The sequence below is a fragment of the Ictidomys tridecemlineatus genome, chromosome 11, assembly GCF_052094955.1.
Source record: "Ictidomys tridecemlineatus isolate mIctTri1 chromosome 11, mIctTri1.hap1, whole genome shotgun sequence".
In the NCBI taxonomy this organism is placed as follows: Eukaryota; Metazoa; Chordata; class Mammalia; order Rodentia; family Sciuridae; genus Ictidomys; species Ictidomys tridecemlineatus.
Window position 1 is genome coordinate 67,916,396 of NC_135487.1, and position 72,089 is coordinate 67,988,484.

Here is a 72,089-nt window from a genome sequence, read left to right on the forward strand (position 1 = left end):
ACATTAGATAACAGGGAGAATACCCTATGCTGCTTTGCATATGAACCATTTGTGAAAAACAATCTATTACATAGTACTTCCTGTGGTTAATAATGCCAAGACAAAATTGAAAGCCTGGTGTTACTATCACAAAATGGATGAGAGGCCTTGGAACAGAACCATCAGTTACATTATTTAAGACTGAAAGTGTGGATAGTTTACTTTACAATTTAGATTTATATGGCCAATCTATCACTTAACTCAGAGATTCTCCACTGCAGGGAGTGTGTGCTTATCTTTTTATTCCCAAGGACTGGAAAGAAGTGATAAACCCTGACACATAGTAGGTGCTTAATAAATGCTTATCAAAACACTGAAAAAGAGTAAAGACAAACATAAAGAAAAGTGTTTTTACTAGAGTTCAATAATCCATACTTAAATTCAATCTAGAAATAAGAACATGATTTACATTGGGAAATATATTTCAAAGATTTTACAACAGGACAATCATAGAAGGCCTTGATAATTCATGGTGCTCCAGGCATACACACCGCAAAATCCTCTTTTGGGGTCCCCGGGCTTTCAGATGCTTCCCCGGCTTTCAGATGCTCCCCCAGGGGAAGTCAAGACTGGATTTCAGGGTACTCTTTTTTCAACATGTATTATGGAATGTGTTTTTCCATAGAAATCATGTTATCACAAGCCTATAAATAAATCCTGGCTAGCTAAGGTTAAATACAGCACTCTTTCCAAATAACAAAGAATTTCAATTATACCATGAGACAAACAATTTGCTATGGACTGTCCTGTATCAATTAATATATTCCTCTGTAAGAAAACACCTATTAAATTTAATGATTTTCTGGTATCACTGATTATTCTATTAAGTTTCTCATTACTGTAAACTGCAAGTGCAAACATTTAAGAGAAAAAAATTTTTATCTCCCATTTTCTTTGCCATTTTTATACACTTTGAAAATTCAAAACAGATATGTCATATAGAAAAATGAATGAGGCATAAAATATTTCAGATTTACATTTTGATAAAGAAGAAAACAAGATTATCAGGAGGGCCGATAATCCTGAAGTACACTATGGTACCATCATTTAATCAAGGCTTAGATGTAAGACTGGAGCACAGCAGTATTAGTATATTGCAAATGTCTTTAGAAGAGAAATTCTTGGAAATTTTATGTGTGGATTCAGGGGTTTTCCAACATGGAAAATCACACCAACATTCTGGAAACCCTAGGTGATTGGGGATCATTTTAGAACTGGAAAGTACATGCCAGGCCTTGTGTTATACACCTGTAATCCCAGTGACTTGAGAGCCTGAACCAGAAAGACTGCAATTATGCAAGATCCTGTCTCAAAAAAAAAAAAAAAAAAGACAAAACAAAACAAAAATCTAGAATTACAAAGTATAGCAAAACAAAAGTGATAGGTAAAAAATACAACTTCTAGCAGATCTATGTAAATACCAAAACCACAATAAATCTGGTTTTCATTTTACTGTTTCTTTCACACCTTACATTTTCAAATAAGTCTCAAGGAAATTTTCTTTCCAATAAGAGAATTCAACACATTTTAAAATGAAAACACAACAAAAAAGATGCTGCTTTCTAGAAATCCATCCTCATGCAATACAGTATTCTCTAAAGAGGGTTAATATAAAAATCAGATTATTTACCTCTGGCAAAGTACAACATGAAAACCCCTGGGGAAAATTTATTTCTAAAATTTCTGATTGCCTTTTTTTCGACCACATTATTGCAAAATAGTAAAAGAATGATTATATCTTAGCTAGGTCCCTTCTCAGAATCTCTCTTGACATTCTGTAAAATTTGTAATATTAAGACTAAAGAAGTGTCCATGCATCAAGCTGAAAGTAGTGAGTGACTAATATTCAAGTGCCAGCTCCTTGGAACTATAAATAGGGTTAGTGTTAGTATATTCATTAACGTCTCAAGATACTATCAGCCCTGAAAAAAAAAAATGGCCACTGCTACACAACGCTAAAGAGTCACATATAGTGAATGGATAACATGAAAACCTTTTTTTTGGGTAGTCTTGGAAATTTAAATGGAACAATTACAAACAGGGTGAGCATATGTAAGTGGTTAAATTGCTAGAAAAGGGGAAGGTAGATGGGACTTAACTACCACACCTAGCAAAGACTGGACCTGTGTAGGCTTTTATATACAGCAAAAAGCAGGGAGGGTTAGGCACTTAAAAGCTTTTTGATGGAAATGCAGGGGAAGAACTTGGGCCTACAAGTATTATTATTACTATCAATAATAATATACTGTTCATGAAGAACATGCTATCAGAAACATTACAGAGACAAAAGAGCCTAAGATTGTTCTGAAAATGAAATGACACAAGACTGTCCAGAGTATCATATCTGGATTTTAAAATTCAATACTTTTGTACTGCCATATTTACTTATCATTAGTGGTAAATATTTCATTGAAAAATTATTAAAAAATTATTGTCAATGATATAAAGTCCTAGCTGATATAGATTATTACCTTACTGGTACCCATCTAATAAGGAAAATATCACCATCCATCTTAAATATCTTTATCATCCAAATATCTTAAATCAATGCTCTTAAATTGTTATTCAAAGGTACTTTCGCTGACTTGCCCCATTACTCTATAATCAAGTCTTTTAAAAATTATAATATCCTATGTATATAAAATAAAAATCTAATGCTGTAAAAAATCTCAAAAATGTAATGTTAGTAATGTTGATTATCTAAAGAACTCAGCTTCATGGAACAGATTTTCGAATATTTATTGCCCATATGGATTAAAAAAAAAAACAAACCTTAAATGCAATGTGGAAATGGTCCTAACACACCTGTAAACAGAATACAACTGAAAATTTTACTATACTCATGGTTGTGTAGAAGTTTTTAAGTCTTAAAGCCTCTTAACATAATCATGTATATCTATGTACAAAACATACATAAATTTCATTTTATTTAAAACATATGAAAGAGGTAATTTCAAAATCACACTAAACATAATAAATATAGAACTTGCTTTGTTAAAAATCTACAGTATACATTCAAGTAAAGGTTAAACTTCCAATGCCAACTATATTTGGGACAAAAATTAAACATTTACAATAATCAGTTTCCTAAAAGTGCTATTTTTAATACCTATAAAGAGGAAACTCATTCTAGTGCTTTGTTTCCATCCAAACATCTATACATTCCTTTATTCACAGAACCAGATGTTTCTGTTACTAAAAATACATATCCAAAGCTTTTATATCCTTTTAAAGACATTTAGCATTTCAGCTCTTTGGGGGAAGACAGGGAAGTCCAAACAAACAACTCAGACCATCTTGAATTATTAGAGATGACTGACTTTATGGCATACCCTGTTTCAACTTAGATGTGAAATCTGGTGAACATGTTAATGAAAAAAAAAAAATCCCACCCACACATCTAGGGTAAGTCATCTTTTTCCACATGAGAATTTGTATAGGTCAAGGAGCACCCACTGTAGCAACCTTCCTGTGACCCAGGTCTTGATGCTATGCTCCATTTCTGATTTGTACATTCTCTTCCAACCTGATTTGGTGTAGTTTCTTCAGGAGTTATATTCAGTACATTGATTGAACTGTTGGAAAAAGAAAGGTAAATCTTTATAATTATCCCTTCCCTCTTTTATATTATATATGCTTTAGATATCCCTCAATGTCTAAATTCTGGCTGCTCCCACATCCTGTGCTAAGTAAATTTTGAGGACATACTGATCAAGAACATTAAAGAGAAGTGCTTCAAAATAGGTTATCATTTTTACCTATCCATCTCCTTACTATCGATTTTATCTATCCCTCTAATCTACTCTGAAGCGTGCTGCCCAAGTGAAGCCTAAAGTAGATACAGAACATGTGGATTTTGAAACCTAATGCTCCATGTCTCCATCCTTCTGCTACTATTTTCTAATCCTATTGTTTTTTCTTTGCTTGTGTGCTTGTTCATGCTTGCTTTCATCAGTCCATCCACCCGTCCATTCAGATATTTAATGAGGGCCTATAAAAGTAATTAAGAGATCAGACTCCAAAGCCAGATGGTTTAAGTTCAACCAGCCTCAAAACAAAGAAATATGAAACGATTACTTTAAAATCCACAAAGCTGAGTCAATGAATAATATATTTTTATTGCCTGAATACCTTATATAATTTTTTCAGAGAAACTTTTCAAATGTACATTTTCCGTGACCTTTATTTACTAACCCGACCTTACAACATGACAATGTTGTTAGTCCTAAAAACTGAAACCAATAACCTAAAAATTTTATTTACACTTTATCTACACTTAAAAAAATTGCTTATACTTAATTCAGTCCTCAAAATCCCTGAACCTCAGAGCTGTCTCAGGTAAGTTCAATGATCAACTTAGTTCTGTAAGTAATACAGCACATGTGTCACCCTGCACAGATTCAAAGCACAGCCTTTGTATAAAGTTCTACTCTATAGTAAAAGAAGTAAGGAAGGAGCTGTTATAGAAATTAGTTACAAATACACCTAATTATTTTAATGTAATCTTATTATAAAATAAAAACCAAGTTTCTTCAGGAACAAAACATATAAATTTATAAAATAATATAAAATTCAAGAATTATGTCAAGATGCACAGCTTTATGTAATTCTATTCTGTTCATCTCATTCTCAGAGGTTAGAATAGTTAAACAGAGTTCATTTAAGCACCAAAATTGTGCTTCTTTGCCACTAAAGTTGTTTAGGGTAGCCCTCAAAATACAAAAACAGAAAATCTTTTTAATAATACATTTTTATTTACATATATTTTTGGTGCCACTGAATGTTTACAATGAACCAAACTTAACTCACATCCTGTCATGTAAGTACTGAATGTTAGACTTTTTAATTAAACCACAAAACAATGCCTGCAAGGAATACTGATCTGTCAAATATTTCATAATAAAAATAATTATGTAAAAAAGTAAAAATTTACAAACTTAAAAATGACTGAGATAACTTAGATATAAAATGACTTCTTTGTATATGATGAGAATTTATATCTATATGTAGATAATTCTGATTGATAAATTTGGGAGTTTCAGTAACATTCCATGTAAGAAAATACTAGGTTTATATTATTGTTAGATTATAAATTAAACTTTCATTTCCCATATTCAACGTGTCAATCAATCTACTGGCCTTATCTTCAAATACACCTCAAATCTCTACATTTTTATCTTCACATATGACCTGAATTCCAATGAATTCTCATCTCAACTCCAATAATGTACTCCTAAGTGGATCCCCTGGCTTAATTACTGACTCTTATACTGTTTTCCACATAACAAAACTGTAGTACACTTTTAAACACTTGGATTCCCACCCAAATCTTGAATAAAATTCTGTAATGCTTATCCAATGCCCTTAGAACAATATGTGATCTACAAACTATGTACTACATAAAAACTGTGAAAACAATATTGTTATATTATTTAAAATATTAACTATTGCAAATAAAATTGTATTTTACATGTGAAGTAAAAAAACACACATTATATAATTTTGAGCTCAAAGAATAGGAACCAGATATACCTTGCTTGCTGCTGTACTCCTGGCACAATGCCAATATACTGGACACCTAGTAAGTACTTGTAGATTGAATAAATGCATCTACAAAATTTCTATCCAAACTTCTACTATTGCTAATACTACAGGTATGTCAACTTCTCCTCAGCATTGCAATTTTTGGAAACACGAAAAAAGATCACCCACAAACAAATACCTATGTTCAGATACACAGGAACGTGTTGGGCAAAAGTCTGAAGTAGAAGGTGAAGCAGGAAGAGATTTAGTCAGTTTAGAAATGCAAACTGGAGACCCATTAGACACACTGTGAGGCTTCTTCTGCTGTGTCCTTGAGTGCACTATAAGATTGTCCCGATCAGAACCTGTTAAAAAAAAAGGGGGGGAGGATGCAGTACATGTGGTGAGGTATTAAAAACAGTGAAGACAGCTACTAGGATGATCCATTTGAAAGAGATATGAGAGAACAAATTAAATTAACTTGCCAACTCTGTTGCATATCCTGCAAACAGAAAGATCTAGTTATAAAAATGTTACCTCTAGACTGTGATTTTTCAAAAATCTGACATTATTTCATTCACAATGAAAGTTACTTAAGATAGGCATAGTCTTCCTCTCATTCTCATTTTGACTCACTAAATAAAATCTTAAAGTTGATTTTTAGGTCAAATTAAAAGAACTTTTTCTCATGATCTACAAAGGTTTATATTAATAATCTGTACATTTCATTTGGATACATATTCAGATTAAAGAGTTTATGAAGTACTCACTTCCTGAGAAGGCACTGAAAAGTTTCACATTTTCTGAGTTCTGGTGGTCAAATGTAGTCATATTTAAAAACTGCTGTTTTAACCAACTGGCTCTTTCTTCTTCAAAAGCCTTTCTCTACCATGACGACAAACCAAAGAAATAACGGTTAATACTTCAACATACACACGGTTGCCATTTTCACAACTTCTCTATTGGTGTTTGCTCTCTGGCTTATTTATACATATTCCTTATATATCAAATAAATTAACCTAGGAAACTAAGAAAATCATGTTTAAAAATTCTACCCATTTTACCAAATAAACCAACAATCCCTATTTTCATAGTAATTTTGAATTCAAATGAACAATGAAAAACCTACAGAACACATTATAAACATAAAATCATAAACAGAAAAAGTACTTTATAAATTAATGAGTCGGGGGAAAATGGACTTCTGGCTTCATCAATCATTTCTTTCATTCTCTAGCCCTTTACCAGCCACCACCACTAAGCCACAAGAGGGTATATACAGGTTATGTCACACCTCATCTTTCTGAACAGCAGTCTCTCGTCCTTCCTTCTCATGTCCCCATGCCACCACTGTCCCCAGTGACCACCAGCAGCTAATATTTTTATGCAAAGAAAGACACCAGGCAAAGTAGCAAGAGCAGTGTCAGAGACAGGGGCACAGAATGAAGGTGCTCCCACGGGACATGCTGGCACAAACTGCTCTTGCTCCTCTCCTCCCCAGGAGACAGCTACTGATAAAATAGACTTTCATAGTGGGGGAAACCCATGTCATATCACCTCTTAAAATATAGAGTCCTTTATTCATAAATATTAATACAGAATCATGTATCTTCATCACACATTGGAAGAAAACTAATGACATGAAAAAAAAGGCCATATATATATGATGACCATGGGTAACAGGTAATTCAATAAATAGGAAAAAAACCTTAAAAAATTTTAACATATATTATCAGATGAATCAATGACTGTAAAACAAAGCTTTAAAAAGAAAAGCAAAAATTAAGATTTTTTTAAAAAGCAAAAATTAGAACATTTAGAAGATAAATTCTGAAAACACACTATGTGGCTAAAGTGAATAATAAAACTAACTCTGAACACCAGTTTGGTGATTCACAAGATAAAGGTAAAAGAATATCTAAAGAAATACTCAGAATGCCAAACATTGTCTGAACATACAGATGTCTAGAATACAGCAAAGTCAAAAAAGAGAAAAATTAAAAAATAGATAAAATTTCCGTAGACACAATCTTCCAGATAAAAAGAACTATTTAGACATATCCTGGTAAATTTTCAGAATAGTAGGAACAGAAAAGTCCAAACACTTCCAGAGAAGGGGATAAAAATTAATGTTATCTACAAAGTAATATAGGTTATAATATAATCTGGCCTTTCTTTAACAAAATCAAACATGAGAAGAAATGGAATAATTCTTCCAACACTATGAGGAGAAAAAAAGGTGTCAGAACAAATGTGGAATGTATTTTTGGGTACTCCAGGATTCAAAATGTTTATCTCTTATGTACTATTTATGAAAAGTTACTTCAGATGGTAACATTGGAAATTCAAAAGAAATCCCTAAGAGAAAAGTAGGAGATACATATAAGAAATACAGCAGCTAAGTCTGTATTTAGAAAATATAGAAAGTCAGAAAGGAAGCTACAGAGAAATTCAAAGAATTCACTAACTAGTAATACAGCTCTTCTGGGTAGCGAAGTGTTAATAATAAGAAAATTTTCTATGTGTCTAAACATATTAGTTTATGGAATGAACAATATTTATATAATCATGATGCTATCAGTGTTGTTGCCTGGTTTTAAATTTTCAAATCTCAACTTTTGACAAAGTACTTATTTCTACCCTGATTATATTACAGGATGGAACACAAAAGTGTTAACACCTGACAATGAAAAATAATACCATAAACAAAAATAGCCAAGTAAAGGGGGAAAAAGAGGTGGAAGAGGATAACTATATCAAAATTTCTTCATCTTTCTTTGCAGGGATTTGATACTGTATGAAGATGAACAAATGTGTTATGGAAACATCAAATATATTATTTATTTACAGTAAAAAAGGAAACCAAAACAGCAAAAGTTAATATTATGAAGAAATCAGATGTGAATGAGGAAGAGTATAGATGGAAAATACCATAAGATCACTGTATTCTTTATCTTACACAACAGAGAATTGATAGACTAACATCGAGAAAAAATTATTTTAACACTATATATTTTAAGTTAAAAGAATACTTTCAGAAGAATGTACCAACACAAACATTTAACAGTGGTTACCACTAAGGAGTGAAACTAGGAATAAAGGAAGAGGATTTTTTTTCTCACTTTGTAGTCATTTTTTTTTTTTAAACTGTGTTCAGACATTACTTCTATAATTTTTGAATGGAAACATATAGGTAATACATTGCTTTAAAAAGCAAGCTGTAGAATTATACATGAATAAACAATCTAAACTATTAATTATTAATGCATACATCCCTGAATGAGAGATTGGAGATAGAAGGAGAATTTTGTTTTTAACTATTTTTTTCCCTCCAAACAAAGCACATGTTCTTGCTTGACTGTCTTCTGGCATACCTACTGATAGAGGCTAAGATGCTGTTGTATGAAACTAAAACACTTCACAGAAAAAAGCCAATCTGAAAGGAATAAATAAATGCTTATAGCTTATATTTTAAAAACTGCAATTTCCAATCTGGTAAGGGAAAAAAGATATCATTCTATAATGTTCATATGCTTAGCCTCCCTTCAGTTTATGAGATGACAAATAAAATCCTTTAGAGAAAAAACTGGATAAGAAAGAAAGAAAAGCAAACTAAAAGCACTCTACTGAAGGCTATGTCCCAAACTCCCGAATTTTCAAAAGCACAACTATTTAAAATACCTCCAATCCTAGGCGAATAGCAGCTTCTGTAAAGTTTCGTCTCTCTTTCTCAAAATTCTTTTTTTGCTCTTTAAAAAGGGACCATTCTTCTTTGAGGCGTTCCTTTTCTTCCAACAAGTAACAGTCTCGTAATAGTGAAGTGGTATCATCGTCACATGCAGTAGCGAGCTGCTGCTATTAATTTTAAAACATAGTAAGTTCCAGGGGATCCCTGCAACACTCCGAGTTGAAATGAAAGCAAGGGAAGACAAGTTAAACTTTAGCGAAAGGGCAGAAATTTATGAAGAATCAGAAAGTCATATGACAATTCTCCTTTCCCAAATACTACTACCTCAACTATATAAGAAAGGGTACAGGACATCACCTGTTAGCAGACAACTTGGTTTAGACTGGGAAAAGTGATAAATATAAAGATCTTAAGAAATACAGGAATAAAATCTAGTAAGATTCTGTAAAATTCTGGCCTTTTATAGGGGAGAACAGCTTTGAAAGGTAAGTCACATTTACCTGTAAAAGTTGCTGCTGTGTTTTAATCATTTCTTTACATTGCTGAATTTCTAACTCCAGTTTCTCAGTTTCTTGTTCATGGTCTTGTCGTGATATCACATCTTCATCATTAAAACCTTCTAAATGTACCTTTGAAACTAACAGAAACCCAGTAAGATGACAAAGATTAATACCACCATTAGTTTTGGAATGTTTTGAGCATGTATTTAAAAATCAAGGGTCTCAGAACTTTTTGTAGAATCTCATAGTTTTTTTTCAAAAAGATAGGGTTTTTTTTTTTTTTAGTACCAGGATTGAACTCAGGGGCACTCTACCACTGAGCCACATCCCCAGCTCTTATTTTATTTAGAGACAGGGTCTCACTGAGTTGCTTTAGTGCCTTGACATTCCTTAGGCTGGCTTTGAACTCATGATCCTCCTGTCTCAGCCTCCCAAGCTGCTAGGATTACAGGCGTGAGCCACTGCGCCCGGCTAGTGCTTTCCTTTTAATAAACAAAATAAAATTAAATTTGTTATTTTAACATTATAAAGTTTTTAAAAAGCAAAGCAACTAGAAGTTCATAACAACTCTAAATTTGTATGACTTTATGGATAAATGATATTTTTGCAAAGCTCTGTTGTCAACCTTTAATTTTTAATCCATATATATGCAAGACTATGTCCTGATTAGAAATAGACAAATTAGCTACATTAAAAGAATGTTAACAAAAATAACAAATTCATAACTATGTTCTTGTTGATAGTGTTTTAGAGATCAATGCAGTCTTCAAATCTTGTTCTCTCATACTACATTCAACAAATAGGAAGTCCAGACATACTTACTATGTACTAAAAGACAATGATGACTAACATGAATAACATGTACATTAATACTGAGACTAATAATTTTGCTCACTATTCTTTATTACTTAAAACAACAATGTTGAATAAATTTTTGGTAATTTAAAATAAATTTTCTTTCATGAACTTCTTTTAAACCATGTAGACTTTATTTAACAAATATAAAATATTAGGGATATATTCATCAACATAGATTTAAGTGTAAGTCAGGGAATAATGTCTAAAATAATACTGTTGAACTGAACCAGGATATTCTACTTTATATTCTTCTTAATTGATATTTTGCATTGAACATCTATTATTTTGAAAATAATTTTTAATTATTTGGAACCTAGTGACATTCAAGTATCTTGGAGTGAGCAAAAGATTCATCTTTTTCTGTATTAATGAATGTCTTCATTTTCAAGATATAGAAAAAAAACCAGTTTGCTCAACTGTATACTGCATTCAGAGCAGATGGATACATGAAATCCTCTTTTCAAAGATTTATTTTGAGAACAAAGTATATTTTTCTTACTGAAGTTAAAATTTCATGGCAAAAAGTAGGCAAAATATTGCTTTAAAACCACCAAATTGAGCTACCAGCTTCATGGCAGAGCCCATACAGTGGCTTTCCAAGTGACTGGAAATAAATGGCTTATCACAAAATCATTTTGCATGCAGGAAAGAAGTAGTTACCTTGATTATCAAGTTTTTCTACATGACTTTTCAAAATTCTCCACTGTTTTCTGATGCTGTTTGTAAGCTGCTCTCTCACAGTTTCACAAGATAGGTCCCACATATTCTCTCTGGTTAGTTCTCCAGCATCTTCTTCAACATCAGAGATAACCTACAAATGATGACAGTGAAAAGAAAAAGACCAGTATTTTAAAATGGTTTTACAACCAGGCAGTAATGATCAGATTGATTACAAGAAAGAGACCTACCTAAATAATTTCTGCGTTGTATTTTAGGCATACATGACCCAGTACTTTTATTTTGAGAAAAAACAATGTTGAAGATAATAACTCCCCAACTTAGTTCTCCTTAAATCTGAATTTGAATCTAAGTAGTGACAAAAATCATGGAGCTGTTTGAGGAAGAGATGCTCACTACCTGTCTAAACTCATATAGAGAAGTGTTACATTAAGTGTCACACAAGTTCAATCAACTTGTTACTAATCTTAAGCTGCTTATAACATATATATATATATCATAAACTAATAAACCTTTGAAATAACCTCTAAAGTAAAAGCAACTATTAATCCTACTTTCCTCATACAATTTTTATACAACTAGAGATCTTTTAATTATGACAAGACATGAAATTATAGAAGAACATAGCAAATTTTAGTGATAAATTATTATATAAAGAATTACAGTAGGACAAAGGACATGGGAAAATAATACTAAAAGGCAAATGTCATAATGACCTGCTGTCTACATAAAATAGTTTTAATTTGTTATTATCATCCAGGAAGGCAGATATACTTTATTAATTTGAACAATAAAAAGAGAAAAAAATAAGATACAAGATGGAAAGAAAGAGTTGATTAGACTGTTCCCACAGCAGATACAACAGCACTGGGCTAAAAGAGGTCAAGGTCCCCAAGGCAGAACATGTACAGGAAAGGCCCAGGATGTGGCTCTTGTGATTCTGATTGTTGATAATTTATCTTTGGGAGTTACTTGTCAGTAACTTCCAAGGAGTCACATCTTTTCTTCTGTCCATTATATACAAGTCTATCAGAATACAGATTGAATATCCCTTTTCTATAATGCTTAACACTAGAAGTGTTTCAGATGTTTTTGGATTTTGCAATATTTGCAATATATACGTATACATAATCTCAGGGATGGGACTCAAATCTAAACCCAAAATTCATTCATATTTCATATATACCTTATACACACAGGCTGAAAGTAATTTATATATATTTTAGTAAGCTTTTGTTTTGACTGCAACCTACCACACGAGGTTATCTGTGGCATTTCCTACTTGTAGTATCATGTTGGTACTCAAAAAGTTTCAGATTTCAGACCTATACTACAAATTAGTTGTTTTAAAAAACTAGTAAGATTTCTTACTGGGTGTTTCCCAAACAGTATAACAAGATGAAAATTAAAAATTTACCTAACTTGAATTTTAGGTATCAAATCCCAACATAATAGGTATTTCATTTAGCAAGCCAGCTAAATAATAAATGAAATATGGATGTTATTTAGGCATTCCAAGGTTACCTCTTGCTAAAATGCTCCAAAATCTTTCCTTTAAAGAAGGGAATGGTTGATTACTTAAATTTTAAGATTAAAGGAAGCTAGAAAAATGGATCTTCTAAAAACAGCAAATATACTTAACAGGTATTTCCCCAAACTTAATACATTGGAATTATGAAGAATTACACACTGGCTAACTCATGGGAGGAAAGGCATCTGAGAAAAGAAAGATCTCCTTTATTTATTAGTCACTTTTTCTGAATAAAGGTGATAATGAAAGATTATTAAAGGATGGGTCAAAAACTGAGAAAGACTAAGTAATGGAAACTATGCTAAGTCTGAAGAGGTATCAATGAAAGTTAACAACTGACTAGAAATGAAGGCTTTGTGAGAAAGGGTCAAAAACTGAGCGTATAAAAGAATACAGTTTGTATTCTCAGTTTCAGTTGTGTTCAGTTATCTTAGTCAACTAAGATCCTAAAATACATTTGGAGCAGTAAGGTATTTTCAGGGGAAGGGAGAAATCACACATAACTTTTATAAAGACAAAATATTAACTATTTCATTATTAGCTACTAATTATTAATCTCTTATTGTACCTAATTTATAAATTAAACCTTCTCAGAGGTATATGTTATGGTTTGGATATGAGGTGTCCCCCAAAAGCTCCTGTGTTATGCAGGAATATTCATAAGTAAAATGATTAGATTAGCAGAGCTGTAACCTTCCTAGTTTCAATGGACTAACTGGGTGGTAACTGTAGGCCAGCGGGACATAGCTGGAGGAGGTGGGTCACTGGGTACATTCCCTGAAAGGATGCATCTTTCCCACAGTCCCTTCCTCCTTTCTTTCTCTCTCAGCTTCCTGGCTTCCATGAATGAAGCAGCTTGTGTCTATCATGTCCTTATGTCATGATGTGCTGCCTCATCGTGGGCCCAAAGCAATGAACTCAGCTGATCATTGACTAAGCCTGTGGTACTGTGAGCCAAAATAAATTCTCCCTCCTCTTAAGTTGTTCTTGTTGGGGATTCAGATCACAGTGATGAAAAGCTGACTGATATAGTATATGTATAAAAAAAAACATGAAAAAGTTTAATAGGAAAACAGGATATACAGGGTTCAGTATGATCTGTGGTTTCAGGCATTCACTGGGGGTCTTGGAATGTATTCCTATGGATAAATGGGGTTGGGGGACTATGCATTCAAGTAACATTTAAAAACAAATTTTAAAGAAAAATAGGAGGCAGGATGAGCTTATTAGACTTATTTGTTAAACCCTCAAATAAATAAGTCTCAAATGTGGGTTTAAAATACAAGTTCTGGTGACTTGCTAAGAAATTAGCATTTCTCATCAACAGTGTTATTTTTAGATTTTAATCACTAATGTGAATTAAGATTACTATCAGATTACTTAACATGTACAATGACCACTTCTCCACGTCTCTCCCAAAAAAAGCTTTTTAAAATATATATATATTTATTTATTTTTTAGTTATAGTTGGACACAATATCTGTATTTTATTTTTATGTGGTGCTGAGGATCAAACCCAGGCCCTTGCACATGCTAGACAAGCGCTCTACCGATGAGCCACAATCCCAGCCCCACCAAAAAGAGCTTCGTGAGGGGAAGAGTCAGTATCTTTTTGCTTTTTCTTTCCAGAAACCACAACATAATGAACAAGCAATAAATACGTAGATGAAATGATTATTTGGTTCCCAAAGTTAACAAAAGTACATCACATGACACTTAGAAATAGTTGAAAAGATATTTGGGGGGCTGTGGCTGTGGCTCAGAGGTAGAGCACTCGCCTAGCATGCGTGAGGCACTGGGTCCATCCTCAGCACCACATAAATATAAAATAAAGATACTATGACCACCTATAACTAAAAAATAAATATTAAAAAAAGAAGATATTTGCACAACGGTTACAGCACGAGCTCTAGAAATAGACTTTGATTCAAATCCTAGTTTTGTCATGTATTATACTGGGGTACTACTGTGGCTCAGTTTCTTCACCTCTAAAATGGGGATAATTATAGTACCTAAATAATCAAAGCTTAATATTAATACTCTCACATATATAGTACATATCATAGTGCTTAGCGTGGACTAAGTCACCAAAAGATTATCTCCACTATTTCCCAGGGCATGTCTAGAAACATGCAGGGACACTGGTTGTCACAGTGACTAGAGGTAGCACAGCAGTGACTGTCCTGTTCAAATTACCAATAGTGTATTCACTAAGCATACCTACCCAATGTTTGAACTGCCTTACTGTTATGGTTTGGATGTGAGGTATCCCCCAAAAGCTCACGTGTGAGACAACGCAAGAAGGTTCAGAGAAATGATTAGGTTGTCACAGTTTTAACCCAATCAGTGAATTAATCTCAGGGATTAACTGAGTGGTAACTAAAGTGGTAGGGTATGGCTAGAGGAGGTGGGAATTGGGATGTGACTATGGGTTATATTTTTGTATCTGGCAAGTGGAGACTCACTCTCTGCTTCTGATAACCATGTGAGCTGCTTCCCTCTACCACTCTCTACCACCATTATGTTCTGCTTTAACTTGAGCCATGAGGAATGGAGGTGGCCTTCTATGGACTAAGAACTCTGAAACCAGGAGCCCTCAAATTTCTTCCCTAACATTGTTCTGGTCAGATCTTTAGTCATAGCAGTGAAAAAACTGACTAAAACACCTACTTTGCAATCTAAAGAGCATATTAGAGAGAAAAAGGCCACTTACAGTTCCTGTACTATCATCTGCTCTTTCTCTAGGTTTCTTCTTTTGGGGAGAAAGAAGAGAAATCATTTCCTTTTTCATTTGCTGAAGAACCTTCTTAAGTTCAGCATTTTCCATTAGGATTTGTTTCTGACGATATTCATAATCATTCAAGAGAATTTTGTACATTTCATCTTCATTCCTGAGAAAGAAAACATTGTTATGAAAATGCATTGGAGAAAACAAAGTGTAAGTCTATTGATTTAAACTGGCCTTTACCTGGCTTCTGTTTTACCAGTCCTCCAGGAGCCTCTTTTTCCATCAGCTCTCCCCACATAATTTAAAACGTCCATGGCTACAAACATGAACACACAAAACAAAACCAATTCTTATCATATGTTATTCAAAACTTTAATGCATCCTATACACACTCGGGATATGAGTCAACTTGATATATGGGTTCAGATTTGGGCTCAACAGCCTAATTTCAAATTTTTAGTTCCTCTGCTGGTGAGCACTGAGATCTTAACTACTAAGCCTCTTTCTTCACTGACACAATAGGAATAATGAAATTATTTACCAAAGAGTTTTTAAGATCATAAGAAATAATGCTAAAGGTAGAGCTGAACATAGAGTCTGGCACACAGTTAAGCATTTAATAGTTCTGATTTTTTCATTACTAATTTCATTATCAACAGTTGGCAAACTATGGCCTGAAGGCCAGCCACCTAATTTTATAAATAAAGCTTCCCTGAAACACAGCCACATCCATTTGTTTATGTCTTCTATGGATACTTTTTCTTTACAATGGCAGAGGAGTAGCAGGCACAAAAAACACCTGTAGACCCTAACAAAGCCAAAAAATATTTATTATTTGGATTTCTATAGAAAAAGTCTGTCATGCCCAATTATCGTCATCATTATCATCATCACTGTCATCTTCAAGAAGTCAAGAATCCTGACAATAGCAACACCTCTTCTGCCCTAGATGGAGGACACATTTGCTATAAGAATGAAATAAGATGAGAATAAATTACTGCAATTTTAAAGTTAATAAAATCACTATAAACATTATGTCATTTCCAACTGGGTTTGAAACTGAAAACAACTAGACCCCTAAATATAAGGGCCTGTTTTCCAAAATTAAATCTTTGATAAGCCATTAAAATTGTATTGTACAGCTCTACTTTCGTGTATATATAGATTGACTTTTTATCTATACTATTTACTTGCAATTAGGCATATACTTTTGCAGGAATAGTTGTAGTTTTCAGAAGAATACTTTTAAAAAGGAGACCTTAGACACTAACTTTTACGGTACTTCTTTACGACTAATCACTTCAAAACACAGAACCAAACTTAAAGAAATTCAAACTGATATAAGTGATTTGGTCTGATGAACAATTTTCTGAACTCTAAAATCATTCTTTTGACATTCAGAAATACACCCTGGTTCTTAATATTTTCAGTTCTTTGCTATGGAAAAATTAAGAGTATCTTTGGGCTCAGTTTCTCTCTATGGCCCAATACTACACCTGTTATGTTAAACAGATATATACAATTAATAAATCAAACCAAAATGACTTCTTTTCCACTAACCAGTTCTCTAAATTTCCAGTTTATACAGACATACTAAAACTAAAATCAATCTAAAATCTACTGTACAAAGCATGAAAATAACACATCTTGAGCTATTGTCCTCAATCCTTTTATAATTTTAATTCCCTTGGCCAGATCTTAGCCAGCTGCTTACTTATTTTTTTATCCTTCTTGTTCATAACAAGTTGATGCAGACGTTCCTTTAGCTTATTATATTCACGTTCTTTTCTCTTCATATCATGATTATACTGAGTAGCTCGGCTTGCAATGATATTTTGTAATTTTTGTACCTAAAAAAAGCATTTCCATCAAATGAGAAATGATAAATCCAGTTAAAATTCACAAATTCAAAAGAGAAAAGTATTAGCAGTCATCTTCCCATAGTACTTAAATTGAGATGATTCTCCCTTCTTTTTAATGATTACAAATCACTTAAATGAGTCATGAAGTTTATATTTCTTAATTTTAAAATTTTCAGAATATTAACTTTCTAAATTATCTTTCTACAACTTTTTACTATACAAATATTCTTAGTAACTTAGAAACCAGAAAATCTTATGGAAGTATTAAAATATTAAGGGCTTTGTCTGAAGCAAGTAGGACCCAGATAGTCATTTTAAAAAGTGACCTCCTTTTCCTATTGACTTGCAATCACTTTACTTCGTACATTAGGTCCGGATAGGCCGAGTACACCAAGTGATCATGAGGTACATTAGCTAGTGGACATGTAGCAGGTAACCAGGCCCACTTCTCTCTGATCAACATTTGCTGATCATCTATTATGTGTCAAAATAGGTATCTACCAAAGCTTCTCAGGCAGTACTTAACATAAGTGCTTTATTCTACCAAAGACATTCTCAATCCTTGCTAGAGAATAATATGATTAACTTATTCCTTACCAAAGATGAACTGTTTTCAAACCATTTAAATCAACAGATCTGGTCAAACTTTTCTGTGAAAAGTTTATTAAATATACTACTAAATATTAAATATACTACTAAAAATGAAGTATGATAAAATTATCCAAATCAAAGGGTTTTAAAGACTTACACTCCCTTAAGAGTCTTTCATAAAACACTGAAAGTGTATTTTTATAGCTATTACATGGAATAAAAATAAATAATAAAATAAACAATAAAAACAGAGCAATAAAAACATAATAGTACAGGTACCAAGTATAGATACATTACAAAACAAATCCATTAATTAAGTCCAACTAACCACTGAAGAAATTAGAAATTTGTCAGAAGATATCATAATTCCAAGAACCCACTGAATTAGAAATTAGAATTCTACTAAGTAAACCTAAGGCAAAAATTAGAATTATTATATCTTTTACCTCAGAAATAAGATTTTTAACGAGAATTGCTCCTGTGCCCACTGAGCCAAGCAATTGCTTAACTGGACCAATAACATCAATATTTCAGATAGTACAAAAAGGGGCAAGTCAGATATCAAGTGCAGATATAGCAGAGCACAAAAAACCTGCATTTAAAGCACCTTGTGCCTGTGAAAAAGTGAGTGAATCTGTGTGCAGGAAGGATGGTACAGAACACTGTTTTTATCTGCTATGAACCTAAGCCAAATTGATCCCCTAGGAGTGGAAGGCAGAGTGTGTAGTAGGGAGGATTCCAAACCTCCTGGTTAAATATAATTTTATACACAAAGGTCCACCACAGCAATTTGCCATAATGGGTTTTTTAAAAGTTACATGGCTCTTATGGTTTCCCTCAAATTACAAAAAATAAAAAAATAAAACATCATATGCAATAACTTGATAACTTACCTCATCTTTTTCATTTTTCAGGAGCTGATGCAAATTCCTGTTTTTACATTGCAACTGTCTGTCTCTCTCCTGAAGCCCAATCATTTCCCTCCTGGAGGTTTCCAGTTGTTCCTAAAATATTTGTATGCCATTTTGACCAAAATTATACAAATTCAAAACAACTGAATTCTTAAGTCAATAACAAAAAGTTATACAGACTAGTTTTGTAAGCTAAATTGTAGTGGCACATAAAATGTTTATTTAGAGCAATTACTATGCAGCATTTATCTAAATTTACATATCAAATTCTATTTCATTTAAGTTCCAAATTTTGTGTGTATATACAAAAGGAGCTTCAAAATGGTTCTCTTGAAAGGCTTTTCACTTATTCCATGATGATGCCACTGAACCCATTTAAAATTTCTTCAGACTTTTTATTTCTAATACTTTTTATTTTTTACTTTTTGGTACCAGCGATTGAACCCAAGGGTACTTAATCACTGAGCCACATCCAGCCGTTTTTATTTTTTATTTTGAGACAGCGTCTCATTAAGTTGTTGCTCGGGGCGTTACTAAATTACTAGGGCTAGCTTTGAACTTGTGATCCTCCTGCCTCAGCCTCCTGAGTTGCTGGGATTTCAGGCACTTGACACCTTGTTTTTAATAAACAAGGTGTCAAGTTCAAATAAACATCTGCCTTGTTTTTAATACTTCTGCTGAACACTTGGAAGATATCCTCATCTATAATATCATCATCACCTCTCCTTTGAGAATAAATTTTTGGCTTTCAGAAAGAGACAAGTGAGCTACAGCTAAGCCAAAAGAAGGCGTTACTTTAGTTCAAGTCCAAAACCTCTGCAAAGACATGCTAACAGGCACCCCCATCATGAAGTTTTCTGAGCCCCGTACACCTCCATCCTGAATACAAATGTGCACTCTCCCAATCACTTCTCCACCTTTCCACTAGAATGACATTTACACGATGTCTTCCCTCTGTTTACAACTCTTCAGCGCCTCCCAGTTTCTGAACCATGACTTTCAAACCATTTGGAACCCGGGGTTAAAAGCCTCACCTCTCACCATTTTTCATCCATATTTTACACACTCCAGCCCCTGCAGGGCTTTGTGGTTACTTGAAAGTGAAATGTACTCTCAAGCTACCATGCTTTTCATGCAAGTTACATGCTCTTCCTGGAATGTTTTTTCCAAGAACAAAGAAATCCATTATACAATAGTATATTTAGGAAAAAATTAGACTTGGATACCAGTACATTATATCCTCAACAACATACATAAGCCCTCACCATATTTTGAATACCTTATTCCTCTCTGCCAGTATTTTTAAATATAAGCCAGGTATGGTGGTACATGCCTATAATCCCAGTAGCTTGAGAGGGTGAGGCAGGAGGATCACAAGTTCAGAGCAAGCCTCAGCAAGTTAACAAGGCCCTAAGCAACTTAGCAAGACCCTGTCTCAGAATAAAAAGTTCAAAACAAGTTTTTAAAAAGTGTGGGGCAGTATAAGCTATTGGGATGTAGCTCAGTGATAAGCAGCCTGGGGGTTCAATTTCTGGAACCAGAGGGTGGGGTGGGGGGGAAGGAAAACAAAAGAATGTTAAAGCAAACCAGGAACCAGTAACAAATGTTCTAACATTTTAAGGCAGCAGGCCAATGGTCTTGTGAAAATAATTTCATTTTCTCGGAGAAAAATTTAATAAAGCATCTTTCTATATGATCTTTTTCTAAGCCCCAGGACTCTTAGATATTATCTGGTCTATTTTCATTATTGAGCTTTAGAACATTTGACATAAACACATCAAGAATATTTTTCTTTGAATGAACTAATAAAGCTCTTACAAAGAATTTTAAATTAAACATCTACTTTGTTAAAGAAGATTATATGGGGTAGTGTAATCCTTTTCCTCAGAATATAAACATTTTCTAAGTTAACTTTCTAAAGATTAAAAAGTCATTAGAGTAGTCATAACATTAGTGCCTTCAATATAGATAATAGGAAGCAGTATAACTGATTTATGCAAATTAAGCTCAAAGTTTCAAAAAAAACTAAAGCTTTTAAAAACAACCTTAACATTTGATAGTTAATGGACATTTATAATAATTAGTTATATAATAATGACACTAAAATACATAATGATATACGTTTTCTACCTTAAGTTTTGCATAGCAGTTCTGCAGATGGTCCATATCACTTCCCAATTTCAGATTTTTTGTTTCCACATTTTCCTGAGCTAGAAGGTTCTTCCGCTGAAGTACAAGTAGCTCATTCATACAATTCAAAACAGCAACTATATTTAATTCTCTTTTTGTGTCTTTACTTTTGGATTCTTCATATAATGAAGGAAAACCAAAAGTGGTCAATTCCTGGTAGGAGAAAAATGTTTTTTTAAAAGTTGGTTATCCTTAGGGAGATATTGGTCAAAAAGACACAAAATTTCAGTTAGATATAAAGAATAAGTTCAAGAAATCTACTGTACAACATGTTGACTATCATTAATAACAATGTATTGTATTCTTGAAAATGCTGAGTAGATTTTAAATGTTCTTACCACAAAAAGTATGAAGCATGTTAATTAGCTCATCTGAGCCACTCTACAATGTACACATGTTAAAACATCGTGTTGTATATAAGAAATATATACAATTTTTACTTGCCAATTAAAAATTTAAAGTTAATTTTTTAAAAGTTGACTACCAGAGAGCAAAAGAAACAAAATATTTTCTAAAAAGAAACAGAAATATTTTCTAAGTCAGAGAACTATACTGAGTTCATTAAGAAACTAGTAAATTTCCCAAAGAACAAAAAAATTAAAAGAACTGTTTTGTTGTTGTTGTTTTCCCCTAGACTCTGCTTTATAACCCCTGTGACCTGGAGTAAGGTACTTAGTTTTCTGCACCAATAAAATGAGGTTAAATTCAATGGAGAAGCCTGGGATGATGGTGAGGCCAAACTGCTCCAAATACAATAGCTAACCTTATATGAAACTAGATCATTACCAAGGTTCTCAGTAAATCTAATCTAAGTCTCTGGCCACTGCATAACAATGTACTTGTGCTCGACAAATGTTTTTATAACCTCTGTATATGTTCTACTGTATAATGATTTATGCTATTTATGAAAACATGTTACCTGATCAAGATATGAAATACTTTGTTCAATATTCTCTTCTGTGCAGAAGGCACTGAAAAAGCTGTGCACATTTTTTGATAAAGGTATTGAAGAACATAGCACTTGCTGTGAATATAGACTTGATGGAGACATCTTTGTTTCTGAGGTATATTGAGAGATATTTTTACTTTCTGAAAAGAATCAATAAATAGCATTTGCATAACTAACTTAAAAAAATGTTTGTAAAACTAACTTACCAAAGATTTTAAACTTTACACATACACACACATATTTAAGAATTTTTAAATTAGGATGAAGCCATTTTTATCTGATACCTATGTTTTTTCTTTTTCCCAAAAAACATAAAATTAAAGTAGTATTCTTAGTAGGCATGTTAAGTGACAATACACCTTAACTTCTACTACTTTAGACTTATAAAAAATTATAGACAAAACACACTTGTCTATTTCACTCAATGCTTACATGACAAAGGAACAAACCTGGGAAACACTGAAGTAGCCACTAAATATATTTCAAATGCATAAAAATTTTACTCAAAAATACTATGGATCCAGTAAGCTATCTAAAGCACTGAACCCACTGATTACAGCACCTTCTTAGCTCTCTCTGATAACTTTATTGAAGATGAAAATTGGACACTTGTAACTATTTATCTCTCTCTCTCTAGTCACATCTTCAATATTTTTGTAACTTTTTAATATTTTTGTTGAAAACATTCACCTTGACAATTATTGCTTTGATTGCTAGTTATTTTAGATTCAGTTAAACTGCTTTGGTTTCCCTTTACTTTAGATTCAGTTACCTGCAGACAGACCTGGATCTGTAATAGTCATCCAATCTCCCATAGCAATTTCCAGAGCCAGGATACCTGAGGAACCAGTTTAGCACTGAAACATGTAGACCAGCTGCTGTCACTCTTCTAAGTAGGCATCTCCTTAAGAAGCAAATGGCAGAATAATGGCCTCTAATTTAAAATATGAAAACCAATATAAAATCATTATGTAACAATTAGTTGCATGTGCTTCAAAAACCAGAAGGATTTGCAACATTTATTCCCACCCATGTGAATACAGAACATTAGTAGAGTTTAAAAATTATATAAAAAGATGTTACATATATGTACAAATATATAAGGATCAAGGCTAAAGGTTCTCTAGTTCTCATGGGGGTATTTGCGTTACTTCATATATAAGCTACATGGTAACTGATATGACTCATAATATAAATCTAAGATAAGGCATTTAACTAAGTAACATTTTTAAACAAAAATATCCTTTAAAACAAAGCATAACTCTTATTTACGTAGACAAAAAGATGAAAAGCTTCTTGGCCAACATTCCCCATTTTGTTTTCCCAAACTATTCTTTCAAATTTTAATTGCCAGTGTTGGCATAGATGTAGGGCTTGATGCTATTCAAATAACGTCAATTTAAACTACTATCAAGCAATCTGGCAATTATGTATCAAAATTAAAAGTAAAAAATGTCTTCATCTAGAAAGTCCATTTCTAAAATTTTATTTTAATAAGGTAATGTATACAAAGATTCATATACAGGTTGTTCATTACAATAGGAAAAAGAAACAATTATGTCCCACAATAGAGGACTGGATAAATGAGACATTTATACACAGAACACTGAATAGCCTTGAAACAGAACTACGTAGAACTAGGATCACTAACAAATATCTAAAGGCCAGAATACAAATGAACTAAAAAAGTAAACTAAATAAGACATGTAACCTTTTCCATCTACCATTCATGTTTCCTCTTCTTTAGAGATAATGGAAAAGATATTTCTCCATCACAAGAAAAACAATTCAAGTAAAATTATAAATGGCAACTGGCAATTGATTTCAAGGTCAGGGACAGAAGGAGGAGGGGTGGAATCTGCATGTGCCAACACTTTGGACAGCTGCTTCCCCACTAAAGTAACTTGTCAAAAGAGAAAGCAGGTTCTATGTTGATAGAACTTTGAGTTTTTAGAGATGTTGGAATTCTGAATTTTTATGTGAAGTCTCCCTATTTTTAAATGGTAGAAGCTAATTAAGAGTTCTTAGCTCTATGCAAGTTATATTGTCAGAAGTGGGGGAGTGGGTAGAAGGGTATATGAGAACCTTCTGGGGTACCAAAAATGCTCTGTGTTTTGGTCTGAGAATTGATCACATGGGCATACATATAAGTACATTTCATCAAGTTGTACACTTAAGATCTATGGCCCTGACTGTAAATTGAAACTCAAATAACAATGGCCATGTGTAACAAGCCAAATAAAATGTGTCCTCAGGCCAGATCTGGATTGAGGATTAACAGTTTATAACCAGTATCCTCAATATTTCAGGCTATGGAAAATAATTATGTGATGTTAAGATGAGTTGGGCACAGTGGCACAGGCCTGAATCCCAGCAGTGTGGAAGGCTACTGCAAGTTCAAAGCCAGCCTCAGCAAAAAGCAAGGTGCAAAGTAACTCATGAGACCCTATCTCTAAATAATATACAAACAGGGCTGGGGGTGTGGCTCAGTGATCGAGTGCCCCTGAGTTCAATCTCCAGTGCCTCCCCCCAAAAAAAAGTTATATGAAACTTTTTGCTCATCCAACAAACATTTATTGAACTCCTATTATGTATCAGACATATTTTTTAGGCACAAAGGAGGCTTTGCTCTTAAGAAGTCCACATTCTGGTGTAAGGGGGAAAAAGACACTAAAGAAGCAAGCAATAAACTAACAGTGGCAAGAACTAAAAACAAAGTAAAACATGATAATGAGATAATATGAGAGTTTGGGGATGGGGAGTATCTGGGTTAGTAAGGAAGGCTACACTGAGATAGTGACATGTAAACTGAGACCTAAATAATATCAATGACCAAAGCAGATAGTAGAAAAACAGCAGGAACAAAGAACTGAGATGGAAACGAACTTGATAAGTATGAAATACAAAGAAATCCAGTGTTTGAAGCACAGTAAGCAAGGCTAGAAAAGTAGTGGGTCAAAGTTCTCTGAATTGCAATAAAACCTAGGTAAACAGTTTTATTGCAATAGTGCCCTGTGAACTGAAACCTAAATAATATCAATGACCAAAAGCAGATAGGTAGAAAAACAGCAGGTACAAAGACCTGAGATGGAAATGAACTTGATAAGTATGAAATACAAAGAAATCCAGTGTTTGAAGCACAGTAAGCAAGGCTAGAAAATTAGTGGGTCGAAGTTCTCTGAATTGCAATAAAACACAGGTAAACAGTTGTAGGCAGGAAAGTAACATGATCTCCTTAATGTTTTAAGAAATTTCATCAACTGCTGTTGAGTAGATCACAGGTAGACAACAGTAAAGGTTGAAATCAATAAGGAGGCACTGCCACAGCCCAGGTGTAATGAACAGTGATACACCCCAGTGCTTCCAACAGTGGAAGTTCAAACAGATGAATTAGAAATGTCCTGTGTGTATGTGTGTGTGTGTGGGTGGGGGACTGGGGATTGAACCCAGTGCTTTGTGCATGCAAGGCAAGCACTCTAAACTAAGCTATATCCCCAGCCCTAAATGAAGAAAATACCTTTAGGACTTTCGGATGGATTGAAATGTGGGCAAATGAGGAATCAATGATTATTTACAGTCACTAGTATGGCAATATGTGAAAACGTGGATGTGTAACCAATGTGATTCTGCAATCTGTATACGGGGTAAAAATGGGAGTTCATAACCCAGTTGAATCAAATTTATGAAATATGATATGTCAAGAGCTTTGTAATGTTTTGAACAACCAATTAAAAAAAAGGATTATTTACAAGTTATGGAGAAGCATCCAATATATTTTAATGCAGAAGATGTTACGTGTTATTTTACATGTCATGTCACACATGCATACATATACGTGGAAGCTTATCCAGTCTGGCACTGATCTTTTGCCAGTATGCTACTCATGTGCTTTGGTAAAAAAGGGTACCCTGATCAATTCTGTACATCCCACTATCCTTAAATGAGTGCCTTCAATAACAGAATAAAATTTGAGTCTGCACCAAGTAAGAAAAACATTTATTTTACTTCTGGTTTTCAGAGATAGCAGCTACAAGTAAAATAAGACTGAAAAGGGCTATGAACCCATTTGTTCTTATGTAGCTCTGCTTTAGGTAAATAACCTCTCTGAGCCATAGTTTCCCCACTGGTAAATTAACAAAACAATGGCACTTATTTCAAATTTCCCATGAGGATTAAATGAGATAATGTATTAAATTGGTACACTGTTTGGTATATGGAACACACAAAATAAATATTAGTTATCATCATCATTTAGACACAGGGCTGTACAGTGTAAATGAAAGGATTCTAAAATCTGTAACAAAATGCACACTTGCTTTTAATAAAAACTGACCACAGATCCTTAGAAGATTCAAAAACATATCTTCATGGATATATTAGTAGTGGGCTAATTCTTTGTAATCAACAGATATGGGCAGAGGAACAAGAAGAAAACAAATAGGTATCTTTTAAAGATCTTTTTGTAGTTTTGTGAATGTATGCATGTGTGAAGATATTGTGTGAATATTCGTAAATAAAATATAATAGTGCCCTGTCTTTTCTCCTCATACTCAAATACTAAAACACAAATGTGTCTACTACAGATCCATTCTTCAACATTGTAACTTAAACCAGCTATTCTTTCACTGTGAATTTACCTCTTCACTGTCTACAGGTTTAGAACGTGAATTGTTCCCTGTCAACTAAAACAAAATCCTGCAAAATACCCAGGTCCTGTTAAATGTTTATGATGAAAACCAAGACTCCATTTTTAAGTCCTATGAAATAAAGAACTTACTAACAGTATAGAATGTCAGTATATGATCTCACACTATCTAAGTTTCCATGAAAACACTTCTGTTCCATGATGTATCAAAGTATACACTATGAGACTTTCAATTAAAAAAAAAATTTACTCAACCATTTTTTTCAATAAAGGAAACTTAGGACTCCTAATCAATATATACCTGAAAACCAAAGAGGATAATTCAAGCAAGGTATAGTATTCTAGTTCAATCATAGCTAAAATTTCATTGTTGGTAGTTGCAAATATTTTTATGAAGATGTTAAAATAAGTCAAAGTTAGTTTTAAAAGAAAAAACAGAAAACTAAAACTACTTTGCATAAAACTAAAACCAAACAAGCCCTGCCACAAGTTTCAAGAGCACTCAAGGACTCCAATACAAACCTGGCACTGGAATATAAGTTCACACTATACACTGACCAATTCAGAGCAAATCATTATAGAGTGTACATGATTAATTATGATGAATTAAATAAGAACAAACTTGTTATACTAGCTTGGATACTACAGATTTATTAGAAGAAAAAAGTTAACAGTAAATCATGTTTTGGTTCAAATAATTTGGAACCTAAAATTTTCTATATATGTACCATTGGTTGGGGCAGCTGATCAGATTTCAAGATGGGTGAGACCCACCTATCATGAGTAAAACTTGAAGAATAAAAAATTAAAATACCTTTTAAAAACCATTTCATTCATCTATAATTTTTAGGAACAATTTTGAAATACACTAAAACAAGAAAAACCCTATAAAGTAATTTTAAAAATAAGAATTATTTTTCTCCTATTCTAACACCAGAGACAGTTTTGTTCACTACAGATAGAAATTATATATCCATCTAATAACCTTTCTTATTTGAAGTACTTCTAAACAAATTCCAATCAATAGACTTCATGATGAAAAAAAATCTTTCTAGAGTAAAATGGCAATAATTTTGGTAAAAAGGTTAACTTGCCACTTTTGAAGCAATAAGGGCTATATCATGTCTTCCCTGCTGTGGGTTCTAAAGTACCAACGCCACATACTATAGATAAAAAACAAGCAAGAGTACTCCAGCTTTTCTGGAAAAAAGGATTATGCAGAGTTTAACAATAATCTAGTAGCTTTTTCTAGATTAGAATCTGAACAGAGAAATGGGAAGCAGTGAAACATCTGAACTTATTATTGTACCTTTTCTGAAAGAAAATGAAGATTTTGCTAAAGTTCACATACCGTCATCTTCATGTTAAAGAATCCTCACACACACCACCAGGACTGCCCAAGGTCACGCTTATAATTGGCTGTGAATGCAGGACACAAAACTAAGTTTTCAAAATCCTGTGCTCCTTTCATTCTATCATTATTTAACCTTTCAACATTGTAAATGTAAATTTACCTATAGCAACCAAAAATAGAATGAAATAAAAAATCTCCAGAGTTTCTTTAAAAGATCACTTTGCAGGGCATGGTGGAACAAGCCGGTAATCCCAGCAGCTCGGAGGGCTGAGGTAGGAGGTATGCAAGCTCAAAACCAGCCTCAGCAAATTAGTGAGGTCCTGAGCAATTTATCCAGACCCTGTCTGAAAATAAAAAATAAAAAGGGCTGGAGATGTGGCTCAGTGGTAAAGTACCTCTGGGTTCAATCCCTGGTACCAAAAAAAAGAAAAAAGAAATTCAGATCTTGTAATCCACTTTAACTATTTCATTTTTTATAAAATTTAAAATTCATCCCTGCTTTGTCACAATCAGCTTCTTTCTCATTTATAAACCCTTTCCTACCCTATCCTAAACATTAATGCAACACTGAAACTAATCTTACAGACCTAACAAAAACATTTGGTTCCTGAGAATTACACTTTTTTTTTTTTTCCATCAGAAAAGTTCCTTACCTAGTTCATGTTAAGACTCGGGTTCTTAATACACATCAAAACCCTGTAGAACTTTGGGGTAGGCATCCTCTCATGCAGACCTGTTATTCCTGCTTCTTGAGTATGGGCTGCATTTAGTGAATAGGTTCTAACAAAAAATATAACAAACGTGATGGGATTTCACTTTGAAAATTGGATTATAGAAAGGGTGTGGCCTTTGTTTTTTTTTTTTTAACTTACTGTTTCTCAAATCCCTCTTCCTGAGGCAAGCACGTTATTGTGTTATGAGTAGCCCTATTTAGAAGCCAATGTGACATGGAACTTATGTATGTGGCCAACAGGACCTGAGGCCTGCTAAGTCATGAATAAGTTTGGAAGTGGATCTTACTTCAAACATTGAGCTGCCTATAATCTGGCCAACACCTTGATGGAAACCTAGTGAGAGACTCTGAGCCACAGGCACCCCGCTAAGCTGTGCCCAGATTCCCGACTCACAAAAATTATGAAATAGTAAATGCTTGTTAAGTTGCTAAATTTTAGAGTAATCTGTTATACAAAAAAAAAAGCATATGAAAAAATGTATATATGTATGTCTCTAAGTCCCTTCTAAAACTTACTCCATAATTACATGTCTCCTACTAACAACTAAAAATGGTATTATACATTACAAATGCAAATGATCAGGTTTAAAACAATATCATCCACTATGCAATTAATCATCCCACGTTACAGTTAAATGCCTCCCCCACTATTTTATGAACTTCTAGAGGGTAGGGAATGTACTCAATCTCTGTAGCCACATTCCCCATATATAGCAGGTGCTCAATAAATCTCTACAATGAACTGAGTCTCACATATGACACTCACTTCAAATTCTGTGCCTATAGCTATGTTTTCTTTCACCCACCCCCAAACAAATGCTTTTTCACAACATAGCTCAACTACCACCAAACCCTGCACAGTCTTCTCCAACTACTCCAGCCCACAAAACTTTATGCTATACCCTCCATATATTTACTAGATAGGAGCTATCTGTGAAAGATAAAACAAAGTACCATACACTTATATTTCTGCATTCCCTCCCACCAAGCTTAACAGAATAGTCAGTGAATACTCAAGAGAATAACTCATCATAAATCCGTTCATTCTGGAAAGCAAACAAGATAAAGAAAAAACAGCAATGGAAAAGATGCAAAAGATGAGTCAGTCCTTTGAGAAAAAAATAATAAAGGCATTAATCTTGATTCCATTTCTCCTATCCTTATTATCCCCCAAATTTCAGAGTTCAGCTGAAAAACAGCATCTTTTTCTTTTTTTTTTTTTAGTTGTAGTTGGACTCAATGCCTTTATTTTTCTATGGTGCTGAGGATCGAAACCAGTGCCTCACCTGTGCTAAGTGAGCACTCTCCCACTGAGCCACAACCCCAGCCTCCCCAACCCCCAACACAGTATCTTGATTACAAGATTCCCTTTACAGGTTACACTATTTTAAGTGTTCTTTTCAAGCTCTCTTGCAATTCAAAATTGATAAGGTACAATGCCCACCTAATCATAATTCTAAAACCAAATGCAATCAAGTGTCAGGAAATAATAGCTTTCTGTTATACATAATAACATTAGACTACCTGGGCTTCTAAATATTGCACAGGATTTTTTACAAACAGCTAAAGGTTTTTGTTGTTGTTGTTGTTGTTGTTGTTGTTGTTTGCTAAAATATTACGAAGTTATAGTTCTCAAACTGTTGGGTTAAGGAAAAAAATTGTGAAAAATAAATCTTTAAACATTAGTCCTATCTTACAAGTTCAGTCATAAAACTTGAGAATTTAGTTATCGGCATATTTTAAATGTTATTATAACTATCAAAATGAAATATGATTATTTAAAATAATACCACCTCCTATTATAATTTTGTTCCAAAAGGGACTATAACTTTCAATTCCATTGCTAATACTTCTGCTAACTTAAACAAAACTACTGAAGTATGTATATTGGTATAGAAACACGTTTAATTCAATCTCTTAGAAAATCAAAAATTCAAAATCTATAAATTATTTCATCTGTGTGGTATAATTATATGGATATTTTCCAAAAATGAATTAATCTTAAATAAAATTTTAATACATACCAAAACAACCAAAATTCAAAAATTGCTATTATCCTAATAATTTGCCTTCTTGATGAGTTTGTAGCTATTAGGTGGCTTCACAGTTGGAAAACACAGGGCAAACAATGCATGGCTCCCTCACAGGCCTGGATCAACAGACTGGAGTCACATCCTGATTTAGGTCACTTATTGCAAGACCATCTCTCCAGGCTGGTTTCCTCACCTGTAGAATAGGAGTGATAATACCTATTTCTTAAGGTTGTTGTGAGTGTTTAACATGATAACTGGTGGAAAACTAAGTACAGTCTACTAATTTAATATACACATGTGGCAGGCACTGTTTATATGTATTATGAAGTCAGTCCTCACAACAACCTTGTAGTATATTGTTTCCCTTTCACAGATAAGATTGAAGCAGAGAGGTTAGGCAATTTGCCCAAAGTCATAGAGGTAAGGAGGAGAAAAATCAGGATTCCAACCCCACCCTAGAGTGCAGACACATTCTCTTAAGGGTCCTGGTCCTGATGTGTGGTGGGGGAGAAGCTTTGGTCCTAACGCTGCCCCTTAAAAGACAGGACCTCTTACTGGATCTTCGAATTGGGCAAAGAGATTGCATAAAACAGTGCAAAGCACAAATTATGGTAAAACATTTCATATGTATCCCTTTGGGCTAAGGGATACAATCACAGCCAAGCTCCTAGCCAACACCTGCCATAACAAAGCTATCTTAGATTAAGGAACAAGGAGCTACATGCTGTACTTTATAAACTCCTTACATACCATACCCTTCAACGGTTTATTGCTGCAGTATGAGAAACAGTATGGTTAAAAGCACAGGATGCAAAGTCAGACCACCTGGTTTCAAACCATAGCTCCACCACTTACAAACTAAGTGATCCTGAACAGAAATCTCCTCTGGGCCTCATTTTTCTCATCTGCAAAAGGGGAATAAAAACAGTCTTTACCTCAAAGGATTATTATTGTGGTCAAACAGTAAATTTAGTTAATAATTTTATTTAATAACTTTTAAAAATAAGCTTATACATCTAAAGGACTTAAAAAAAAGTTCTTGGGTACGTGGTAAGTGCTCAATAAATGTTAGTTATTATTAGCTATTTCACTAACTTGGAAAGGTTTCCAAACTATGTTTGGTAACTTAAAAAAGGTTGCAGAACAATACCTAACTTGATTTTATTTGGTCTTTTAAAAAATCTAAAATTATACATAAAATATATATTTTAGAAATCTGCTCCATAAATTTATAAGTTTGCATGTGAACAGAAAAACAAAATGGAAAGACCAACCTAGGAGTAAAAAGAGGAGAAACAGGGCAGTACTTTCCATTTAAGAAATAGGACTTCTCTTCCACTCTCCCTCCTCTTCCCTAATCTCTCCTTCTCCCTAATCTCAGGGGAAACAGGATTATCTTTCTTCCCCATCCAAGGCAGAGTTATCTGTCCTTGAGCACACACCCACCACAGAAATGAAGCCAAAGGCACCAGAGGATCTCAGGAATGACTACCACCCAAATTAATAAGTGAATTACAACTCCCAATAGAGAACACTGGGAGTGTAGCCTTAGAGTCACCTCTTTAGAAGCAGCCTGTTCCTGCTGATGGGCAGAGTCACACAGCCTCTGGGACAGGAATCCCCAGTGTTTCTTCTTTGCTAGCAAAGCAATAAAACTTATTTTTCCTTTTTCTCAAAACTGTGTCCTTGCTATTGGATTGTCATCAGGAACAAGAACTAGGCTTTTCAGTTAACACTTTCATTCTATTCTCTATGTACATTCACACACACACACAAACACACACACACATTATGGGTAATTTTTACTTTTTTTGGTTCTTTCCAAATTGTCTAGAAGTGAATGTGTTTTCATATAATGAGAAAAAAAATATGGCGGCAATAGTAAGGGCAATTACGGTGATGTTAGGCAAAGGCAATGGGGATGAACTGCACCTCTCTCAACCTCCAAACCTAATGTTAGAAAGGCATAAGTAACAAAAATGTATTTTCAGACGATCTAAACACACAAAAGTAAGCAGTTCTTTGGGCAAAAACTGATCAGAAATTATACAAATGTCTGAGAGTTATGGAGATAATTGATAATATAGGGGGAAACAACTTTACCAGAGATCTACAAAAATATAAGCAATTATATTTCTTGACATTTATTACCACATTCAAACAAGTAAGCAAGCATAACTGACAAGGATGTTGTAGACTGTATCATTATTGTAATGACAAAAAGTGAAGACTACAGGCATCAGAGAAACAGCTAAAATCCAAAATATATGGAATAGTCAGAAGCAGCCCAACTCAGGGATAATTAAAGAACAGAGTAGATCTGAACGCACAGAAGATTAATGGGAACAGTGATCACCACTTTTGAAAAATCAAACTACCTATACATTTAAGAGAAAAGTCTGAAAAAGTTACAAATATACAATATATTGTTACAAATATCACTCTTGGGGATCAGATGATGTTCCTAGCTTCAAGGAGGGGTGGAAGACCAAGACCTTTATTTTATACACTTTTATGCAGCTTGAATGTGTTAGGAGACATGTATAATTTTGTGCAATTTTTAGAAGCAGGGGTTCAAGCAGAGTTAAAAATGAGATCCCGTGTGTGAAAGCACTCAGCTTAATCTCAACCGCAACATTACTACATGGATGTTTGGCTATCAAAACATGTCTATGGGAATGTCTTTAGGAACATAGCCCAACAGGAACACAGAGATCCAAAATACAGAAGCCAAACTTTCCCCAACTGTTAGAAAGAATAAAGTCAGAGTACAACAGACCTAGCAAAGGTGGGACTCTGCCCTAGTTCAATTAATAATCATCTTGGTAGGGGGAAAGGAGGAGGGAGACTGACTTTTATTTATAACCATTACAACTTTCTTCAAAAAGGAATGTTTTTACTCTATAACTGTCCATGAATCAAGCAACTAAGGTGCATTTCTGCTTCAATGGAAAGGTTCATTAAATCATATATGGCACTTAAGAATCTATGTACAACATCTGATATTTTGTTATTCACTGACTTTCCACTGGTAATGTATTCATCTGTTTTCGTCCTGTTTCTTCAACTAAACTGTTAGTTCAATTTAGTTCAGGGCAACCTCACTTCAGGAAAGCTGCACAGAATACTGAAAGAGCAACAGACCCAATGTCAGGGCCTGCGGTTCTCAGTAACATTTCCATCACTTAAGAAGCAAACTTGAACTGATCATAATTTCTTTGTTTCAGTTTCCACATCTGTAAAATTAGGAGGTTAAACTAGATGATCTTTAAAGAATTGTCTGTTCTACTGTGATATTTACATTTGTCATGGGATCTAATATGAAATTGAGAATAGCCATTTATATTACAAATTTTTCTCCACATTTTTATAATAGAACATGTACATACTATCTTCATAACTCAATGTTTAATAGAGATTTCAACTAATTTTAATAATATAATAAAATTTATTAAGCATATACCATTTACTTGGAACAATTTTAAGCATTTTACATGGATTTACTTATTCAATCCAAATAGATACTTTCCTCCATTACAGATGAGGAAACTGAAGCCCAGGGAGTTTTCTTGTCCAAGGTTACACAGCTAGAACACAATAAAGTTAAGATTCCAACCCTGGTAGCCCAGCACATTTAACCATGACACACTACTATATCTACTGCAGGAGAGGAGAGTATGTACACTACACCAGCTGCTATTTCTGGATACAGGTACTCTTTTCTAGCATATCACCCTGATGCTAGATTTCAATCAGACAGAAATGATTCCAAATGAACAACCAGAACGTGAACTATCTAAAAGTAGGAAAGAATATTAAATGTAGCTATTAAAAAAATTTTTTTAAATCTAGTGACTACAGAGCCCAAATTGCCAGGCTTTTCTAGAATTACCATCCCCCTTGACTTTGTGTTTCCAGCCATGCAGTCAGTGACTCTTACAGTGTAGATCTAACTAATAAAACTTCTCTTCTATCACTTAAGTTGAGTTCCAAATCAGCAGACATCATTATCTTCTTTGTATGGGTTATGCTTACTGATGATTTTCTAAGATGCTGTCTTATTTTTATATTGTAGGTCCTACGTAGTTATATTCTAAATCTATGAATACAGAGCAGAAAGAACGTTGAAGTTGCTATCTTTCCAACCAAATTGCAAATAATTAACAAGACTGATAAACTACAGACAAAAACCTTATCAGTGATGGATTATAAGTATCTATTGGCCACTCTCTAAACTAGATATTTTTAAATCATATTTAGTCATACAAGTCCTTTAGAACAATATTCTGCCAATCTCCTCCAAACAATGTTTCCAAAATTAGCACCATTTTTAGTATCCCTGGTACAAAAACATTTTTTAGCGATCACATATGCCAGGAACTACACAAGTAAGTTGTCTAAAACTTCGCTTTTGCAGGGCATGATGGTGCATGCCTATATCCCAGAAGCTCCAGAGGCTGAGGCAAGAGAATTGTGAGTTCAAATCCAGCCTCAGCAAAAGGCAAAAGCAAGGCGCTAAGCAATCATTGAGACCCTGTCTCTAAATAAAATACAAAATAGGGCTGGGGATGTGGCTGTGCCCCTGAGTTCAATGGCTGGTTCCAAACAAAACAACAACTTTGCTTTTTATCCCCCCCCTTTTTTTACATAAAGCAAACACTTCTTTTATAAATAATATAAAAATATAGTAAATGGGAAAATTAATGGTGATGGGCTGACTGGCTGACTTAACCAGTGACAATGAGGAGAGTTGAAGATACAAACTATAGAAGTCAGACTGACAACATGCCTAGTATACAAAGGGAAGGCATTTATTTTCTCATGTAAAAGCCTACCTTTGGTACTGAACAGAAAATACTGTCATTTAAGTAGAGAGAACATAGGAGTAAGATTACTAAAACTGCATTTGGGTATATGGATAATAATGATTGCAGTGCAGAACTTACTGAGTTTAGAAATGCCCTCACCGTATGTTCAAATGGGGAATAAACTCTAGGGCTTGGAGACCAAGAGCCTTTTGAGCAGATTAAGGAGTCATCAAGTCATCACCCAATCCTTGAATCAGTTCACATTCAAATTATAGCACTTTTATATCAAATAGAAATACTATACATTCAATGAATTTAACATTTTTCCAGGCATGGTCAGGATATTTATCAAATCATCACAACCCTATGAAGTAGGTAGCTGTATTACCATCCTTCAAAAATAAGACAGCTAAGGAACTGGGTTACATAGCTAGTAGTTTGGTAGGCAACCAAACATTTGATTCAATATGAGAAGGGGAAGGAAACATATGAAGCAAGTTAAAAACTGTAGAATTTTAGTTAGGACTATTCTGATTGTTTACAACTGGTTACAGTTTAATTTTTCTATTATAAACTTCTTGTTGTTGTTGCTAAACTAAAAGACAATTTATATCTCTTCTCATCTCAGGCTCCTGTACTGCTAGAACGTTGAGGTTTTTATGCATTCTGATTTTGTAATACATAATAATTTCTCCTAATGGATGTTTGAACCCTAATCCCCAAGTCTTAACAGTAGAAGATACTCAAAAGAAGTTTTTTTTACCAGTGGTCCACTTTATGCTTTGAATATAACCCTTGCTGCTCTGCCACTGCAATTTATTTTTAAAATGGACATGTTTCTTTCTCTTCCTCTCTCCCTGTTCCTCCCTAATCTCTCCCCTCCCTAATCTCAGGGAAAACAGGATTATCTTTCTTTCTGAGCTTAGAGCCTAAACAGAGTAATCTGTCCCTGTATACATCTACCATAGGAACAAGTAGCACAAACTTTGGGGATGGCGATCTCCCAAAGTAACAAGTGAATTACAACTTCCAACAGAGAACACATGGAATGCAACCTTTAAATCACCTCTTTAAAAGCCCCCCGGTTTCTGCTGATGGGCAGAATCACAGCCTCTGGGACAGGAGTCCCCTATGTTTCTCCTTTGCTAGCAAAGCAATAAACCTTCTTTTTCTTTTTTCTCAAATGTGTTTTGAGAAAATCACTATTGGATTGGCATCAGGGACAAGAACTGAGCTTTCAGCAACAGTTTGTTGTATGATTAATTATTCCTGCTTTTCGAAAGTATCTGATCCTTTAATAAAATTTTTTTAAGTCTAACTGCTATATAAAGTTAACTTCTAATATTATTTGGATTGTCAAAGTTAAGAACACTTTGGGTCATTCAAATTATTGACTGTGGTGGATGGACTCTTCTAAAGTAAAAAGTAAATATAATTCCCATAAACAAAACCTTTTATATTGCCTACTGGTCAAAGTTCATGGCACCACTCTTGAACTTTACCACAAACACAACCCACCTAGGGCTAACCAAACCACCTGTAATTCTTCAACCATATACTGCTGCAAAATGCACCAGCTGCTTGGTGAAGTTCCCTTTAATCAAGGCTCAGCTGAAATTTTCTAATGCCTTCTACATCAGCATTTTCCCCCTTTTTTTCTCTACTACTCATCTTTCTATCCTCAAGTCTGGCAAGTGGCAGCTTATTAAGTGTTTAATGCTACTGAAAGAATGATTACGGCATGATTTGGTAAAACTGCTCGTACTACATAAAATATTGGCCCACCATCAAAAGGCATAACTCTAGGCTGTTTTCCATTATTATGAGAATGGCATTTCTCTGTTCTACCTTATAAACTCATGAAGATAGCTTGTACCTTCATTACCAGCTAAGTATATCATTACACACAAAACAGTTCCACATAGTGTCAAAACTTCTTTTATGTCATAAGCAATTGGTCAGACCAATAATGCATGTTCACAACCATCAGAAAAGTTACAGAAAAATATCACTTAAAAGTTATTTCTTTTTTAGATGGGTCTCAATGTTACCAGGCTGGTTTCAAACCATCTCCCTGCTCAGTCTCTCCAGATGTGTGATTATGCACATGTAACACCACACCCACTTATTGCTCTAATTTATGTGAAATGGATTAAAAGCACAAAAACCTGAGGTAATGTCTTTTCAGCTTTTTATCCAAAGGTACTCAAATGTCTACCTTTTTAAAACTGTGTCACAGCCAACTTTGGCCAAAGAGCAGACTTTATCAAGTTTTAGAAAAGCCTAAGTAACTCTGTGAAGAATTTAAGACCTATGGAAAACACTCTGAACAGTTAACATTTTAGTTTTCTTATATATCTGCCTCAGCATGTTTAGAACATAATGTGCTTAACAAGCCTTGTCACAAGGCGCAATGTGTGATGAGGAGATCTTCACATTTCATCCTAGAATAACCGGTCTTTGCAGTTATCTTCAATCTGCTTCACCCACGTTCTTTAATCCTAGGGTTATTATTTTCACTGTACAGATGGGGAAAGAGAAGGGAAGGAAGGGTATAAAATGACTTTGCTTTAGAAGCCCAGGCAGTCAGGAGAAAAGCCTTCCTTTTAACTGTATTAGTTTCTACTCTTTTTCTCAAAGAACAATTTTGTTTGAGAAACTTTCATTGATAGCAGGTACAAGGCTGTCAAATTAGGCACCTTTGTTTGAATGAACAAATAAGGTAAGCTTCCTAGGCCTCTGATAGCTCTAGAATGAGAAATTTGATGGATTGTTTTGTGTAGTTCATAAATATACCTATAACTTTCAAAATTTCAAAATAGCTTGATCTAAACTTTAAAGGCATTTCTTTTCTCTCCAGAGCACTAACTAAAATTTTCAAATTTTATTGTGTCCTAAATGTGTCAAGTTATCCAGATCTTTCTAGTTCAGGATCAAATTATAAGGCTGCCAGGATTTTCTTCCCCTGTTCCTCCTCAACCAGAGTGCCATAGCACCTCCCCATTCATAATCAACCTGGGACTTAAACTCTGATGTGAATAGCTAAGGGATCCCAGCAGTTTCTAAGTCCAAGAAGCCCTCACTCTTAGGCTTCTGAACCACCCTCTCCAAATCTTCATTATATGACAGAAAAGGGAAATATGTCTCATCAGTCAACAAAAACTATCGTGTTTCTCATAATGAGTTTGGCATTCACAACTGTGAACCCTGAAATAGAGTATTAATATAAGAATTCCGATAAGTGTGCTGAGAGCAAATTATTTAGCAGATGCTACTTTCTGGGCCCAAGTGACTTGCATAACAAGGCGACTAGCACAGACTCCAAGAGGTGCAGGGAGCTCACAATTTTGTTTTACTGTACTTTACTGGAAAATTCTAAGCCAAAATATTTCTCAAACATCCCTGCCTCTTGAATGATGTAAACTCTTCCCCGAGACCTTCAGCTCTCTACCCGGGTGCTTTTCCCCTTGCAGGAGCCACTGGCCACCCAATAACTCATTTTAACGACTGCCTCTTGCGGCTGGCACTGACAAATCGCTGAAGCCCGCAAGCCCCGCCGCCTCTCAGAAGCCACTGCAGCCCCAAATTGGCCAACCCCTCCTCCCCCACGTCTCCGCGTCGCTCGTCATCCCCAGCCAGGCGCCACCCTAGTTCCATCCTGGAGAGGGTTTGGGGCGACCCGGCCGGAGCCCTCTCGTGGGCGCAATGCTCAACCGCCAGCAGGAATGATCCCGGAGCTGGCACCTACCTCCTGCTCCAGACGCGGCGAGAGCCAACACTCGCCAGCACCCTCCAACGGCCCCAACGGCCGCCGAGCTTCTTGCCGAGAAGCTGGGCGCCGAGCAAGGTGCCAGTGCACACCTCCAAGCCCGCCCCCACCCCGAGCCGCCTGCCCCCAGCCCCGCCAGCCCCAGCGCCCCCTGTCGGGCCGGGCATGTCACAATCCCGCCGAGGGGCGAGCTGCTCACCGTCACAGCCCCCGGGAGCGGCGGGGAGTCACCGCTCGCGGTGTCCAAGAGCGGCTCCCGCAGCCCCGCGGGCCCGCACAAGCGCGGCGGGACGCAGCGCCTCGCGCCGACCGCCCCTCCTCCGCCGCGGGCTCCCGCCTTCCCCACCCCAGACCGAGCTGCGCTCCGCCCCTTGCAGCCGCCTCCCGGCCCCCGGCAGGTTCGCGAGGTTCCCACCCCGCCCCCGCACGCCGGCGCCGCAGGCTTGGCCACCGCCCATTGGCTCCGCTCGTTGCTAGGCGATGAACAACCGCGGCCTGCATTGGTCGGGTGGGTGCCACCGAGCCTCCTCCTCACCTCCAAAAAAACCCAGAGAAAAAGAAAACCTTATCCCTGGAGCCCGAGCGCTCTGCTGGTGCAGCTGTGACCGTGGCACCTGTTACGCCCTGCGATTCACCCTGCTGGCCCAGCTCCCCGCCCCCTCCTCGCGCCCGCTGCGCTCGGACCCGGGGCTCTGTGGGGGCCGAGGTCCTGGCTGGTTTAGGGCACGTTTTCTTAGCCCGCACTGAGTCCCAGTCCCATTCCAGGAGAAAAGTGAAGCTCCCGGAAGAGCCACGTGCGTTTACTAAAGTGGAAGAATAAACCAAACAACCGAGTCGGCGTCCAGAATTAGGTCAGGCCCCAGGGAAGGGAGGTTCAAGCCTCGGGAATCGTGGATGCAAACAACCAACCGGTAGAGAGGTACAAGTAAAATTAGGGCAAAGAAGCGGACCTGGGGAGTAAAAAGCAGAAAAAAAAAAAAAAAAAAAGGAAGATCGTAAGAAATAGCACTAGTGTAGTGGAAGTTTATCCAAAAATGGCTCACAACCACTCAGCAAAATGTGTGCAAAGGAAATGTATGCTGCACGTGGCCAGGGTCATGTCAGCTCCTCCCCAATCCCTTCACAATAAAAAATTCCCCGGGCAAGAAAAGAAAAAAGATGCAGAAATCTCAGGCACGTGAGTTGGGTTGTAAACACAAACCTGCACTTTGGCGTGTATATGTGCAGCCAAGAGAATTTACTCAAGAGGAGAAAAATAGGTTTGAGGGTTTTGAGGAGGCTCCTGAGGGCACTTCGAAACCAAAATAGGGATGAAAGCAGAATAAGAAATACTAACACTAAAAAACAACTTAACACACACATTATCGCCAGTCTGGATGAAGGATCAAGGTGAGAAAATGAATGGACCAAGGTCAAGAGCCCAAGGAAATTCTCCTTTGTGCCTTGGGCATAAGTGGAAGCCTACTTACTAACTGCTGGTGAGCACAGGTATTGACTGCCAAAAGCCTAAGTGGGGCCCATCTTTGTAGGGTCGCTTTTAGCGCAGAACTGAGGCTAGAGAGAAACCGATTACTGCAAAATATTAATAACTTATTCCCTAACTCAAAATATTAGTAACTTGTTCCCTAACTCCCTCTGCTCCAACAGAGGTTTTGAAATTTCAAATGTCCACTTCTCAAAATACCACACTTCTTCCATCTCAAGGAGCCACTTAATATGACAGTTGTTTTTCAAACAGCCCTTGGGGCTTCATTTTGACCATTTCACCACCTCCCAGTCAAAAAAAGAAGAGCTCACCTCCTGACTAGAAGATGAATCAGTTCAATAAACAAGGTCTGGCAGATCCTGTTGTGACCTTACCATTGATGGTAATATTTGAAGAAGTTTTGAGGTTAGGCCAAGGTGAGCTTTGAAAAGTTTGACCTTCCCCTTAGCAGCCCAGGGATGAATCAATCAGGCCTATCTGAATAAACCAGAGGTTTTCAATCTTTTGGTCTCTGGACTCCTTTCCATGCATAAAATGCTTTTCTTTATGCGGGTTCTGTCAGTCAATATTTGTCATACTAAAAACTCAAACTGAGAATTTAAAATTATTATTTTTAAAAAATAAGGATAAAAATTAAAGTCAACATATATATAGCACATTGTAATGAATAATAAACCAATTTTCAAAAAATTAATAAAAGAAATGGTATTTAAAATTTTTCATATATGTTTAACTTCTGTCTTAATATAAGAAAGCATTCAGATCTTCATACTTGCTTCTGCAATCAATGATTGCACTATTTCTAGAAAGGTCTGCAAAACTCCATTGTGCACCCATAAGAGAATGAAAATAGCAAACAAATATCTTATTATTATATTAAAATACAACTCTCTGAAAAGGTCTCCCCAGGATTCCACAGATCATACTTTCAGAACCACTGATCAGAACCACTGATTCTTTGTCAAGGATTGATTGAGGGGCTAAGAACGTGACTTAATACTGGTCAGTACATAATGAGAAATGAGGGGTGGGGAGCTTCAGGGGAAGGGTTTTATTCTTCAGTCCCATAAAAAGAAATCTTTTCCTTACTTCTTGTCTTCACCACCCTCCAGTGAGCAAGATATGTTTAGAGAGTCACAGTGGCACATCTTGTAACCATGAGAGAAAAGCAGGAAAAATACAGAAAAGGTACCAGAGCCCAGATTTCACTGAGTACTAAATTAATCTTCCCTGGCTTTGCATTTGTCCTACTGCTCATCATGTGAAATAGTAATGGCCTGTTGCTTAAGCCTTTTTGGGTCAGGTATTCAGTTACTTTCCACTAAGAAGATCCTGACTTCTACACAGGACAAAATAATTAATATTGTACCGGAAAGTAGTCTAGGGACACTCTGAGCCAAAATCTGGAAGAAATTGGGGTTGATAGAAAGAAATGTGCTATGATAAGGAATGATAAAGAGCAAAGATAGGATCCGAAATCTTTTTGAAAATCTTTGATTTGGCTCCTTTCTCCTCTTTAATAAAATTAAGGAGATATGTCTAGGAAATGTTACTATTTTCCAAAACACATGAAAACTTTCACTCTTGCTCCTCTAGTTTATTTACATCACAGTAGTCAGAGAAATCCTTTGAAAATCCTTTAAAAAAGTAAGATGCTTTGGCTCTCACTCTGTGGTTAAGCCAAAATTCTTACCATAGTTACAAGTTGCTTATAATCTGCGGTCTATCTCCTTACTTTCTGTCTTTATGTCCTTCAATTCTATCAACTAATTACTCAGTAACTAGTAGCCACCACATTTTTCCTCAACCTTGCCAGCCACATTCCCTTGCATTGGCTATTCTCTCTATTTGAATGGTCTTTCCCTGAGCATCTGTGTATTTCCTCTTTGAGGTCTGCTTAACTGTCACCATCTTTGTGAAACCCAACCTGACATTATTAAAAATTAGGACCCTCTTCCACCTCTCCAAATCTCCCTCACTTTGCTCTTATATAATCTTTAACAATAATTTATAGTTTACTTATTTTGATTGCTTGTTTGGCCTGTCTCCCTCCACTAGAATGGAGGGAGGAGATTGTGTCAGTAGGAAGAGATTGTGTCTGTTGTGTTCATTAATATATCCCCAGTGCCTGAAACAGGTACTGGTACTTAGTGATTTGTGAATAATTATTTGGTGACTAAAATGATTGTTTTTTAACATTTCAAAGTAAGCATCTTAGTAAACTGCATATGCATTCCATTGATGCTACTCAAAAAGTATCACGTTTGTAGGCAATCTATTTGTTGAAAATAATTTTTTCTTTGAAAATAAGTGATTTTCAGGACAATCCAAAAGTCATTCAGAGCCAAATCCAATGACTATATTCTGGGGTCAAATGTTAAAATGCTAAGTTGGTGTTTTTCCTATTAAGATACTGCATAAAGATGAGTAGGAAAAAACAAGATGTATTTTATTGGGAGACTGTAAACTAACCCTGAACATAATTTCATAGAGGAATTCTAAAAAAAAAAAAAAAAAAAAAAAAAAAAAAAAAAAAAAAAACAACCAGCAACCAGTTGTAGAATAAGTGCTATATGCCATCACTGTTTGCCTTTTTAAAAATAACTATATACTTTTTTTAATATCAGAAATTGAACCCAGGGGCATTTAACCACAGAGCCACATCCCCAGCCCATTTTTGTATTTTATTAGAGACAGAGACTTGCTGAGTTTCTTAGGGGCTCACAAAGTTGCTGAAGCTGACTTTGAACTCATGATCCTCCTGCCTCAGCCTCCTGAGCTGCTGGGATTATAGGTGTGCACCACCATGCCTGGCAATATATACATTTCTATGTTTGTGTTTATGTGTGAATGAAGTCTGTGGACAGACTTCCATTTTTGCCACCACTACATCAGAGTCATCTTTCAAAAATAGAAATCAGTTCCTTTTCATCCTGAATTTAAAAACTTTATTGGCCTATCATTGTATCCAGTAAGAAATTTAACTTCTTAATCCAGTCCTACCCAGAATGATCTGATTCTTGAAAACTCTCATTCACACAGAAATATTAAAGCTGTAAAGTTAAAGGGGAAGATTTAACTCCCCCTTTAACTCCCCCAGCCTTTTGCACTTTCCATTCACTCTTTGTGACACAATACTGAGATAAATCAACTTAAAAGGAGGAAAGGTTTATTTTGGCTCCCAGTTTCAGACTTTACATCCATGATTGGTTGGCCTGTTGCTTTGGGGCCTATGGCATGACAGGGCACCACTGCAGGGAGCACATGGTGGAGCAAATCTGCTCACTTCATGGCAGCTGGGAAACAAAGAGTGTTCTCAGTGACTCTGTCCTTCCTTTAGGTCTCACCTCCTAAAAGTTGTATCACCTCCCTATAGTGTTGTGGGCTGGGGACCAAGTCTTTAACACATGGGCTTTGGGGAAGATATTTCAAATCCAACCTGTAGTAGTCTTCCTGGAAGGCTCTTCCCACAAAGGCTCAAGACTCTGATTGTTCTCATCATTGAGATCCTGCCTCTCTATATAAAGCAACCTCCTCAAGCTCAGTCTTATGTGTTTCTTGGCTTGTGTTCTGGCTCCTAGCACTAAAACATAAGTGAAGGCAGGAACTGTCTTCTGTATCCCCAGATACTCATGCCTACAAAGTGTGCATTATTGTGATTTTAAAATATTTTAATTCTGCTGAAATAAATAGCTTTTGACCCCCTCCGTATTCTATTCATATGTCTTCCTTAGAAACAACTATTTCAAATAACCCAGCAAGCATTCTAGATGCACAGCCTTTCGCATGCATATTCAGATCTGGATAATAATGGGCCAACTCATAAAGGCTTTCTGCTGTAATGCATACCATCTGGGTTATTTCAATAGCAGCAGTAGTTTCTGGATCTATCAAAGTACATTTCTTATTAGAGCCTGTGTTCTGTAACAGATGAGAATATGAGCTGAATCACTTCTGCTTAATGGTCCTGCTTTCATTACTTTTGTGTTCTGGCCAGGATTACATTTTCAGGGATAACAAGGAGGATAAACTAAGTTTTTCTGGATTCTGAGCTAGGCACTTTTGAATCTGTAGGCTTTTCTTACTTGCACAATCAATTTAAAACTGTTATAATTCACTGTAAAACATTATGGAACAGAACTCAGGGGCCAAGAGACTTCAGAGTCTTATCCATGGGCTTTAGAATGATCAGGAAGTACTCTGTGTTGGAGGAAAAACTGGAGCAACACCTTGGGACAGTCTTCATTCTGCAAAACAAGCAATAGTTCCATGAGTTTAAGAAGCCAACTAGATCCCTCCCCCACCAGAGCCCACTCACCTCCAGACCAGACCACCAGCTCTGTTTTCTGACTTGTAAAACATGGCCTTAAACTTCATGGGGTTTGGTTGCTCTACTAAGAAAATTTCTACATCATGCTGTTTTTCCCAAAATGATTTATTTCAAGCCAATTCCTTTGGATTTGGGCCAACATCAGTAGTAGTTAAAGTGACAGTGTGTGCTGCCTAAAAATGCCAGCTGAGTTTGCAACAAAAACAGACCACTGCTGTTTATAGTTCTTTCTACTTCCATCCAGATGAAAACCCCAGAAAAGCAAACTGTCCTTTTTTCTTCACTACTCTGCACCACTGTGTCACACTCAACCAGGTTAGCAGACTAACGATTGGTGTTCCACACTTCTGTATGTTCTTAGTGTTTTAGATTTTGTGTGGTCTGCTGATTAGTGTTTTACCATATGATTTCTTTCAAAAGGATTCATTTAGGGGAAGAACACCTGCAGAATTTTATCAATCACTAATAATTTGGTTCCCAACTTTTTATTTGTCCAAAGATTCATTTATTAATTTTAAAATGTGCTACGAAAAACTTGATTATACATAAATCACTCAATCAGTTAATACGGTACTATCATAGAAAGGTGATCAAGTATCAACTAGAGTAGATCTCAAGTGGTATTTCTAAGAGAGAAGCTTACTACCTTTAGTAAATGCAGTGTGCACACATGCAAAATATGTACATGCATGCAGACATGTGCACGATAGTCATCATCATAAGCATTCAGGACAACTATTCTAAATCATGATACAACACTTCAACCAGGTAAACTCAAGTTGTTTACAGAGTCTCATCTTTAGTATCTAATGCCTAGCATAATATGACTCAGTTTGCTTTTTTTGAGACAGGGTTATCCTATGTTGCCCAGGCTGGCCTTGAATGCCTGGCCTCAAGTGATCCTCCTACATCACTTCTCTAGTATCTGGGACTACAGTAATGTACCACTGTGACTTTTATAGTTTAACTGAAATCTTGTGGGGTTTTATCACACAGCCTATAACTATCACTTTTTAAAAAGTCATCATGTAATGTGCATACTCTCAGGTTTCTTCTCCAGTCTTGTTTTTGTCCAATTCCCCCTTCCTTTCTAGCACACGCACACACTTTCACACAGATATGCAAACTCAAAGTCACACACAGCCATGCACACAAAACTAGCCATGCCAATTCCAGTGGCCTCTATACATTTCTCATACAGAGCAATTTAGTTCATTGTACTCTTAAACTTTACAATTTTAAACTCAGAGCTTTGCTCAGCCAACAAAGGACCTTCCAAGGAAGTGAGGGACTATAAATAATGCAAAATGTTTTCCAGTTATACTGAAATCTGTTTTAAAATCACAGAGTGCAAAGATCCAGCATTAACTTGAAAATTCAAACTGACTTAATTCTGCACCTAAGCATCCTTTTATTTCACATTACCCTCTTCTCCCTTTTCCTTAAAATGGATCTTGATGATTTAATGAGTATTTATTTAATGATTATGACATGCCAAGCACTAGAAAAGAATCTCCAAAGAAGACAAAATAATGACAGTGTGAGTATTGTAAGAAGTAGAAGCCTGGCACAGTGGCACACACCTGAAATCCCAGCTGAGGCTGAGTGAGGCTGAGGCAGAGGATTGCAAGTTCAAAGCCAGTCTCAGCAATGGCACAATGCTCAGCAACTCATGAGACCCTGTCTGTTTCTCAATAAAATAAAAATAGAGTTTGGGATATGGCTCAGTGATCAAGTGCTCCTGAGTTCAATTCCAGCAATCCCAGTACCCTCCTCCAAAAAAAAAAAAAAAAAAGAAGAAGAAGAAGAAGAAGAAGAGCATTCCGGCATTCCATAAGGCATTTAAGTAAGAATGCCTGGGCTGAAACCTTGGCTCAGGCAACTAGGTTCATGTTAGTATCAGAAAGCTCCAAACCCAACCTGCAAACACTTTCCTCTGGCCATTTTGTTTAATAAACAACAAATGCTTTGTATTCTAAGCCACTATTGACTCCTAGCCAAAAGCACCTTATCTGATAGTTCACTGAAAAAAACTCTCATGAAGTGACCTGAATTGGTAATATTTCATTTTATTGGTATAAATATCAAATATTACAAGTGGGAACAGTCAAAAGAGAAAAAAAAGTCAATGAGAAATGCAATATAGGACTTATTTGTAAAGCACAAATTGAATGGAATAATTAAGAAGCAGGAAAAATATGAGATGTTAGTAAGTTTTCCATCACTATGACAAAGTACTTGACAATCAATTTAAAGGAAGGAAAGATTTATTTTGGCTCCTGTTTCAGAGGTTTCAGTCCATGGTTGTTGGTTCTGTTGTTTGGGTGCCTGTGGTAAGGCAGAATGGTATGGTTGGGAGTGTGTTATAGAGCAAAGCTGCTCACTTCATGATGGCCAGGAAAGAGGCAGAGAAAGAGAGAAGGAGGGAGAATCTTGGTCTCAATTTCCCCTTCAAGAGCATGCTATAATGATCCAGCTTCTTCCACCACAACTCCACTTCTTAAGGACTCTACTTGTTTCCAATAGCATCATCATCTTCAGACTGAGCTTTCAACATATGAGACTTGGGGGGACATTTAAGATTCAAACACAATTAACTGTTTTGTTTTATATTAGAAATATGTACCTAAAGTATAAATGTCTTTCTGAATCATACTTTCTTTCCTTAATATTTTAATTAGGTCAGAAAAGTTAAAGCTTATTGTACATCTTTTCATTAAATTATCGCTGTTCTGAAAATTTCAGTTCACAGGACTAAGTTTTATTGCTAGTATTTGTTTTAGGTAGTAGGTATTTTCGAGGAAAAATAATATGTAAATAATATCTTTATAAATCAAACCATATTCTCAATGTGACAGTTAGTGAAGTTAGATGTTTAAAAGAAAACTATGGTATGGGCTGGGGATGTGGCTTAAGCGGTAGCACTCTCCAGTGCGGCCTGGGTTCAATCCTCAGCACCACATACAAACAAAGATGTTGTGTCCGCTGAAAACTAAAAAATAAATATTAAAATTCTCTCTCTCTCTTTAAAAAATAAGCCTATGATAAATCTTTCTGTTTGATGAGTGACATCTTTGTAGACTAATCTTTTTATCATTTGTCTATTCTAAAAGAGTCTTAATTTAATATGATAGATTTCCTTACCTATCATCATTTAAAACCAAGATTTTTGTGAGGTGAAGAGTTTTCTGTAGTATGAATCACACTATAGAAGGCTAAGATGTTGCAATCAGCCAACCAGTTTGTATCTTTTTATTCTGCAATTGACTATTCAATTTTATCTTAACTTATAAATCTCCATTTGATTTTATCACTTATATTTTACTTTGCAAAATTTCTTTTTCTACCTTCTCAGTAAAGAAGAAATCCAGAGGCTTGTCCCCTGATGGATTTTTTTTTGTGTCTGTGAACCTCTATCAGTGATGTCAACAAACCAGTGATCAAACTGAAGTATAATGAAGTAGTATCTGCTTCATACTGAATAAAACACCCTCATACATATTCAGGTCTGTAAAACTCTGATAGCAGTTAAAATACAGTAATACAGCTTTAGACTTAATACCATATATGAGTCTGCCTGTCCCTTTAAAAAGAAAAGCAATTGCATTTTCGTTGCTGGGCTCTCTTGGAGTTATTTTATCTTAGCAGCTGTTCCTGAAGTCGACATTATTCAGATGAGGCTTTTCAAGCTCATTGTTGTGTTTTTTCAACTTTTGTATGCTATCAAACACAAAATCCAAATTTAAAATGATGGGTAGGGGTGAGGACAATTAAAAATACTGGAGAAATAAAATAATACCATGAAAACCCCTCTAACTTTCATTTAACAAAGACAAAACTCTTGAACATAATCTGCCTGAAGCCCCAGTTACAGTAGCAAGGCAAAACCCCTGCACCTCTAAGCTAAAAGTTGGAGGATATATTTAGTAATAAGTGTGTGGGGGTGGGAGGAAGTATCCTAAATGGAAATCATGGAAATTTCTGAGGCTATAAAAGGTGAAGAAAGAGAACATGAACCCCTTTTGGCCCCTCTGGAAATAAGCACATTATGAACTTTGCTAAACACAAATACTTTTGGTATAGGAAGAAGCAGCTTACGACTCACATCTCCCACTTCATATGTATTTTTGTTTCACTTGCTTTCCAGAAGGCAATGCATGCAGCACAATGCTCAAAAGTAAAAACTCTGGACAAGAATAGTGACTGCCATGTGCTTGTGTGGAAATTCACATCTTGTGTTTAGTTTACCAATTAAACCAGTAGGTTAGGTAAGAGAAACTTCACCAAGATGCATTACTTTAACTTATTTGGGGTCTATGGTTTTGATTTTTATGCCATCTATAATATTTTCTATAGTATGATGTTACTAATTTATTGAGCCATTACTATAAGCATTGCTCTAAGTGCATATTAACTCATTTAATCCTTAAAATAACTCTGTGAAGTAGATATTGTGATTGCCTTTATTTCCTGAGGAGGAATTAAACAGGGAGAGGTTAAATAATTTTCCCAGTTAGTCAATCGCAGAACTGGAGTTCAGAGTCTTCTCTTAAACACCCTGTCATCACCAATCTGTTTAGAATGCCTTAATCTCTGTGCTGTCCAGTCATTTTACTTCAAAAGATTGCTAATTAATAAATAAAAATCTTCAGGGCTGGGATTGTGGCTCAGAGGTAAAGAGCTCACCTGGCACGTGTGAGGCATTGGGTTAGATCCTCAGCACCACATAAAGTAAAATAAAGATATTGTGTCCACTTATAACCAAAAAATAAATTTTTTTTTAAATGAAAATCTTCCTAAAACGGAGCTGCCTGAAAGCATGGCCAAGGTCTCTTTCTCACCCCTTTTCACAATTGCCATTTCCCCACTTGACAGAAAGTTATTCTCCTCACAGATCCACATTTCACCAAGGTGCATTGTCACAGGAGCAGAAAATTAGAAGCCGGGGTGGTGTTGAGAAAGGAAATGACTGTGATGACCCAAAACAAAATTGTCACCAGAGCAGTAAAAATCACTGAAGTCATAGATCATTGCATGATGTGTCATGTAACTGAAAGGAGTCCCAGGAGTTGAGTAATGCTGCTAAACAGATTCCGTATCCGCATCTATTCATTTCTATGAACATAGTACGGCAGGATTTATATCTACGAAAGCAGCAGCATCAAGCACATGAATAGAATTGGGGCAGAACTCTGTCTTCTTCTAGCTGTAAATAATATCCATCTTCTGGTAAGAAAAAGCCTCTTCCATGTAATTGATGGATATACTTTCAATAAAATTCTATCTATCTATCTATCTATCTATCTATATTTTGGTACTGGGGATTGAATTCAGGAGCAATTTACTACTAAGATACATCCCTGCCCTTTTTCAAATTTTTTATTTTGAAACAGGGTCTCACTATGTTGCTGAAGATGGTCTTGAATTTGAGATTCTCCAGCTTCAGCTTCCCAAGTCACTGGGATTGCAGGTATGTGCCACCTCAGCAATAAAATTGTATTTTTATGTTTAGAATTATGTATTAAATTGTAATATAGCTACTATTTAATCAACTACTGTCTGTGCACACAAATCAATTAATATAATTTTGTACTAGCAATTATAACAGCAATAACTATCTGGAGACATTTTAACATCTAGAATATTAGAGTCACGGGTAAGAAAAATTACATAAATATGTAGTTATAATATCTGGATGAAGAATGATATAATGATCAATAAAACTCTTTTAAGTATGAAAATATGCAATATGAATGAGAACATCCTGTGGGGGATAAGTGAAAATATGAGTTGAAGAAGAAAAGGAAACAATGCAATCTTCTATTGAAGAAAAGCTGATTCATGTATATTTTAAGTGAAAAGTGTTGAGTAATAAATCATTGCGGGATTTAGATTCTTTTGAATAAATTTAGAGTGAGCTAATTGCTTTTGCAATATGCTGGAAATTATACCCTTTGCAAACTCGTGATGAAAAATTATAGGTGGCAACATAAAACCGTGGGAGGAATACTAGGTTTCTCAACTTATTTTCAGGGGGCCAAGTGGGCCTCACAAATGAGACTCAAATTTATCTTTACCCACCTTTGTCTACAGGTTGTCTTAGTCATTTTTAAGTCAGTTCACTAAGCTAAGAGCTGCTTCCTTTTCACGTAAGTAGGAAAAACTATCATTTGAGAATTTGCAAAGAGATTTCCCCTTATAATTTGAGTCCCAGTTTTCCCTAATATTGTGGCTTAACTTGTGCAAATTTACTTTTTTTTTCCCTCCTTGCCTGTTTGCCTGACTAGCTTAGTCACTATAAAAGAGTGTTTTTTTGAAAACAAATTGTAATTGTATATATTTAAGGTAAACAACATGATGTCCTAAGATCATAAATATATAGTTATGCTTATTCTAAAATGACCAGTGTAAGGAAACAATGAAGATATCCATCATCTCACACACTCACTCATTTTTTTTTCTCTGTAGCAAAAGCAGCTACAATCTACTCATTTAGTAAAAATCCTGAATATGATGCATTATTGTTAACCATTCCCCTCATGATACACATTAAATCATACCTTGAACCATAGGGAAGAGCATCAAGTGGATTTAGAATAAAGGAGAAATCTGATTAAATGATTTACAAAGAACACACTGGCAGAAATATGGAGGATGGATTGGAAAGAGGTGAGACCAGTGAGAGAGATTACTTAGGAGGTAACTGTAATAATCCAGGGAAGAGCTAATGAAGACCTTAATCAAGATAGAATGTGAACTGCAGGTGGCACTGACTTGAGTTCTTCAGGAAGAAGGATGGACAGACAGCATTATTAAATCAACCGAATTCTAATGAATTTACTTCGTGCTTTCCCTTTATCTAAGAATTGCCTGACTCAAGTTCCAAGAATAATCAAAATCAATTATTCCTTCCTTTTAAGTGGCCACCAGGTTACCATGTCAGAAGTATTTATTCCGATGAGCTCAAGCTTCCCAGGTCAAATTTCACCACTCACCTCCTTATCTCCCTCTGTCATCAGAAAAATCCCCTCTAACTACACTGTTGTGAAAAGTCCTTTCTCTTAGCTGGAGGGGAAACCTGACTTTCTGCTGAGGCCCTGAGTTCTCTGAAGTCCTCATTAGTGGTGGCCAATTTTCTCTAGTGTATCACTTTCCACTGGGCCAGCAGGTGATGGAGCGTCCTTCTTGCTCCTCCTTATTACTTTCAAACTTTTGTTTCTTCCTTGCTTTCCTCCATCAGTTATTTTGAAGCTCATGGCATCAGACTGTATCTATTAGTGAGTTCTGTTACTATAACAAATACCTGAGATAATCAACTCATAAAGATAAAAGGCTTACTTTGGCTCATAGTTTTAAAGATTTCAGGCCATGATTGAAATACCTGCTTCAAGGACATGCTGCCAATGACCTAAAGACCTCCTACTAGGCTCTTAAAGGAACCATAACCTCCCAATAGTACCACAGAGGGGAGCAAGCCTTAATCTTGGACGTTTGGGGAACCCCCTAAGATCCAAACTATAGCAACTTCCCTCCAGACCTCCTTGCTCTGGTCTTGCCTTTTGCTCCTGGTCACTTCCACACATTGTTGAAAATTTTAACACTTTTAAAAGACAGGTGTAATTGTCTTTCTTTCCTCTATTCTCTTGTCATTATTCCCAGTAATTTTCATACCTACAGAAATAGTCCATCCAATCCCATGGGCTCCCTATTCCTCAATCTCTTTATTCCTAGTGATCTGGTCTTCTACCATTCTACTTCAGCCACTGTCCTCTGTGGTTGTCCTTAGACCTTACCATTTACAATTACTGCATCCCCTCAATTATCTTAGTTTCAAGCATCTTCTACAGTTTTAGATCACCCCCCCACCCCACACACACACACACACACACTCAGCTCAAAAAATTCACACTCTGGACATGACTTGCTTTTGTGGTCATCGTCACACACAGTAACCTCCTCCAAGAGAGTCCATAACTGCCACCAGGGATGATATAGCTTCATGAGTAACAGTGCAACCAGCTCCTCTCTGTGGTACTATTGGGAAGTGATGAATCCTTTAAGAGCCTAGTGGGAGGTCTTTAGGTCATTGGCAGCATGCCCTTGAAGCAGGTAGCAGGATCTTAGCCCCTTCCTCTTTCTCTTTTACTTTGTAGCTCTAAGGTGAGCCCCACTTGCTCTTGAGATGATGTGCTACTTTCCCACAGACACAAAAGCCACAGGGCCAAGTGGTAGTATGGAACTTAATATAAATTCTCTTGATACAAAAGGGTTTTTTGTTTTGTTTTGTTTTGGTACCAGGGATTTAATCCAGGGGGTACTTAACCACTGAACCACATCCCCAGCCCATTTTTTATTCTTTTTATTTTGGAACAGGTTCTTACTAAGCTGCCTAAAGTCCACTAAGTTGCTGAAGCTGGCTTTGAACTTGTGATCCTCCTGCCTCAGCCTCATGAGCCACTGGTATTATAGGCGTGCACCATGATGCCCCCGCTTACAAATGAGGTTCTAAAGAGCCATGGCAGTGTGTGTAATAAGAGTCTAGTTGCATTTTTCTCATTGTGGAAGATACCCTATTAGTGAAAAACAGTACATTTGACACTAAGGAAGATAAAGAGCTGATTCTTAGACCTGAACAGAAGAGATGGTGTGTAGATACTGCAAAGACATTTCATTAGGGCTACAAAGTGAAAGAGAAAGAGGAAGGGGCTGAGATCCTGCTACCTGCTTCAAGGGCATGTTGCCAATAACCTAAAGACCTCCCACTAGGCTCTTAAAGGATCCATCACCTCCCACTAGTACCACAAAGGGGAGCAAGCCTGTGGACAATAAGCAAATACAAAAGTGTCTTCTCCACCCACTATTCTAAATCCTCAGCAATAAATTACTATACCTTACCTGGACCTAAGAATTCTGTGATATATTCCTGAATCAAATTGTTTATATCAACAGGCCTGCAAACATTATTTGCCTGTACTTCTCTTTCCATTTCTCACCTCTGTCTCTTTTGGTATACTTGGCCTCATTCTGTCATACTAAGATATGATTTCACCAGGAGGTAGAAAACACAAAAAACACGGGCACAGGTTACATATGAATATAGCAATTGAGTTACTTTTATTTGCTTGTCACCAAAGAGCCATTAGAATAATATCTATTCCAGAAAATTTCAGGGAGACACTCTGATTATCTCCAGATGGGTTATATGCCCTTTCTTGAACAAATCACTGTATCCTAAGGAATATGGTCAACAGATAGCTTAACTTGGAACCCTTACTAAAATCCTCTGCCAGAGGCAGGGTTACCATGAGTGGTCATCCCAGCAGAGCTACATGGAGTAAAGGAAGGCAGTTGAGGGACTACTGCCATGAGAAAAGAAAAAGGGATGCAGGATAAACGAAAGCGACAGGAATACCTACCAAAGGTTCTCAAGTGGAACAGGAACCTAGAAATGTAGGCAGCCAATAAATCCTAGAAGACATGACTGTAGTACATTTAGATTACAATTTGTTCCTTACTCCAAGTGGGATTGGTAAAATGAATTTAAATGTTTTATCCAACCATCTGTAAAGTTCATACTACTAAGCAAGGGTCCAGTAAACGAAAATTCAAGAACAAATTAAAAAGTCTATTGTTCCAAATTGCCATCACATGAGACACAAGTCCAATAAGAACAATATGATGAATGATGCCTTTCATTTATCATTTTCTTAAGAAGGAAAGCTTTAAATCCACCTCTGTGCTTTTATGCAAACCTGGTATAGGGAATCAAACACACAAACACATTAAGAAACATTGAAACATGGCCTTGAGAACCAAAAATAAGTGTTTGAAGCTTTTTATCTGTATACAAAGTTTGCTATATCATTTATTTGGTATACTATTGTTGATAATAAATGTCTCCTTTTTCAACTCTATAAGAAACAACAAGCAAGCAATGAAATAAAGAAAAACAGGAAACTCCACAAACTCCACTGGAGGACTTCATTCTCTGTTGTTTGAATTTCTAAAGCCCCATGAACTATTTATAATCTGAATATTTTCAGAATTCTACATATTTACATGCTGCTACCTGACTTGATAAGTGAAGGGACTTAAAACAGAAGTGTAAGCAACATGGATAGAATAGTCAAACCCAGACCAAATGGCTCTTCAGTGTGAATGCAGTAGGCTGGTGGTAATACATGGTATTATCTAAGGATCCAAAAAGAGCAAAAGTGAAAAATTTTCAAAAATATATCTCCCTTAGTTGAAAGTCTTGATGTCTGAAACTCCACCTGAAGTAATTATGGGAGACAGATGATATATGTTGCTCTTGTCTGCCTAGCACCTATTTATTCTACCGGTGGCAGCAACTTGATTTTCCTTAAGAAAGCATCTTTCCCCAACTCTCCTTGAAACTCTTCAGTACAGTTGATCTGACTCTCAGTCTGGGAGTGGGAATGAGATCCAGTCTTGGCCAATCAGAATGCTGCATGCCCCTGGCCTCAGCAATTGGTAAATAGATAGACACAACCCAAAAGATCTAATGGTGGGATTTTGAATAATGAACGTGTAGCCCTCCTTCACCTGGAAAGCTGGAGTGACAGCAATATAAGCCTGGTTTGCATGGCACTTCCCTTTCTTCTGCCCCTTTGCTCACACCAGCCACTGTCATGCCAGGCACAGGAATGCCTCTGTAGGCTCCCACCTAGGCCCCCAGAGCCAACTAAGGTTACTTCCCATTAACCTTTTCCAGCTTTTTAAATACTCTAGGATGATTCACTAAAGTCTACACAGCCTGACTTTCATGCTTTTCAGACAGACCCTGGAAGATCATTCCAGGAGAACCATGTTACCCTGAGTAAATGTGTGTCATTAATATTCCTGCTAATATGCACACAAAAGGGAGGAAAGACCTACCCATTTGTGAGGAATCACTTGAATTTTCTTCTTTTTTTTAAATCAAGTCCTTGAAAAGGAGCTAAATGGACATTTAAATTTTTCCATTACAAAAATTTGCTATAAATACGGAATTTACTGTACATAAAGTAAAAGAGTCCTATTGGTTGTAAGTTGTAGTCAACAGAGACCTTTGAAAATTTTGTTTTGTTTATTTTAAAGAGAGAGAGAGAATTTTTTTAATATTTATTTTTTAGTTCTCAGCAGGCACAACATCTTTGTTGGTATGTGGTGCTGAGGATCGAACCCGGGCCGCACGCATGCCATGCCAGGCGAGCGCGCTACCGCTTGAGCCACATCCTCAGCCCTGACCTTTGAAAATTAATCCATTTTGTTCTGCTCCTGGAAGTCTTCTGTGGTGACTGACGGGACATGAAGAGAAAGGCAAAGTAGATTTAGTTCTCTGAATGTACTGCACGTCTCCCTCATTTCCAGATTTGATAAGGTTTCAGAAGAGGGAGGGAGGCTTGGCAATAGGTCCATCCAAATGTTTAGAGTTGAGTTTTTATACATGTCTTGCTCCTTCAAATCATACCTTCCTCTGAAATTGTTTATATAGAATCCATTTCTCATAGAGCTTACGATTACTGTTGGGTGAGACAAAAAGAAAACAAATCAGTCTTCAGATGTGGATGATAATCCTACAGAGAAAATAAGATAAGGAGTGTGACAAAGAGTGACAGGTGGGTGGGAATACCTCAGGTGTAGTGGTCAGGCTAAAATCCAGGGCAGAGCACTCCAGGCAGAGAGACAGGTGAGTGTGAAGTCTCCGAAGCCAGAACTTAGTGTGTTTGCCCTACGGAGGTCAGTGAGGGGAGTATTGGTTCCCAAGGCTGCTGTGACAAATTGTCGGAAACTTAGTGGCTTAAAATAACACACAGTTGTTATCTTCTGGTTCTGGAGGTCAGAAGCCCCAAATGGCTTTCACCACACTGAACTCCAGGTGTCAGCAAGGCCACAGATGCTCCAGGCACTCTAGGGAGAATCTGTTTCCTTTTTTCTAACTTCTAGAGGCTTCCTGGATTTCTTAGCTTTGGCCCTGGGCTCCAACTTTAAATTCAGCACAGTGTGGCATCCTCAAATCTCTGTCCTGTCTTCTTTTCCTTCTAAGGACCCCTGTGGTTTACACTGGGCCCTCTCCAGATAATCTTCACCTCAACTGTCTTAACTTAATCAGATCTGTAAATAGTCTCTTTTGCTTCATAAAGTAATAATTTCACAGGTTCCAGAGATTAGAAGATGGCCATTTGGGGCAGGCTATAGTCTGTCGCAGAGTGTGAAGGAGAAAAGTAGTGGGTGAAAATTAGGCAGATAGGCCAGGGTTCAGAGAACAGAGGGATTGAAATGTTAATTCCTTCAGAGTCCTTTCTCCATCCCTATCAAGGTAACTACCTGTGTTCCTACCTATTGCTAAAGTGCCCCCTTCCTGCCCACAAAACTCCACTTGGGCCCCTCCAGCTCATCTGCTTCTTACCTTTCAGCCATCCCACCGAGCATCTCCTGGGCCTAGTCACTTACATAGGAAGGAGAGAGATAAAGAGCAGGAGAATAAAGAAAGCCTTGGACATATAGAAAATGCAGAATAGCTCTTACTTCTTGGGATACCAGGATACCAGCTATGGCCCCCTTCTCCCTCCCAGGAGAAGTCTATGTTACCCCTTTTTAAATAAACCCAGTTTTATATGCTTGCCTCGGTGTGCTTCTCTAATGTTATACTTCCACATTATGTGAGGAAGCAGGACTCCTCACCAGTAACAGTGATATTGTGAGGAGTCTGAACTTCAGTTAGTCAAATGAAATGGGAAGGCATTTGATCTGATGTAAATTGTGTGTGTGTGTGTGTGTGTGTGTGTGTGTGTGTGTGTGTATGTGTGTGTTACTAGAGATTGAACCCAGGGGCTTGTGCATGCTAGGCAAGTGCTCTACCAACTGAATTATATCTCCAGTCCCTGCTGTAAATTTTTAACAAGATTACTCTGAATATTGCATGGAGAATAGAATAGCAATGCCAAAGTGGGAGAAAGGAGATTATTAGGAGGCTTTTGCTATGGCTCAGAAGAGAGGATGGGGGCCTGCATTTTGGGAGAGCTACTTAGCTTTTCTATGGCTCAGAAGTCTTATAAAATAAAGTGAATATTTTAGGCTGTATTGAGTTTGAAAGAATGCCTGTGAGAGATTCTGTGTTGTATTTGATTCCAAAGAACACTCAAGAAATGGTAGCTATAGTTTCAGTATGCTTTATTAAAGTTTACATTTTATTTTAAAAACTAGGACACTTAAAAAGTAGAAGAAACCTTAAGAGTTAAGAAAATGAAGCTCAGTAAGGAAAAGCAACTTATTATCAAGCAGTACATCTAAGAGAAGGTGAAAGAGCAACTTCCTGTCTTTAAATAACCAGCAAAGGTGTCTCCATGGGAAGGCGCGGGAGGCAGATACTGTGAAGTGCTCAGGCCAGAGCATCCTGGCTGGGTGGTGGGGTTGGGGAGGGCATGCAGGTGGCTTCCAAAGGCCTAGTTTCAAATCCTATTACAGTACTTATTGGCTATGCGATTTGGAGCAAGTGTCTTAATCTCTCTTTACCTCATTTATTTCTCTCAAAATAGTCACAATATCACATCCCATAAGGTTGTGTCATGCAGTTAAAATGGGAAAATATACAACATTTGGTAAACTGCCAAGGCCATAAAGTTAAATATTATTTATGCCCCCCTTCCCAAGTAGCCTACTTTCCATTCTCCTCACATCTGTAAGGCATGGAGACATGCTTATTTTTAGTTTTGTAGCAAATCTCATCTTTTCACACAGGTTTCTGCCTGAATGACAGTCTTCTGATGTCCCTGTCTAGATAATAGATCCAGCAATGTTTATTTGTTTCTATTTCTGAGTACATCAATATTTCCTTTCAAAAGTTGACATTCAAACACAAAATGTGCTTTCTCCATTAATATGGTTCTGGGTTTTCATTTCTCCAAGCTTTTTTCTGCTTGCGATTTCATTTGTTATAAACTGGAACTGAGATGAAATAAAAATAACTGTACTCTTCCAAAAGATAGAATAGATTTAAAGCTATATGCAACTGGGAAATATTTATAGCAAAGTCAGTTTAAGGATGTATTTAACTAACTAGCATATATATATATATATATATATATATATATATATATATATATATATATATGAAGCCAGATTTAAAATTAGGCAGTCAGTGTAGTTAGGTAAATCGGGTCTAATATTGAGTGAAATCTAAAATGGAGGCCATGTTGAGAATGAATTTCCGGAAAAGTTGAGCAATTCTTGAAATGTTCACGAAGTCCCAAGAAAAGCCCTAGGCCCAAAGTCTATCCCAAAGAAATGTTAATGAACAGCCCCAGCAGATTTGAAGATAGCCCATCCCAAAGAAGTGTTAATGAAGTCCTCCCTGCCCAGATTACTTGTTTGGCCCACCAGTGTCCCACCCCTCGGGCCTTCCCACCTACATTCCATCACTGAAAGAACTATAAAAAGGGGAAACAACCCGCACTTCCACGGATTCCATCTCTTGGGTCCCCTTCTTCCTCCGGGAGAGGGAGAAGTCTTTTCTGCTGTCCTTTAATAAACTTCTAATTTCTACTCTGACCTTGCCTCAGTGTGCTTCTCTGGTGTTATTCTTCAACATTGGGGAAGCAAGGACTCGTCACTGGTCAACAGCGGTAACATATATACCTTGCATAATAGGGTATGGAGAGGTTGAAAAGAGCATTGGAGAGGGCAGAGTTCTGAAGCCAAGTAAATAGCTCTGAAGTAAATAGTTCTGAAGCCAAAGCTACTATCATACAAAAGGCCAAACCAAAAAAACGGTCATAGTACCCTTCAGCATTCAGGCACACAAGCTGCAATAAGCCAGCTTGGCAATGGCTTATCTGATTATTAAATTGCAACTATCTGCTCTAATACAAGGTGACACCTCCCTCCCCCACCCTTCTTTGTTTTCAAGAGTTCTCAGCTGTGAGTATATCAAATGCTGTCTCCTGTTAGGCCCACCAACTCCCTGGGGAAGGTCCACTGAATGGAAAAAAGTCAGCCATTCAATGTATCTAGTCAGATGAAAAGCTATTCTCTGAGGGGTAACCTCAATCCCATGGTGAATGGGGAACAGAGCAGCCCATCAGTGAATCCCAGGGCACCAGACATTGTCTGGTAAACAAAAAGAAATTAGAAACAGGAGTAGGACACACAAACCCAGACAAATTAATGCTTTCTCTGTGTTAATGTTTATCCTTGCTTAAGGGAAGATATTTGAGACAAGTGGTGAGTCATCTGTAAATGACTGTCTGGTTAGACCAGGGTGAGAAGGAAGGAGAAACATCATTCAATAGAACATGTGAGATTTAGATTTCACAGGTAAAAGCTTTTCAGACATTGAAAATAAAGATGACTTCCACTTACCACCAAACCTTTGTTGCACGTTGGTTTTGAATTTAGGCTGGGCTCTATCATACTGTAGGTGTATGTATAGCTTAAAAGTGAAGAAAGATTTTTAAAAATAAAGGCTAAATATTAGCAATAGCTACAGGAACCATGGCCAGAGAAACATGCTAAAGGGTGTGATGGAGATCAGTAATGCCTAAATGTAAAAACATCTATTGAACAGATGTCTGGATATGCCAATAAATAAAATAGGAGGAAAAAACTTTAAAGAGAAAAGGAAAACCTGCAGAATAAAAGAGGCATAAGAATCCTATCAATTAAATGCAGTATGTGGACCTTGTTTGGATCTTGACTTGAATAAAGTATTAAAAAAGATCCATGAGACAATTTGAAATGGATTAAAGACTTAATAAGGTAAGACCCCAAATTACAAAGTTCCTATAAGGAAACATTGGGGGAACTCTCCTTGACATTTATTAGAGCAATGGTTTTGAAGCCAGATTTAAAGTTAGGTAGTCAGTGTAGTTAGGTAAATCGGGTCTAATACCGAGTGAAATCTAAAATGGAGGCCATGCTGGGAATGACTCAGGGAAAATGCAGGACAATTCATGGAATGTCAGTGAAGTCTCGAAAAGGCCCTATGCCAAAGTCCACCTCAAAGAAGTGTTAATGAACAGCCCCCAACAGATTTGGAGATAGCCCATCCCAGAGAAGTGATAAGCCCATCCCAAAAGTCCTTTCTGCCCTTTTGGCCCACCAGTGTCCCACCCCTCGGGCCTTCCAACCTACATTCCATCACCAAAACTATAAAAAGGGGAAACAACCGCACTTCCACGGATTCTACCTTCTGGGTCCCCTTCTTCCTCCGGGAGAAGTCTTTTCTTCTGTCCTTTAATAAATTTCTAATCTCTACTCTGACCTTGCCTCGGCGTGCTTCTTTGGTGTTATTCTTCAACATCGGGGAAGCAAGAACTCATCACCGGTCAACAGCGGTAACAGTTTTATCCAATGTGACACCAAAAGGGTAGACGACAAAACCAAAAATAAACAGTGGGACTACATCAAATAAAAATCTATACAGCAAAGGAGATTATCAGCTAATAAAAATGAGAAGGCAACCGAGAGAATGGGAAAAAAATATTTGTAAACCCTATTATCTGATAAGAGGTTAATATCTAAAACATATAAGGTACTCTAAGAATTCAATAGTAAAAGAAACAAATAACCCAATTAAAATATGGGCAAAGGAGCTGGATCAGTGGTACATGCCTGTAATCCCAGCTACTGGGAAGGTTGAGGCAGGAGAATCCTGTGTTTGAGGCCAGCCTGGGCAGCTTAGACCCTGTCTTTTTATTGTATTTTATTTTATTTTAAAAAATATTTTATTTTTTAGTTTTAGGTAGATACAATATCTTTATTTTATTTTTATGTGGTGCTGAGGATTGAACCCACTGCCTCATACGTGCTAGGCGAGCACTCTACCACTTGAACCACAACCACAGCCCAAGACCCTGTCTTAAAATAAAAATAAAAGGACTGGGGATGTAGTTCAGTGGTAGAGTGACCTTGGGTTCAATCCCCAGTACTTAATAAAATGTATAAATAAAGGGACACAGGATCTGAACAGACAGTAGATTAAGAGAATATAATAACGGCCAACAGATATATAAAAGTAGATATGTAAAAGTGCTCAAGAACATGAATTATCAGAGAAATGTGAATCATAATCACACACAAAAAATATCACCTCTAACCTAAAGGGAAGGCTATTATCAAAAAGACAAAAAATAACTAGTGTTGTCAAGGAGGAAGTCTGTACATTGTTGGTGAGAATGTGAAAGTATAAGAATTGTGGAAAACAGGACGAAGTTCCTCAGAAAATTAAATATTGAATTGTTAGATGAGCCAGCAATCCCACTACTAGGCATCTATCCAAAGGGTGTGAAATTGGTGTGTCAGAGACACCTGCACTCCGAAGCTCACTGCAGCACTATTGACAATGACCAAGAACGGGAACAACCTCAGGGTCCATCTATGGAGGGATGGATAAGGATCTGTGATATACATATACACTAGAACATTATTCAGCCATAAAAAGAAAGAAATCCTGCCATTTGTAACAATGCAGATAAACATTATGTTAAATGAGATAAACCACACATAAAAAGACAACTACTATCCCATCTTCCTTATATGTGGAATCTAAAAAAATTAAGCACACAGCAGAGAGGAGAATGGTGGGTGCCTGGGGCTGGAGGGTAAGGGAAAGGACACAAACTTTTAGTTATAAGATAAATAAGTTCTGAGGATGTGAAGTAGATCATGGTGACTATATTTAATAATATTAATATATTGTGGTACCATGTTGCCACAGTCCAGCTGCAGCAAAATAACCAGGGGGTGACGAGCAACTTGTGTACATTGATACAGCAGGAGTGGGAGCCATTTATTGTAGGACAGGAGGGGTATATAAACATTACACACAGCTTATCTTAATTAACATAAACTAGATACAGTAGTCAACCAGTAAGAAATCTCCACACTTAATGGCTCGATGGCGTTACTTCTCAAACCACTCCCTCTGGCAAAATGCCAGGCACCATCTTGACTTGTTTACAGACTCTCTAACATTTCCCCCTTTTGTTTAATTTAAATAACAACCATAGTGGTTTTTACACAAACACCATAAATAATCTGCTACAAGCAGAAGAGGGGAGGTTATAAAATGCCACAATACCAAGCCAATTGATGGCTCCATGCAAGAAGCTCTTGGAAAAATTATACCAGCAATGACACTGTTAGCAAAGATACCGAGTTACAATTTGTTGTAGATTACAGTTTGTTGTCTCAGTCCAGGTAAAGCAGTGTCTCAATAGATTAACTCACAGTCCAGGTAAATCACAGTCCAGGTAAGTTCTGCAGGCAGCTAGCTTAAATCACAGTCCAGGTAAGTTCTGCAGGCAGCTAGCTTGATCCAAAGTCTCATTCGGTTCTCAGCAACACTGGAAATTCTTCCACCCTCGTCCTCACCCACACTGGGACAAGGCAGGAACTCCGGATGGCTAAAGAAAATCCTGTAGCATTCCACTAAGAAAACAACCTTCTGAACAATTTAGTACATTATCTCAAGGTTTTTTACATTTGAAATAGGCCTTAATGGCGCTCATTACTCATTAGCCTCCAGGTGTGGGAGAACCATTATCGAAGATGTAAGGATCTTTTTGGTCTGTAGAAATCGCTTTAGCTAGTATATTTGGAATCCAAATCAGCTGCTGTTCTCCCCGTAGAAACACAGAAACAGAACCCGGACTCCAGACAATCACTGGGTCAGGACCTTTAATGATCCTCCGCCAGCCCAGGCCCCAGACAGGGAGTGTCCCGGACTCAAACTGCCACCAGGTACAGGGAACAAAAGCTTGCAAGACCATACCTCGGGTCAGGTTTGGATTTGGGCTCTAGCAGTGGCGTCCTGCTCCCCGGGCAGGGGGGGGGGGGTGCGGGGAAGAGCGAGGCTTCGAAAGTCCTTGCTGCGCCAAGACTGGCTCCCACACGTGGCAGTTGCCGTGCCGATTCATGCATCCTCCAGTAACGAAAAGTATTCAGTAATAGCCTTTTGCTGCAACTTTTTTCCTGATAATCCTTTTTCTTCTGAACTTTCTTTGTCTTTCTGACTAGAGTTCCTGGGCTTCCATCAACACATGCCCTAACTATTCTTGGTTCCACTGGGGTGCCTTCTTCCCTTAGTAATTTACTTCTCACCCCTTCCATATTTTCATCACAAAGACAATACAATACACTGAGACAAAACAAGACACAAACATACTGTATCAATCTTCTCCATTTTCTCAAAATGGCCATTTTTCCTTTCGCCTGTATCTGCCTAGGGACGAGCAGATTTGCTCCCGTTCTATCTATGGACAGGCAGCTTTTTTTTTCGTCACTTACCCCCAAGTGTCCCGGGGCTCCCAGTACGGGCCACCATCTGCCGCAGTCCGGCTGCAGCAAAATAACCTGGGGGGGGGGCGGTGACGAACAACTTGTGTACATTGATACAGCAGGAGTGGGAGCCATTTATAATAGGCAGGAGGGGTATATATACATTCCACACAGCTTATCTTAATTAACATAAACTAGATACAGCAGTCAACCAATAAGGAATCTCCACATTTAATGGCTCACTGGCGTTACTTCTCAAACCACTCCCTCTGGCAAAGCTCCAGGTGCCATCTTGACTTGTTTACAGACCCTAACACCATGTGCCATGGTACATGCCTAAGATGCCAGCACCTAAGGAGGCTGAGACAAGAGGATTGCAGGTTTGAGGCCAGCCTCAGCAATTTAGTGAGACCCAAAGCAACTTGGCAAGATCCTGTCTCAAAATAAAAAATAAAAAGGCCTGGGGATGTAGCTCCATGGTAAAATGGCCCTGAGTTCAATCCCCACTACCCCCAAACAAACAAAACAAACAAACAAACAAAAACTGTATTGTATACTTGGAATTTGCTTAGAGAATAGATCTTAAGCATGTTGCTCTCACTATAAAAAAAGAAAGAAAGAAAGAAAATAACTACTTAAGGTGATAAATGTGTGAGTCAACCTGATTGTAGTAATCGTATCACAATAAATACATATGTCAAACCGTCATATTGTATGTCTTAAACATATACAATTATATTTGTTAGTTATGACACAATAAAACTGAAGAAAAATCAATGGGACAATTGGGAAATTCAAACACTAGATATTCAATACAATTATGGCTTTTTTAGAGATATATACTGAATATAGATAAAGTGATATAATGTCTAGGATTTGGTTCAAAATATATAAGATGATTGTCTATGGTTGATAATTACTAAGGATGGGAAATGGGTATATGGTGCTTCTTTTTTTAAAAAAAAATTTATTTGTCAACAGACCATCATTTTATTTATTTATATGCGGTGCCGAGAATCGAACCTGTACCACACACATGCTAGGCAAGCACTCTACCACTAAGCCACAACCCCAGCCCCTGTAGCTTCTTTAGACAATTCTATTTTAGTAAATTATTAAAAATATGCATAATTATGCTTGTTTCTTCAAAAAACAAGCCGGCTTCGAATAATAAAACAAATGGCTATTGTTAGAAATGCATGATCATATTTCTAAATATTTTTGAAAAGGACACTGCAAAAATTAAATCAAAGGTCATAAACAGGAAGCTTTTTCCTAAATCAGTTAATACACATAAACTAGTGTATCAGGTATACTAAATGATGAGTGTTCAAGGAATATTAACCAGGGCTCAGGACTGGGGTGTACATAGCTTAGTAGTACAACACTCTGTCTGAAATACAGAGGCCATGGGTTCAATCCCAAGCACTGCAAAAAAGAAAGAAATTTTAACCTTTGTTATTATTTTCTTAAATGAAGTTTTTTGTTTGTTTGTTTGATGTTCTTTGTTTGTTTGTTTGTTTTATACCAGGGATTGAACCCAGGGGCACTTTATCACTGAGCCACATCCTCAGCCATTTCTAATATTTTATTAGAGACAGGGTCTTGCTCAGTTGCTTTAAGGCCTCACTAAGTTACTGAGGCTGGGTTTGAACTCACCATCCTCCTGCCTTAGCCTCCTGAGTCGGGATTACAGTTGTGATCCACTGCACCTGGCTGAAGTAGATTTTAAAATTAGCCTGTAAACTTTTTATTTTTATATAACTGAACATAATCTCTTTTTTAATCCTGGATGGTGAGAAAAAAACTTCAGTCTGTTCTAGGATCCTCCTAAGTGTTTACCTGTGACTGTATCTAAGTTGCAGAGGCCTCTGTAGATTCATGTACTGGAGTTGGAAGTGTGGGGAGTCTATCTGATCATCCAAGTCTTCTGTTCCTTCTTAGCATCTGCTGAGGCGTCCCATCCCTATTCACCTTCATGTCCTCTTTTCTCCATCTTCCAGTTGGGTGGGCCTCTCACACAATCTGAGCCCATCTCAGGCCTTGGGAATCACACTGCTGCACCCACCGCAGTGGCACATCCATGAGACTCTCCCAGGTCATTTCTTCTCTGGGGTTTCCCCCTGTCTGAGGCTCCATCTGGGAGGCAAGACACCGATCTTCTCTTCTGCTGAAACTCAAAAGCATGGTGGGGTTTGGTCCCTTCATTGCCCCACACTGCTCCCCAGTCCAGGCTAAGCCCAGGCAGCTGCAGGGGCCTCCTTCAAGACCCACCAGCAACTATTTGTCACTTATCCATTATTTCCCCTCAACACTGCCTTCTCTTCCAACCCAAGAAGCACTTGTTCTCATTCAGCTCTTCCCTGTCACAGGTCTCTGTACTCAAATACCCCCCCCCCAAAAAAGATGCCCTTTTCTCTGACTTCTACTGTTATAGCCCTACCCTGAGGCAATTATTCCAGAAACAGTACCTGGCTGAATGGAGAGAAAACATGATAGGATAATATGTCTGTGAATATTTCAATTTTTTTTTCTTCCATTCCAACAATGCTTGAATGGAAAAAGTTACATAGTAGAGTTACTTAACCTTCTTCAAATTCCTCTAAGGAGTTAAGACAGGCTACCCATGTTTCAGAACTTTCAGAATGAGAATTAGGTGGAAGGTCAGCCTTCAATTCAGCCCCTGAAGGAACAAATGAACTCTCCAAGGTAAGGGCACAGGTACAAAGGAAATTTCCACTCCAGAGTTTTCCAAAGAAGACACAAACTCTATTCTGAACCCAGATCAAGAGAAATGTGGCCAGATGGCATTCACCAATTGCTGCACTTCAAGTTTTCATTGGAGTGCTCAAATTTTTGGGAAAGTCTTTTTTTTTTTTTCCCCAATACAAAATACATGGTAGTAAAATTTTGTGCTTTTAATTTTAGGTTGTTCCATTCCGCTGCACATTTAGAAATCAGGCTGTGCTAGAAGTTTCATTCATTTCTTCATTCATGCGTTCAGTGAATATTTAGTGAGTAACCATGGGCCAGGCACTACGCTGAGAATGGACAGTCACACAGCTAAGCATGAGGCAGATTGGTTTTGAAATATGCACTGAGCTTCATTTCCTAATCCAACCTGATGGGTCTATGGATATGAATTTGAAAAAAAAACCATATAACCACTAAATGCTCTGTCTGGAGACATTAGTTATAATGGGCTAAGAAATTCGTAGTTGAGAGATACATAACTAAGAAAAAAACATTAATAGTGGCTTTCGGCTGAACAGACTGAGGATAGAATGAAAAGGCCTTTTATCAGCGTGTAACTGTGTGAGCAGAGTGCGGGTGATGAGAGCATTGTGCCTGAGTGTCAGGTTAAATGCCACTGCGTTATTACTGGTCTAATGAATTTTAAAAGTATCATTCTAACGCAAATCCGGTGAGCAACAAAGACAAAGAGGTTGTGCTGCCACAGCTGAAAACATTGTGCTACCAAGGCACTCACTAAACTTCTGCACAGACTGGCTGACACCCTGGGCCCATTAGAAACTCAAAACAAACATCTCTTTGAACTTGTAGTTCTTAACCCAAGTTAAAGACCAAGAGGAAAGGCACTATTTGTAATCTAACAGTTCAGGAACCAAAAAAACCCCATGGGTTATTTCAGTCTCATTCTAGGTTTCCCAGTTTGCTGAGAGTGGAGAAATTAATTAATGTTCCATTCTTTCCCCCTGACACATCATGTATTCTTTCCCACCCAAATGTAAAGTTGAAATTTTCTTTGCTAAATTTCCATTAATTAGTGATTATTAATGGGGCCTGTAGCCAGTTGAATTAGGTCATTGGCTAAAAAGAAAGATTCCCTTATAGAAGTTGCTGGTGATTCTCCTTTCTTTTCTTTTCCTCCCATGGCATAATTTTATTATTTATAGAATAGTTAAAGGGTCAAAGTTATTTCCATATGAAGTCCAAACAAAGCTGGCATTCAGAGGAGATTTCTTCAGGAGATTGGGGGCTTTGAAAATAAAAAGAGAAAAAGAAATGTCCTTTCTCCATATTTGAACTGCAATCACAGTATAAAGATTACCCTTATTTTACACACAATACTTTATTCAAATAACCTTTTTTTAAAAAAAATCTACTTTTCTAGTTATAGAAGAACACAATACTATTATTTTATTTATATATTTTTATGCGGTACTGAGGGTTGAGTCCAGTGCCTCACCCATGCTAGGCAAGAGCTCTCTCTATCACTGAGCTACAGCCCCAGCCCCTCAAACCACTTTTTTGGTGACACAACTATGTCTATGCAAACCTACATAAGAAGAAATGAAGAAGGAAACAGCTTCTAAGAACTAACCACAAAACCTTTCACTACAGTGTTAAGAGTAATTGGGAACCATGACTCAGCTGCACCAGTGAAACCAACCTTCCTAAAGGAGGAGAGAATTTGCTGACTCAGGGTCTTTTGCTCCTCTGCAAATCAGGAAGTCTGCCACCAAGTCCCAGGTCTTCACAGGCAAGTCACACTGGGTAACTATTTCCTAACTCAACTTGGTATGTTAGTAATCAAAGCATATTGGACCTCCTCCTATGAACAGTTGTGTTAAGGGTCTTTTCATGTACTCATTTAGCCTTAAACCCAATGACTAAACTGCGACAGATTATTTTGTTTCCCATTTTTCCAGTTAGCTCAAAACCCAGATCCATGGCTTGCTTCCATTTTTGACAGTTGGCTATTCTTTCCCTGAAAGGGCAGCAAATCTGCTTCAAGCTTTATCCTCTTCATATTTTTGACTAGTACATGTGAGCTTCTAAGGAAAATGATCTTACTAAATTTAAATTAATAATTGGAAATTCCTCTTTTAAGATTTCCAGGTTTAATTGGAAAGGGATTAGACTTTATGCTTTTCTTCGTTCTCTTAAAAAAAAGGGTCCCAGGAAGAGCCCAGCGTCCTGGGTTTTCCCACATGTGCATTGCAGACAGCTTTGTAAACTGACAAAGCACCGGCATCTATCTTTATATCCTACCTGGTGGTGAGTATGGCTTTGCCTGGGCTTGTCTTGATGACCTGTGGTCCCTACATCTTCTGGATCTAGTTGGTTGATAGTTTTCTAATACTGCTGTAGGTTTGGTAAAATATAGGAAATCAGATTAAATGGCTGGAATTTAGAAATTCTGGCCAATCTGAAGGTTAATACTATACTCTTCTCTCATCATGGCTAAGGAAGTAATCAGACCCCCTTCTCTTTCTCAAACTCTGGCATGCCAGTATGTCACGTAGGGTCTCTCTCTTTTTATACTAGAGATTGAACCCAGAGCTTCATACAAGGTAGGCAAGTGCTCTACCACTGAGTACATCCCCAGCCCTTTTTATTTTCTTTTGAGGCAGGCTCTTACTAGGTCACTGAGGTTGGACTTCAAATTGAGATCCTCTTGCCTTAGCCTCCCAAGTAGCAGGGATTAAAGGCATGTGTCACCATACTTGGCATATTGGACATCCTCCTATGAACCATTGTGTTAAGGGTCTTTTCATGTATTCATTTAAACAGTATATCCATTACACACCTAAGAGTAGATGCACTGGGTCCTAGAATAGGCCATGTCTTATTTGTTTGTGTGTCTTATTTTTTTTTTTTTCAGTGCTAGGAATTAAACCCAGAGCCTCACACATGCTAGGAAAGTGCTCTGCCACTGAGCTACATCCCCAACCTTATCATTTTGAGAAAGCATCTCTCTAAGTTGCCCAGACTGGCCTGATACTTGCAATCCTCCTGCTTTACCTTCCCAAGTAACTAGATTTACAGGCCTGTGCCTCTGCACCCAGCACCTGGTCTCTTTTTTAGTCAGTTTGAACAGCATGGATTAAGAGATATTAAATCAGTCACCATGATGCACTGCTGAAGGTGTTACATGGGTCTCCCTTTCCCATAACCTACATTGTAATAGGTCCTCTCAAAATTCAAATGAATTAAGAAATAAGATACAGGAAACACAAAATGCCTTCAGATTTGTGACAAATAGGTTTTCCCAAAACCCACATTTTCTAGAAAATATATCCACCAAGTCACTGGCACAGATAGGTAATCATACTTTTTTTTTTTTTTAAAGAATTTCTTTTTTTAGTTGTAAATGGACCCAATACCTTTATTTTGTTTATTTTTTAATGTGGTGCTGAAAATTGAACCCAGTGGCTCACACATGCTAGGCAAGCACTCTACCACTGAGCCACACCCCTAGCCCTGTAATCGTAAGTTTTTGCAATGAGAACAAGCCCTGTAACTCTAAGTAGAGAACTGAAGCAGAGTAGTGTTAAGTGTAGGAGAACTGACAGACGATGCCTCAGGAGGCTGGCAGCTTGGAAGAAAAGTGAAAGGTAGAAAAGTGAAAGGTAGAGTTGGATGAGCTCAGTTCCACCACCAAATTCACTGATTAGGTAAGTCTTTTTCCTTCTCTGGGGAAGAGGGAGGAAAACAGCAGGTGGAAGTTGCTTGTATTATCATCTGAAGAGTAGAATGGAAATTCCTTTCCTTCTATGGACACATGGGCAATGGAGACTAAATGTTCACCCCTAGCACACATGTAAACATGGGAGGGAGGGAGCAGGCACATCCAGTTGGGGTGTCCAGCCTGCCTTACCAACACTGCTGGGCTGGGCCCTCCAGGTAAAGATGTGGTAGACCCACAAACAGACCCTCTTTATCTTCCCTGGCCAGTGATGCCTTGTAAATATTAGGCTTATGGAATCATAAGCCTCATGACTGTCTGAGCCAACATGAGTCTCTATGAATAATCTCTGGCTTTAGGGGGCAGTTTTAACCATTTCCATGACTATCTAAAATCCTAGACACAGATATCTGGAGCAGACCCTGTAACCCTGCCCCAAGCCTGATGGATGGACCACCACCTTCTTGATCTTGCTATATTTTAAATTTTTACTTTTGCTTTTTGCAACACTAGGAGAAAAATTTATGGTCAATATAATTCTAAAGTTACTGAGAAATGTGATGAAATTTAACATAATTAACAAGAATAGACTTTCTTGAGCCTATGAAATCCTATGCTTTACCTTCTCATCCAAACTTATTCAAGTCTTCTTAGTATATTAAGAAAGCAAGTATCTCAAGAATAAGGTGTTGTTTCTCTTTCTTAAAGAAAGAAAAATTGAAAAAATGAGAGGACCATACTTTCAGAGAAGCAACTGATGCTTACAACCATAAGAGGTTTTATTACCCCTCTATCTGCAAAGACAACCATATGAGTATTTATAGATACATAAGTGATACATGTATGTTTATGCTGAATAAAACAGGATTTCTAGTAACAAATGAAATACATTCTGGTTAGTTTAAACAGAACCAGAATGTTTAAACTATTTAAAAAAGGTTATTGAAGGATATTAGTTAGCTCAGAGAGTCCGTATTGGAGGCTATCAGTAAGGAACCAGGCATAAATCACATTATACTCCAATGAAGACACTGTAACTCATTCTACTAGATTTGGGACTAAATGCCATGACCTCCCTCTAAGAATGGGATGCTTCCAACTTCACCTTCACCAGGAGATCAACTCTTTACTTGTGTCTATAATTTGTTTTCCTCACTTCTAAATGAAAA

The 72,089-nt window shown here is 36.8% G+C and overlaps 1 protein-coding gene and 1 long non-coding RNA gene across 10 annotated transcripts; both read right to left on the minus strand.

Annotated features, from left to right (window-relative positions):
- Nucleotides 1–375: 375 nt before the first annotated feature.
- Ssx2ip (SSX family member 2 interacting protein) lies at nt 376–39,728 on the minus strand. 9 transcript variants are annotated; one of them, XM_078026616.1, is made up of 18 exons: nt 39,590–39,728; nt 32,372–32,451; nt 31,669–31,718; nt 30,805–31,006; nt 28,045–28,112; nt 22,821–22,952; nt 22,019–22,188; nt 21,040–21,252; nt 18,892–19,002; nt 17,260–17,395; nt 15,786–15,861; nt 15,531–15,708; nt 11,269–11,419; nt 9,751–9,887; nt 9,244–9,417; nt 6,333–6,447; nt 5,762–5,927; nt 376–3,614 (listed from the first exon to the last, which is right to left on the minus strand). In XM_078026616.1, exons 6-18 carry the CDS (start codon nt 22,861–22,863, stop codon nt 3,440–3,442), a joined length of 1,845 nt encoding a protein of 614 aa, XP_077882742.1. In that variant the 5' UTR covers nt 22,864–22,952; nt 28,045–28,112; nt 30,805–31,006; nt 31,669–31,718; nt 32,372–32,451; nt 39,590–39,728; the 3' UTR covers nt 376–3,439. The 9 variants fall into 9 exon arrangements, with proteins under 9 accessions (XP_077882742.1, XP_077882746.1, XP_077882743.1 ...); XM_078026620.1 differs by lacking the exon at nt 28,045–28,112; XM_078026617.1 differs by lacking the exon at nt 32,372–32,451 and having other exon boundaries at nt 39,590–39,716.
- Nucleotides 39,729–56,276: 16,548 nt separating this feature from the next.
- Nucleotides 56,277–56,937, minus strand: LOC144367727 (uncharacterized). The gene is made up of 2 exons (XR_013427252.1): nt 56,842–56,937; nt 56,277–56,731 (listed from the first exon to the last, which is right to left on the minus strand). It is a non-coding gene; the product is annotated as an uncharacterized LOC144367727 (long non-coding RNA).
- Nucleotides 56,938–72,089: the final 15,152 nt, after the last annotated feature.

Excerpts from the sequence above, each read along its gene's own strand:
- Ssx2ip (XM_078026615.1), bottom strand. The coding sequence starts at position 22,863 with ATGGGAGATTGGATGACTATTACAGATCCAGGTCTGTCTGCAG. Across the intron at positions 11,420-15,530 it reads CAGATGATAGTACAGGAACT|GTTATCTCTGATGTTGAAGA; the intron begins GTAAGTGGCCTT and ends CATCATTTGTAG. Across the intron at positions 9,418-9,750 it reads CACAGCAGCAACTTTTACAG|CAGCAGCTCGCTACTGCATG; the intron begins GTAAATGTGACT and ends TAAAATTAATAG.